At 47.1% G+C, this 72,089-nt stretch overlaps 2 protein-coding genes across 2 annotated transcripts; both read right to left on the bottom strand.

Moving 5' to 3' along the window:
- Positions 1–21,364: 21,364 nt before the first annotated feature.
- Positions 21,365–29,355, bottom strand: LOC119375305 (neprilysin). The gene is made up of 3 exons (XM_037645484.1): positions 28,743–29,355; positions 24,527–24,729; positions 21,365–23,476 (listed from the first exon to the last, which is right to left on the bottom strand). The coding sequence occupies exons 1-3, from the start codon at positions 29,353–29,355 to the stop codon at positions 21,365–21,367; spliced, it is 2,928 nt and encodes a 975-aa protein (XP_037501412.1).
- Positions 29,356–30,785: 1,430 nt separating this feature from the next.
- Positions 30,786–37,182, bottom strand: LOC125756433 (uncharacterized). The gene is made up of 4 exons (XM_049411226.1): positions 37,081–37,182; positions 36,095–36,241; positions 34,554–35,967; positions 30,786–30,976 (listed from the first exon to the last, which is right to left on the bottom strand). Exons 1-4 carry the CDS (start codon positions 37,180–37,182, stop codon positions 30,786–30,788), a joined length of 1,854 nt encoding a protein of 617 aa, XP_049267183.1.
- Positions 37,183–72,089: the final 34,907 nt, after the last annotated feature.

Here is a 72,089-nt window from a genome sequence, read left to right as displayed (position 1 = left end):
CATCCGAGGGGCCACATCGAAGGGTCATTCAGGCGTTGTAGTGTTTCCTTGTCGACTTCGATGTAGAACGAAGAATAGGACTGAAAATTGGTTTGAAGTCGCCGGCAGGAGATGGGAGACAGATCCAATGAAGCAATATGTTTTTTGATGTCAGCACCAGTGGTGTCCGGGCTCAGCTTCGTAACAAAAATGGCCTTTGGCCGTTGTGGCCGTTGTGGCCGTTGAGCTACAGATATATTCGATGTTGTCATAGCTCCAAATGAGGCGGGTTTTGTCTTTCTATCATCCTCAGTTACCGCTGCAGAAGAGGCTGTCGCAGGCATCACACTGCCACGCTCGGACGTGGCTATGTCAGCTGGCGGCGAATTCGAAGATGAAAGAGTTTTGGAGAGAGGTTGTTCAGAGCAGGCAGGTTGCTCGGAAGTCACTGATCCGTCAACGATTACATGCGCGGGGGGGATCACAGGTGCCTTCACTGCCACTCCGGCCGTGCGGCCCGTCAGCTCCTCACGCAGGAAGCGGACCTCTGCACGAAGGGAGGCGACCACACGGGCTCGTTGTTCAACACCGCGGGAGTGATCCTTACGGAGGCGCTCGTTTTCTTCGCGTAGTTGGGATACCTCGTCGCTGAGGAACGAGATTCCCTCCAACGCGTCGAGGAGAAAGCGGCGCAGCCCGGCGAGATCGCCATCCGGAGGGGTGCACGTGGAGGCGCTTTTACAATCCCGACCAACTCCGGATGGATGGATGGATGCTATGAGCGTCCACTTTATAACGGGGCGGTGACATGTCTGCCACCATGCTCGAAGAAAAAAGAAAAAAAAACTTCCTTGTTTCATGCTGGCCTAATACCTTGTCTACATTGATTAAATCTATCTTATTATACCAAAAAATTTATAAATTCACGTACGGTCTATCTCTCTGCCTTTTAAGGCAGAATGACCTTATTTCCCCCCCCCCCCATTATTTATTTTTGTACTTTATCTCTACTCTTCTGCCACCAATACTCTAACCGTCTCTTACTTATTTCTATCGCGGACGTGTTCAGCTTTCCATTGTTGTCCCTAAAGCCCAAGGCTTCCTGTAGACTCGTGCCCACAAGTATACCTGGGTGAATATCGCCACATTCAATCAGTACATGTTCCATCGTTCCTTAGTTCCCCCGCAGCATGTACAGTGTTCGTCTTCGTTACTGAATCTCGCTTTATAATTTCGCGTTCTAAGGCAGCCCGACCTTGCTTCAAACAGTAAAGCGCTTCCCCTTGAATTATCATAAAACCTTTCCCTCCTTATTTCGTTTTTTCCCTTTCGGTAGTTACTCAGAGCCGGCTTCTTTTCCATCGCTGTCCTCCAATAAGTCCTCTCCGCCTCCCTGACCTTCCGCTTAATGCTCCCTGTTGCCATATCGCCGCCCGCACTGCTAGCCGTATATTTACTGGTGAGCCTCCTAGTTCTCTTTCTTCCACTGCGTGTCAACGCTTTTTCTATACAAATACCTGAAAACCTTCTCTGCCCATCTACTCTTCTTCATTTTCCTCAGCCTCTCTTCGAATCTCATTTTGCTCTGAGCTTCCCTCACTTCAAAGCCTGTCCATCCCATATCACCCTTTACAGCCTCAATTGTCGTCTTCCCGTGAGCGCCCAACGCGAGGCGGCCCACCATCCTTTGATTTACATCCATTCCTGATTGTACCTCTGACTTCATGCAAACCACTGAGTTCCCAAATGTAAGCCCCGGGACCATCACACCCCTTCCACAGCCCTCGAAGCACCTCGTACCTATTGTATCCCCATAAAGCTCTGTGCTTCATAATTGCAGCATTCCTCTTTCCCTTTGCTACCGCTGCTTTCTCTTGTACCTCCATATATCTATCCCCTTCATTTACCCATACTCCGAGGTACTTGTACTCGCTTACCCTCGGTATTTTTTGGCCCTGTATGAAGACCGCATGGTCTTCGTGATCATTGAATACCATCAATCCACATTTTGTTGCACTAAATCCTAGTCCTAGAGCCTCACATTCCCTTCCGCATATATCTGCCAGTCGCTGTATATCATCTTGACTGTCCGCAAATAAGACAATATCATCAGCATAAAATAGACCTGGAAGCTTCTGCTCAACCATCGTGCCGAACTGTTTGTGTGACAAATTAAATCCAATGTTGCTACCTTCTAGCGCTTTTTCCATCCTCACCATGTACAGCATGAATAACAGCGGGGACAAAGGACATCCCTGTCTCAGCCCCTTGCTAATTTCAACGCTGTCCTTGCTACTTATTCCTTCCCATTCTATACAAACTGTATTTTCTCGGTACATTTCCCTCAAAAGCTGTATACACTCGTCCCCTATGCCCACTTCTTTCAATATATACTCCAGCCGGCGACTGCAGCGCCGCGGCGCGGTCACGGCGTGAACTATTACGAGCGCGCGAAGCTAGGTGCTTTTTCTGACGACTGCGCGCGGCCTAGGCACCAAAATGCGCGAACGTCCCTAGCCGTTTTAGTCCCTAAAGTGCCTCACCTGGTCACGTGACTTTTGCGTTGACGTCATTATACACGTCACGGCAGCTTTTTTTTCTGTTTTTGTTTTTCCATCTGAAGCCCGTTTGAAGGCGAGACAAGTCAGGGCGAAAACCGCGCGGTGGGTGTTGTCTACTGTAGTGTTGTCCATGGTGTTGTCCCATGTTGTGTGGAAGAGAAAGCCTCGGATATCATCATATCAACATTCCTTTCTCCGTGGAACATACGAACGTCGGAAAAGAGCTTGGTCGCTGTCGGGCCCGTCATCATTCGATGTTGTTGCGTGTGAGGAGGTGTTTGCCATTTGTTAAGCGTCCATCTGCCATGCACACGAGCATGCGGTCATTTCGATGGCAAAGCCGGTATGAACGCGATGTGTGCTTCTTGTTTTGTGAACTCTCATTGCTATGAGATAACCAGCCGGTGTCGTTATGCCCTGTATTGAGGCTTCTTTTCACAACGTGTAAACGACTGCAAACGGCAAGCGACTGCATCGGCAGCTTCCAGTTGTTTACGGACGAGTACTTACTGAACATACATGCCAATTATGTAAGCAAATTATGTTGGAGTGTTCTGCGGGAAACACGATCCGCAATCGTTTCCTTGCCGTTCAGCAGGCTGTAGTGTGGCAACAGGCTGTAGCCGCAGACGGGTTTTTGCGTCGCTGCTTCCAATCATTTGTGCTTGGTCGGTTAATTTCGCCTGGAAAGCCAGTGCGAATGCATTGTGCGCTGTTTTGTTGAACTCCCGTCATTAAAAGCAAACTGGTCTGTGTCTTGATCACCGTGTAGATTCATGTTTTCATCGTTTTCTCTTTCCCATTGAACAGCAAGAACGCGCGCAATGTTCAAATCGCCAAGACAGAACGAGACATCGTCAATAGTTCCTTTTGGGCAGGTTGGTTCATTGTTGACAAATAACCGCGCGAACACACCCACTAGGGCAGTGGTTCTGAACTGGATGTCCACGGACCCCAACGGGTCCGCGACACTCATCAAAAAAAAAACTTTTTGGAGGCTGACTATTCCCTTTTCATTTGTGGTATGCTTCGCCGTGTAAAACTTCTGCACTGCGGCAAAGCTAACCTATAATTCCACTTCTCTATCAGATGGCTTCAAAGCTTCTGTTGCAGTTATCTTCGGCATATGTGCGCGAGCACACTTTCTCTAGCTTTCAATATTTGAAGAACCAACATTGTTAAAAAAGAGGTTGAAGGTGGCTGCAGACAGCACAGCTTGTTAACAAACTGTTCACATCAAATCGCCGTGGCACATTACTCTAACCATGCTCTGCCAGGGAGAAATAAAAGCCACCTGTTTCAGCTGCATGTTGTGTTAATTTATTACTCTGACCCTTTGTCTCTCACTGCAAGGGGTTTCCAGATCATCCATGGCTGGCTGAGAACCACTGCACTAGAGACGACACAGACACACTAGCGCTGACCTACAACTGGATTAAAGGGGCCCTGGAACGCCTTTTCATCTGCAAACTGCAGTGCTGTAGTACGTGTAATGCTGAATACTGAGGTGAATGCAAAAAGAATGATCGAAATCAGTGCATTCCATAGTTCGAGAAGAAGCAATGAAAACTACACGCTTAATTTGTGTCGCATGGCCCCTTTGATGGCAGAATGAGTGAAGCATGGGAAAAAAAGAGGGATGTAAGACAAGGTTTAACACACAAAAACATTATTTTTATTTTCCTTTGAGATCCAAGCTGTAACAGCCGCATCCAGAAGATGAAACTCGCCATTAAAGAGGGCAAGAGATGGTGCTAGTGCACTTATCAAATGTCTTAATATGATAGGCTTCTAAACTGATACGTGCAGTGCTGCCTTCACTCATATCGCAAACCGTGGTCCCTTTAAACCGGGCCACACATTTTGCTGACATGAGCAACTAAATGTGCATACTTGTAATCTACCTTGTGCAATTTTTATGCGTGTTCCCCCAAATGGTGATTAACAAAGCGCCCAGTTCCGCCAACGTAGAACATCCCACATGACATGGGAATGCAATACGCCACTCCTGTGGAACACTTGACCAACAGCGCTTTGTGGTTCTTCCATTTCTTCCATCATCCACATTTACTGGTGTTGCAAATGTATGGCCACAGCTTTCCCACCTTATTGAGAGTAGACAAACAAATTGTGACACAGTGCCTACTTCCCATCTTCTTAAGAAGTGGGACACTATATGAACGTATTGTACAACCTCTGACCTAAGGGTCTTCCGGTGATCCTTCGCAGTTCCGCATCCTGTTCCACGTTTCAATTTTTAGCAGAGGGTTTCAGGAAGAGCAGTCAAGACTGAGTTGGGGAACCCTGCAGCCGAAAGACTGCATATGTGGTTCTCAAAATTGGGCACCGTTTGATGTGGGCATGATTTTTCTAGAGCAGATTCCAGGCACATCAAAGCTGTAGCTCTCTTATTTGTCTTAAAATGTGCTGAATCAAAGGGAAGCAATCTCTTCTTAGCCCTCGGGTAGTAGCCCCAGCAAGCATGTCCTTCGCAGAATATCTTAAGGTCTAAAAACCGCAAAACCGAACGTTCTCGAAGTTCATGGGTAAAATGCAACCCAAGTACTTGTGAGCTAAAAATAGATGAAACTTCTAAGAGGACAGACTTTTGGGCTAGTTGGTTCGTTACGTTCATTGAAGCCATAGCGCTGATAAGACAGGGACCACAGAAAGAGGACAGGCCGTGCGCTACTCACAACTGAATCTATTTCGGAAACATGTTGTACTTATACAGCATTGGAAAGACAGCAATCGTCACCACAAAATCGTATCAAAAGCGCAAGCCTGCATCATCCAGATACGCGATTTCCTTAGCACTGAGAGCAATACCAATTGAGAGCAGAGAAGATACCAATTGTGTCAGTGCGTCCTCGATTGCTCTCAGTGCTAAGGAAATCGCGTATCTGGATGATGCAGGCTTGCGCTTGTGATACGGTTTTGTGGTGACGATTGCTGTCTTTCCAATGCTGTATAAGTACAACATGTTTCCGAAATAAAGATTCAGTTGTGAGTAGCGCACGTTCTGTCCTCTTTCTGTGGTCCCTGTCCCATCAGCGCTATGGCTTCAATGAAGATGAAACTTCACCTACTGTACAGGGGTAGGTGAAGTTTGTAGTTGCTGCACTAGTACAGAGCACCAACTCATCAGAGAGTTGCTATGCAGTTGGCACCAAATACGTAATTGCATGTACAGTTTCCATGTAGCACCATTTTGTATGACAGGTGTTGTAAAGAAACAATTGTGTTGAATGAGCGATAGATAAATAAGATTTGTTTGTTTTTTTTATCTAAATGCAGTGTGCCTGAAATTTTAAACCATATGTTAGTATAGTGATTCTAACAGAATGTTGTCCATTGTCACAGGGATCTCTTGGAGGCAGATAAAGTTATACAAACATAATAGCAGTCCTATATGCACTTTTGCTTCATGAATTACTTTGGTAAATAAATATGCTTTCTGTGTATACCTGTATGTACTTCCAGGAGCTGCTGCACTGTGTGCCATTTATTCAAGCCTGTGTTCAGTACTAGCATTGAGAAGTGAATGTTTGCGCACACTTGGACACCATTGTGTGTTTCAATGGTTACATGTCTATGCATAGAGTCAGTGTTCCTACAACTAGTATATCAATAAATGGACAAGTTCAGTTGCCCGCAAAGTAAGTGCATTGCAGACCATTTTGCCACATGCCTTGTGGAAAGTTATCAAGTCTCACAGAGCGAATTATTACCGCACCAGAACGTAGCATTCATTGAAATTTGGCACCTCACCCACTACATACAAATTTACCCTGTCACTTGAGCATAAGTCATGCAGTTGCGATATAAAAGTGCATCAACAATACAACCGCATACAGCACCAGGCAGTGCCACAATACAAAACTTTCGTGGCTTAGCTTATTTAATGGTTAGGAAAAAAGGGGGAGTCCAGTGAAATATGACAATTAAGCCACCTAGGAAATGATTTTCTCACAGTCTGAAAGCAAATTCAATGCAGTATAGCTGGCATACTGAAGTACACATCTCAGAATATGGCTACTTGATAAAGAAAATGCAGTCAGTCTGAATAATGGCTGTTGCAAACAAACATATTTGATATAGGAAGTGACATTAGATGAAATATGGTGCACTATGGCATTCCCAAAAGCTTTTCCTGTGTATTATATTACATGGCCACCTGACATGCACTTTCCTGTGCGTCTGCGAGAGGAGTGCTTAAAAAGCAGTTAATCTCTCATCCAGTAGCCCTGAAAGACCCTGGAAAAAAATGTGCAAATGTGACCATTGGCATTGTATCCCATTATCAAGTAAGAAATGCAAAAATGTTGGACTGGTCAATCCTAATGCGGGTCATTCTGTCTTCAGCAACAGTTCGCAAACATTGCATTTGGGAGCATGACCTATTAATGCTTCAGAATCTAGCACAGGACACAACACAAAGGCAGACTAAAATAACACGATTGCCACAGTCTTGCTCAGTGTTTGTATTGCATCCTGCACTAGATGCTGCAATGGCACCTCCTCATTCAGACCTCCACAGTGGTTAAACCAACATGCTCCACAGTGGTTAAACCAACAGAATGCCCAGACACACAAAAATGGATAGATATGTTTAGTCTGGGTGTATGTGTAACGAAGTAGAACATCGATGCTAAATATTGTAAATATTGCACTTAGATGAGTTATAACCACTACGGAAGGCTCCAGCACACGGTAAAAGAGAACACCAGCACATTTCAGTAAAATTATCTATTTGTAAATAATTTGCTTTGAAGCACCGTAAACGAAGTACTAGTACTGTGCCGCAATAATTTAGAGCTTTTAGGCAAGCATTAATGTTGCTGGTCAAAGTTGCAATATTCCAGAGCAAGAAGATAGAAGTGTCAAGGCCGCGCAACTGCCTCGGTCCTTTTACTAATGCAACCTTTGAGAAAAAGAAACTGCAGTGGTCAACTACGACAACGCAAGAAGCCTTAGCTGAGATTTCACACCCGACAAGATGTACTGTCAGAGTATGCAAACAAGATGTGCTGAAGAAGTACGGTGCGCACATGCAACCATGAGCGCAGCATATCCTCACGTTTTGCTATTTCATGAACGGCGCAAGCTTCCACTCCTACTGCAAAGCACACCGGCGTACACACACAACACTGCTGTAACCGAGCGCTCCTCACGCCGCCAGCGATTCAAAAGTTCTCGTGTGACACCTGTCTCTGCTGCACGGTCCAAAGTAATCCGTAACAAATACCGCCACTCAAATTGCAACCATACTGCAATCAGTCCTGATCGCACTTAAAAGCGACCACACAGCAGCAAGTACCCGTCGTCAGTGCGCATTCAACACTACCACTTGCACGAAACAGCCAACACTCACGTATCATAACATTCACAGGAGGCGCTAATATTACAAAAATACAAACTGGCGCACAGCACACACAGCGCAACCATGGCGTTTACAATCGCGCCCCGCTCCAGCCACTACTAGGGACTAAAATGGCTAGGGACATTCGCGCATTTTAGTGCCTAGGCCACGCGCGGTCGTCAAAAAAAGCCCCTAGCTCTGCGCTGCTCATAATACTTCGTGCCGTGACGCGCCGCGGCGTTGCAGTCGCCGGCTGGAGTTGGTCGGGATAAGGTCCCTAGATAAAACAAGTTTTCAAGGTAGCGACACCCTTCCTTTTCCTCCTCGCTTATTTGCCTGGAGCGCCCCCAAGAAGGGTCAAAGCGTGCATAAAAAAGGGAATGTTTGTGTTCAGTTATTACGGCGGATAGAAATATTTATAGCAAATGAAAAGTAAATGAGACGTAGGATAAAAGATTACTTAGTTGAATATAAGCCGTACAACATAAGAAGAAGCGTGATGTGTGTTACCCAACTGGCAACGTTGTTATAGTTTTATATTTCACACCATTATCCATGGCGTCTCGCATCGTACGTCGTAGTTCGTCCCGGTTCGTCCAGTTCTCCGAATGTGTTTTGCTCTTGAATATGATGTGGCACAGTTAACGTGCTTCTTGCTGGATCCTGTGATCCTGACTGACCACAGGTAAGTCAGGATCACATGATCCTGACTGACGTTGTGACGAGTGATCATAGCCGCTTGTGCGCACACAGACAAAAGCCGTGGCCAGACTAGAACGAACGCTTGACTAGCAGCATTGCGATGACAGTTTTTTATGGAAAAAATACATCCATTTTCGCAATCATGAAGCCAGGTAATCGTGGTGCATGTTTTATTATCTGGGTTACTACAGAAGAGACCGCGGCACCGCAATGCGGGTGCACGCAACTTAACGACAAGTGGGGTTCTACCAGTTTGGTGTCCCGAAGTGATGAACATTGCAACGATGTCGTCGCCCTACCACCAGCGGCAAGAGCGTCGCGTTTGAGCCTGTTTACGCCGCGTTCAAGAGCAAGTGACTCGAACCGGTCTGGCATGAAATGTCCCTGAAAGTGCAGCCACTTCAGCTGTATTCAACTGTACGTGCATACGCACAAATATTTGTAACGAATTTCACGTACTAGACGCGCGTTAGACGCGCGTTCTGTAGCGTTTCAACAAAAGGCGACAAATCAACTCGCCTCGCAAAGCCGCGTCTACGGCGTTGCACGGAAGTCCTCGCGTCAAATGTTTTGTAGCCACACTTCACGGCGTGACCTATTCCGGATACCACGAGGTATGTTGTAGAGGGAAAAACCGCCTTCTGTTTTGTTGCTGCAGCCGACAGCACAGTACTTGACATATTAAAAATTCACGGCGAAGCATGTTCGGCCGACTTGGCGTCAACTGGAACGCTCCTCTTCTACAGCTTGTCTTGGATACGATTTCGTCTTTCGTCGCGGCAAGAATCCGACTGGAACCATATGCACATGCGCACTCGTTTTGAACCTTTTGCTTTATAATAAATATCACCACCATCCACTAACAGCATCACGTGCAACGAATTCGCCAATCACAGACGCAAATGATGGAGAAAAGGAGGGGTAGGCGCGAGAGTGAGGAGGAAGGCGCAAAGAGCAATGAGTGTCGCTACCTTGAAAACTTTTTTATCTAGGGACCTTAGGTCGGGATTGTAAAAGCGCCACGTGGAGAGGGAACCGGTTTGAGAGCTGCAATGCTCATCGCTGCGCGCCGCCGAGTTGTCTTCGCTATGCTTACCAGCAGCACGGCTCAGATCACATAAATTGCAGCAAAATTAGCGCGATCCAGACTTCAGAAGTTGCAGCTCTTCATCAGGCCAGGTTACACACTTCGCATGAACAAGGTTAGAGCAATTTTCACAGCGGAAAAAATGCAGCTTACCGAAAAACGGGCAGGAGCATAGCAATCATGCATCCCGACTGGGAGCCATAATAATAATAATAATAATAATAATAATAATAATAATAATAATAATAATAATAATAATAATAATAATAATAATAATAATAATAATAAAAACGTATGACAGCTTAATCAATGTGAAACCTAAGGATGTGAGTAGCACTGGCACCCAGCGATTCCCGTTCGTTGTGTTCCCACTGCTCCGTTTACCAACACGTCGATGCGCCAATCTTTGAGATAAGCATGTGGGGTTTCCCCGGCACGAGTAGGATATTGTTAAGGAGATTCGCAAACTCGGCGTGCGACGTGCGCGATACTTTTTGCTGCGCTTTATTGATTTCGTGCTTGTTGCGGCAGTTGAGATGCGCGTCCTCTGCAGTGAGTTCCGTCAGGTTGTTTGCCCCTTCAGATTTTTAACAAAATGTTGCTATTACTTCTTCGTTATTTCTGTTAATTATATTATTTTATACCTTGTTCTTTCATTTTAACCGGGTTTTGAGCATTGCCAGCATGGTTATGACCTGTATGGAGCGCTTTACTGTCAGCGTGAACACGCCACACGATATACACGGATGGAGGACAAGCCCCTAAAGTGCTCCGCATTTAAACTTTGCATCAGTCGAAACAGCCAAGCTGGGTGTCTGCCTTCGTTCAAACCTCGGCCTCTCTCGAGCGCACATCTGCGTTCAGGGAGCGCACATCCTCCGTTCGTTTTAAGAACGCGTACAAGATCGCGCCCCTGGATTAGCTCGGCGAAGAGCCGTCGTCATTCCTAAAAAGCGAACACACAAAGATACCGACAGCCCATCTTTTACACCGTCGAACCTTATCCGCGCCACTCTTGGCGCACCTCTCAATGCTTCACTCTTTCCGCCGAGCCCCAGCCTCTCAACTCTTTGTGCGCATCTGACTGCCTCCTCCTGCGCGTCAGCTGCGAGCGAGGAGGAAAATCATCGTAATAAAATTGACAGCGCAACGGGTTAAACACGGACAGAAAGAAGAAACGGACACAGCGCCGAACTCACAACTAAATTTATTTTCGAGAAAGAAAGAACGTATATACAGATCAATCATGTCAGGGTCATCTGTAGCTACTGTAATTAGCGATATCTTTCTCAGGTTTGGGGATAGGCAGCTGCAAAAGCATTTAAATGAGTTAGCGTCCCATGTTTTCCGGTGCGTCGATGACCTCTTGGTTCTGCTCGACACTAACCGTTGCTCTGTACTGGTTGTTAATATTATGAAGGTTTTCAAGGAATACGGAATGGGTCTGCATTTCACTTTGGAGCTGCCAACAATCGCTGAGCTACAGTTCCTTGATTTAAGATTTTCCTTTGTCAGGGATCACGTTTGTTGGCAATACCAACCGATATCCATTAAGCCAATTTTAAATTTCAATTCAGGCCACTAAAAAAAAAAAAAAAAAAACGCCAGGCCTGCGCTGAAACCGCAGCACAGTCACAGCGAAAGCTGGAAGAGCGGCGCTTCTAGAGCCCGCTGTAAGCTCTCTTGGGGCTACTAATACAAGTACACTAGCAAGGTACCCAGTACGCCATAAATCACAATTTTTGTGAAGTTCGGAAGCACCCACTAAGCCATTATCCGTCATTCTGCGGAGAAGCGAGGCACCAGCTACACGTCTGTAAGCATTATGTGCACTTTGTTGACGCGACGACTGATGACGATGAAGAATTATGGCTCAACCCTTTGTAATGGGTTGGAAGCTTTAAACGGCCCACCAGTTATGTAATTTGCATTAGGTGACGCCCGCGTCTGATGTCCCCCTCCCGCCACGCTGTATAACATACGTTGACGTGGGAGAGAGAGGTGGGGGGGGGGGGGCGAAGAGCTTTACTGAGACCCCGAGGAAATGGATCATGCGCTTATGGGCTTCCTTGGCAACTAATACAAGTGCACTTGCGAGGCACCCACTATGCTATAAATCATTGTAATTTTTGAGAAGTAGGAAAGCAGGCATTATGCCATTTTTCGTCATTCTACGGAGAGCCGTGGTACCTGCTAAACGCATGTAAGGCATTATGCGCACTTTGTTGATGCTGTGCCTGATGACGATAAAGAATTATGGCGGAGCCCTTTGTAATGGGTTGGAAGCATTCAACAACCTTCTCGTTGCGCAATTCGCATTGTGTGACGCCTGATTACAGAATTCGCGTTTTGCGACGCTTGGTGTTTATTTTACTCTTCTACCACGCTATATTGCATATGTTAATGTGGTTCCTTCCTGATATGAAGCCTGTACAGGACCTTTTAGCAAAGCAGTTTCATGCACCGGCATGGCTCAGATTGTGTACCAGTCCGGTCACAATCTGAGCCATCTTGGCTCAGATTCTTGGCTCAGAATCTTGGCGAGGTGCTTAGCCTCGCCACCTTTTCTGTGCAACACCTGACGAAGAACTCTCCCTGGAATGAAGGACTATAAGTTAGTCTTCTAGTTTTTGTGGAAGTGCTTGTACGTTCATTGTCGCTAAGTGACTGTAGTAGTGTAACTCTACTGTTGTGATACTGTGTACTATTTTCATACGCATTCTATTAAATACCATGATCAAAAAAATAAAACTGGCATGGCTTAGAGGTCGAATACTGGGCTCCCACGCAGAGGGCCCAGGTTCGAAACTCGTTCCATCCTGGAATGTTTTTTTTCCTTATTTCGTTTTTTTTTCTTATTTCGAGCGATAGTGGTTACGGACACCGGCGGCGGCGGCGGCGGACAACTACGGCGCCAAAACGGCCGGTGAAATGATCTCATAACAGCTTTCGCTGTAAAAAACCTCACCGTGCGATGACGTCACATGCGCTGCCTAGCAACGCGTTGGTGGAAAGAAAGGAGGGGGAGAGGAGACGAGAAGTGGACAGCAGGAAACGAAGGAACAAGTCAAGCGAAAAAAAAAATTAGCGAGGCAAAGTTCGAACGCGGGTACCCACGGTTCGAATGCGAGCGTTGTAACCACTCGGCTATCCAGGTACTGTAGGAGAATAAACGTTTATGGGAACCGTAGAATTCTGTTGCTATGGGCAACACAATTCGGAAACAGAGATAGAGAAAGACACACAGCAGGAAAAGAAAGAAAAGAAATGAAATAGAAAGAAGGAGTTAGAAAGAAGGAGAATGGGAGAAACAGATAAAGAGAGACAGCCTGAATTTGGGCTATCTATCTATCTATCTATCTATCTATCTATCTATCTATCTATCTATCTATCTATCTATCTATCTATCTATCTATCTATCTATCTATCTATCTATCTATCTATCTATCTATCTATCTATCTATCTATCTATCTATCTATCTATCTATCTATCTATCTATCTATCTATCTATCTATCTATCTATCTATCTATCTATCTATCTATCTATCTATCTATCTATCTATCTATCTATCTATCCGCCTACGTCTGGGCGCTCTCCTGGTCGTCTCCATAGGTTGTAATATACCAAAATTGGTATAGCAGGGGATCAATGTATGAACAACACGATTCACTGGTCATGACATGAATAACGCAAAGTACCTGTCGCGTACGTCATGCAACCCTTTCTCTCAGTCACGTGTGCCACATACCCCAATACCAGAGTTCATGTTATGCGAGTATGTGCCGCAGGTGATACATTGTTTCAATCAACGCAGTAACCGCGAACATACACATTGACACGCGAAGGAAGTGATAACGAAGTTTAAACGGTGTTTAACCAGTGTTCTTTAACGTGCACTGACATCGCACAGCACACGACCTTTATATATAATTTTATGGGAGAGCTCAGTGTAAACACAGCGTTTTTTGAGCCTACGACACCTGACGGGTTTACTCTGCTTTCATATCTTTAAAGAACAGTAAGGCACGGGACATTGATGGTCTCCAGATTAAGCCCATTAAATTCGCAATAGACTTTCTAGTGCATGCTTTCACCCACGTATTCAATATTTGCTTGTCTACTGGTGTTTTCCCGGCAAAAATGGAACAGGCAAAGGTAACTGCTCTGTTTAAATCAGGCGACCGAAATGAGATTTCAAATTATCGGCCAGTGTCAGTGCTTTCCGTCATTTCAAAAGGCTTGGAGAAGATTATTTGTAAAAGGGTTGTGTCGTTTTGTGAAAAGTTTCAGCTATTATCTCCGTATCAATTCGGGTTTCGTAAGGGCCAATCGACTGAATTAGCTCTATTAACACAGAATGACTTAATACTGAATGGCTTTGAAGAAAAAAAATTAACATTAGGCGTATTTATTGATTTTTCCAAAGCCTTTGACAGGATCAACTATATTTCTTTACTAAAATAAACTTGACCATTATGGATTCCGTGTATTACCCCTGGACCTTCTAAGGTCCTACCTAATGCACAGGAAACAATGCGTTTGCATCTCAGGAGAATAATCAGACCCCCTGAATTTGGAAGCCGGTGTTCCCCAAGGAAGCATATTGGGACCTATACTGTTCAACATCTATATAAATGACTGAGCAAACATTAGTAACTTACCACGCTATATAATATACGCAGATGACACCACTCCTTTCTTCCAGTCAAGTAGTGCTGATCATTTATCACAAGAGGCTAACACCGTCCTTGCTACGCTGCATTTGTGGAGTAAAGCAAATTCCTTACAGATTAATTCCAAAAAAACAAAAGCTGTTCTTTTTGCACCTATCCAAAAACATGTAAATCGTAATCTAAACATATTCTATCGATCAGAACGAATCGAGGTCTCGGCTGACGTGAAAACACTTGGAGTGATCTTTGATCAACACTTATTATGGGACAAATACATCGAACGCGTTGCAACAAGTATGGCGAAGGCATGCGGCGCGCTCTGTAGGCTTCGAGATGTTCTGCCATCAAAGATACGGCTATTGCTGTATAATACAATATTTATTTCTCATGCTAATTATTGTAATTTAGTATGGGGAACAACGTCACAGAAAAACATTCAGACGTTATTTCTCCTACAAAAAAAGCATTGCGCCATGTCGCGTGTGTTCCTTATGACAGCCATACAAGTACATTATTTTCTCAGTTTCATGTTCTCCCGTTTGATTACCATTATGAGTTTAACCTTGCAATGAAATACAAAGAAAGTGTAAAACGAGGCCACAATGAATTTTTCAGCTTTGTAATCTCCGCAAACCACACCACTTCAAATATTCCATTCGAGAGCGAGAAACTTGGGCCGTCCCTTTTTAACGAACCAGTCATGCAAAGGACAGACTACCGTGCCGGATATCAGTATTGCTTAACAATCTTGAGGCGGAACATATAAATCTAGATATTGTTTCGCGTCGAATGCTGAAGCAGTATTTTCTTAGCCGTGCTACTATATGTGAGTAATGTATGCGGTATTTGGGTTTATTTTTTCCTGACTTGTTCCTTAGATATGGCACATCTTTCAGTTTTGTTGTGTGTGAAAGTCGTTTTACATACTCTTATGTGCCCACAAATCTGTATAGTTTCACCACGTTACATATGTTTGCGATTTTGTTCTGAAAAGTGGTGCACTGTTCGCAAGAAATGAGAAGTGTATCTTGGTGTGTATATTATAAACAACAAATGCTGTATATTTGTAAAATGCATGTCAGTGTTATATCTCTAATGTTTTTCAATAGATAATTTGTATATCCATGCACTGCAGTTTTTTTTTCTCCTGAATTGATGTCTGAAAAAAGTTGACTCTCTGCTGTCAAATTCTGTAGGGGCAGGGGCCTTTGTCAAGCCGCTATAATAGCGGCTTTTTGCTCCTGTCCTAGCATTTGTTCTCATGATGAATGCTGAAATAAAGGAATCTGAATCTTTTACGAAATCCAACCGCCGCGGCCGGGATCGAATCCGCGACTTTCGGCTCATCAATCGAGCATCGTAACCACTACACCACCGCGGTGGACGCAATGAAATTGAGGGAGCTGAAGATAATACAGCCCTGGAAGATGCTCGACTACCATCCACTCGTTCACGTGATCCGCCATGTGGACCACGTGGATTGCGCAAAAATCGGGGTCAGTGCTTCCTACAATAACTCTGCCGAGGGTACAATGCCCCCCATCATTGCCGGTGACTTGAATATTGATTTATCAAAACCCAACAATGCCTGTGTCTGACACTGCATGAAAGACGGCTTGGATGTGAACAGGGCATCCCACTACCTCGTTGCCAGGTCCAGGACAGGAGGCATCATAGATAATGTTTTCGTAAGAGGCATCCACGATTTCCACCAGCTGTACTATACCTTGCACTTCTACACTTAGACCCCTCGTAGCCGCGATCACGAACGGATTCGATAACAAGTCCTCTCCAACTGCTGGTGCTCACTGATCACCGTGATGATGACCTTCTTCGAGAACTGTCAAAAACCCCTTCCACAAGAGTTCGTGAAACGTGCGTGCGTTGTCTGTCATAAGGGACAAATATTAGCATAACAACTAAAACGCAGCTGTAACAATTGCAACTGAGTGTAACACACGTGCAGGGTGCCTGCGCGTGCCACTCGGCTGTGCTTATATCTAAAGAAATTTTTCTGAAGAAAGCTTAGTTGCGAGTAGCGCCTGTCCTGTGCACCTGTGCTCCTTCTTTGTCCTGTTCGAATCCGTGCTATCCAATATTGAAGAACATAAGCACTGCATATCAGCTTCTCGTGTCTTGTGTTGGTAACGCCTATGTTGCTGTTTGCATCGTTGCGCAACAGTAAACGACTGGTTATATAACACATGTGCGACTCTCCAACATATATGTGTGTGTATACCATTTACACATTTCTCTACCATCATTCTGTCACGTTTTGCTCAATGTAAAAATTACGCCACAGTCACTTCCCCGCGCATGCTTCGCATAACACGGCAGATCCCACGGTACGTGGGATCTGCCGAATTTTCAACCCTTTCGGCCCTCACACAACATTTGCCCTAGCACTTCAAAAGTGAAACCAAAACTACTCAATCTTGGGGGAGCAATTCTTAAATGATCCCCATTGCGATTGACACTAAGGTTGTGGCATGTTTGCGGAGCTGGGAACCATAAAGAAGAGGAAGCTCGACCTAAGTCATGGGTGACGCCGAGGCGGGAGGCGCATAAGCGCCATTTTCCGGACGACGTACCGAAGCTATTCCAAGGAGTATCACACCTCACAAATAAGACGTTGGTTCCCATTTTGTGCACTCTAGTGAGTAGCAGGAATAACGAAGCAATTTTAACACGAAAGTGTTTTAAGCCAGGGTCCACGAAGACTTCAGTGACGTATTTCCGTCACGGAAATGACGTCGAAAAAATTTACACGATCAGACGGCAAAGAAAAATGTCCCGTCAACGGGCATCGAACCCATGACCGCTCGGTCTTCAGCAACAGATGCCGAGCACGCTATCCACTGCGCCACGGTTTTTTTATCATGGTATTGAATAGAATGCGTATGAAATCAGTTCACATTTTTTTATCGTGGTATTTAATAGAATGCGTATGAAATTAGTACACGGTATCACAACAGCCTGTAACACAGAGTTACACTACTACAGTCACTTAGCGACAATGAAAGTACAAGCACTGCCACAAAAACAGGAAGACTAGCTTATAGTCCTTCATTCCAGGGAGAGTTCTTCATCAGGTGCTGCACAGAAAAGGTGGCGAGGCTAAGCACCTCGCCAAGATTGTGTACCATTCCGGTCTGAAACTAAGTTCGTCGTAAACTTCTTTTAAATTATTAACCATTCGAGTGAAATGTATACGTGATGAGATGATCGGCTCTGCGTTACGGGCCTGCATTCGCGTCTTCCACAAACTGTGCATACCAATAACAAAGAACATATCGTACGGCACTTCATCAAGAGGTGTTGGCATCAAGTAACGAATAGTGTACGAATTGATTTCAAATTCTTTCTGCAGAGTTGGCTGAAGGACATCCCAGAAAAGAATCGCATCTTTGCAGCTCACGAAGCAATGCTCTATTGTTTCAGGTACATCGCAGAGACGGCAGTTGACCGACGATACAAAAATGCCTTTTGTTTATAACAATGTTTTTACGGGGAGTGTTTCAGAATGGAGTTTATAGAAGAATGCTTTTGAATTGGGAGATATATACATTTTTTGCACTCGTTTCAACACATCATGGCCTGGAAGATCAAATTATGATGATCGGTACAGCGGAGGAGGGAATAGCATAGATATTAAGTCCTTATATAGTGTTTTGCGTGATACAGTTTGCAAATATTCTGTTGAAAATCGGGCTTTAAGAAACCGAACAGCAAAGTAAACTTCCTCCATAAATCCCGACAGGCATGGGCGTGCGGAGAAGTTTGAGGAAACAACCAAGTCAGGGAAACAATTAACAAAATTAACTTGCAAGAACGAACGAATGATGGGATGGGAACTGTCACGGAAAAAGAAGAAGCGTGAAACTGTTTGCAATAGATACAAATGTATTAAACCCAAACCACCGTCACTAACTTGTCTGAAAATGTTGTCACGACGCATGGGCTCAAAAGTCGAAGACCATATGAAAGTTGCAAATATACAATGGAAGCGTTGCACGTAAGACCTAGCACAATGAATAAGCTGCAGCACATAGTAAAGCTTTGTTGCTAAAAAGTAGTACAAGCTTCGGCTCTCCCAAAACTGCGCCACGGTCACAGACTCTAGAGCCTTTACAAACGCGCCTTTGATATCTACTACTATCCCGGTCGGCTAGGGAGCCTACATGACAGCCTGTTCATGTAGGCTCCCTACGGTCGGCGGGGTGGTGTTGCCCTCTGGGAGCGGCAAAGTAGAGTAATTCATCATTACTGTGGCTTCCGCGATTAGTACCCGCAACGCGTTACACGTTCGTCCCGTTCGGCGCGTTTACAATAGAAGTGCAATTTTGTCAATGCCTTAACACACCGAGAGGTGGCGACCTTAACGCAAGCGTCGTAAGAGCGTCGGCCTCGCTCATAGCGTCACGCTAATCAAACCAAAAATAGCTCTGCGACGCGCGCCTGCCTCACCTGGCTGTAACACCGCGTTCCCCGCCTACGCGCTCGCACCGAGAAAAACTACGGCTGGGCTACCGGGGCGGCACGATGCGCTTTGCGTTTCCCTCTAGTGCGGCCGTGGTGTTCAATCACATTTTAACATGCCGCAGGATGGCGACCAAGTTCTGCGTTCAATATGCGACGCTCTTCTGGCTATCACACCTCGTTCTCTGATTACATTTTCACCGTTAACTACTACAGCTACCACAAGGGTTTGTTTAATCATTTATCATGGAAGTTAGTCGTCGGGATGGGAATGTACCACCAATCATCAAAGTGGCTACATCCACGTTAAACGGTGCTATAATAATAATAATATCTTGGGTTAACGTCCCAAAACCACGATATGATTACGAGGGACGCCGTAGTGCAGGGCTCCGGAAATTTCGACCACCCGGGGTTCTTTAACGTGCACCTAAAGCTAAGTACACGGTAAACGGTGCTATAGCTGCCACACATCAATATACATTGTGGAAACTTTCTGATATCAATGTACAGTAAACATTCAGTTACTTCTGTAAGGGCACGCTTTACTTTCGTGTTATTCCGATTCCAATGACGGAGGTATCAACCATCTTTTTCTCATTTCACAAGCACTGAGGCCTGATGACATAATTTGACGCGATGTTTATTAATCGGTAAATATTTGCACCACTGGATCAATTTATCGTTTGTGGTCTTCCGAGGTCCTTATTAATAGGAAACCACGCACAAGAAAGGTCTCCGGCCAAAATAAAGAAATCCAGGGCTGAGAATGGTAAGATGGTTAACTTTCGCTGTTTGATCTTATGTAATCTTGCGGGCCACCTCGCTATTCATTACAGAAACTGTGGGTGCCTCCCCATGTATTCGTAGTGCAGTGTCATAGGGCGAAGCACAGCGCAGACAACACGGGAAATCATCGAGGCGGCGAAGATAGCGAGTTTGGGGGGCTTGTGTGTGAGCGCGCCGTCAATAGAGCCGACAAGAAAGGAATTTGATTTCTTAAAGCTGATAGGAAGGGTGACCTGAGGGGGATGGTTGCGTCCACATGGCCTGTTAATCTTGTAAATATATATTTTTTGTACTATCATGCTTTCGTTGTCTACACGTATTCAACATGTGTCATAATTGTGTTCAACATGTGTCGATAATTGATGATCTTGTACGGATGTGCCTGCGTGCGTTGCTTGGTTTTCCCTATATTTTCACGTCTCTGCTTCGTAAATAAAACATTTGTTGGAAGTTAGCGGTGCGACCACGTCGTCTCTCTTGTGTCCCTGTCCCTTCGGTGCGCTATAGGTGTTAAGATGGATTAACAACATGCCCAAGCTCACGTTCTTTCACGTTACGACAGGTAGCACTCAATGTCAATTAAATCCTCCTCGAAAACGTCAGGTCAGCATACTAACACTGAACGACATGGATAGGCAACTTCAAAGTCATCTCGAGGGCTCCTACGCCGTACTGGTCGGCAAATTCGGTTATAAGCTATTAATCTGCGGATATTGGTATAAGAAAGCGTTCCGACATCACGTCGTTATAGGAAAGGTTCGCTTATAGGAAAGGCCCGCCACACGCGACAGACATTGTGCAGTTAGATCGGCGCTTATTCGTTCCGTGCTATCACCTTTTAGCGCGTTATTATTCAGCGTAACATAGCCACCTTACCCTGGTGGACACGGGCCCACAGCTGTCGATAGATAACTTTGTCGTCCAATCGCACGCAGTGGCTAGCCATTGCATGCACATGCTTATTTCAGCAATGACCGATGAACGGATTGCTGCAACGGCAATCCCTTGCTAATGCTCACTTATCCAATATCCTGCGGCAGTGTCAATGCGAAGGAACTGTCGATTAGTAAGTATTCAACACTCCAGATCAGCTGCGCGTATCAAGCACGAGAACAGACCTGCCGCAGAAGTGCACCAGCAGTGGCGCCACTAGTGGAGTTTTCGCTGTTCCTGAGGAATTTTACTACAAATATAACACATCTTCTACTATACCAGCTTTATCGAAACAAATAATGGTACGCCAAGATCAATATATCCTCCAGCCTCGCTTCACCAAAGGGCATTTCGCTTCGCCGAAGGCCACCTCGAAAGAAGACACCGAATTGGAGTCTCTCCTGTTAAGGCTGAAGCAGATGTCCTTGAACATCGCCCAAATGGCAATCGAGCATTGAGCGCAAATTGAGGCAGCCTACTTCAAAACGATAGCACCCGGGCTTCAGAAATAACGAAACACAATACGCCGTTTCCTGGACAAAAGAGAAACACCAGATAAAACCCTCAGCTTGGGTATTTTAGCAAACCTGTGGAGTTCCAAGCTCAGTACAAACATATCAAGAAGAGCATCAGTGAACAGCATACGACTAAACAAAGCCTCACTAATTCACGCTAGACAAGAGTGAAAAGTCATCCATCAGCTATCATTTCGTCGTGAGCAAAGTTCTCGCCTCTTACGAACAGAGACTACGAATCTCTCCTTCACACGTACGCGCACACGTACGCGTACGAACGCTTCACACGTACGCGCAGTTGTCCGTTGCATCGGTGGCGCAGGAAAATGCCTCTTTGAAGGGACCAAAATTTCTCGTCGCGTCAGTGCACGTCCTCGAAAACTTTGCCTTTGATGTGTCCGTCCAACAATTACCGTGGCAGAAGGTGGCGAAAAAGACTTGCGCTGGGCTGTATTCGCTCAAACCTTTGAGGCGCAGGTCGGAGGCCTCGTCTTTGAACCGCAAATAGGTCGTGTAGGCGGCATCCAACGCGGGAAGCCACGGAAACGTTCTCTCGGCATCCCGGACATCGGAACACCACGAGGCATTCCAGAAGGACGACGTGGCAGCAGACTCCGATGGTGCCATCATGTTGTCTCCGTTCAATAGGTGCGCCAGCATGTCGACAGCCCTGAAGATTCCTTCCGCATAGATAAAGCCGAGCCCGCCGTAGAACATCGCGCTCGTCGCCTCGCCATAGTAAAACGGAGGTCTAAGGGCAGCAACGGAGATGGAAATCACGTTCAGCACGGGATTGTAGTGGGTCACAGCACTCCCAGCAAACGCGAATACTTCCGAAGCAGCGACGTAGTCCCCGATGGCCACTGCTGCTTGCTTATCCCTGTTGTATATCTGCAAGCGGCTCCATTCCCATTCGGCGTAAAAGCCGTCGTCGCTCCCATTGTACGGCTTGCCAAAGTACTCCTCGAATCCGCCCGGTCTTCCAAAGTCGTCCTCGGGCCAGATGACAGTGGACATACTTTCCACAATAGCGGAGAGTGCTCGTCTCGTCTCGGCGTTGAGCTTGGAATACGCGCGCAGTTTCTCGACCACGACAGATCGGATGTGTTCTAGTCGAGTGGTGATGGCGAGTCGTGATTCCGTCGATAACATCGCCTTGTTGATGGATGCCAGAAGGGCGTTGAAGACAGTGTCCACGTGGTAGAAGCATATGAGACGCTGAAAGTACGCACCTTCCGGAATGTTGTTCACGGAGGACCGCAGTACAGTGCTGACGGTGGTGCCCAAGGCTTGCACAAACCACCATACAGTGTGGAAGAAGATCTCTTGCGCGGTGTGCGAGGCGAATGCGGAGTCTACGGCTTTGATGAGCTCGTTGTTCGTAGCCAAGACAAGGTCGTTCTCGGTGATGTCCTGCGCGCGAGTGCCGTATACGGATCGAAGCGCTCTGACCCAGTCCTTCGCGCTCAGATTTCTGACGAGCTTCGGCAAGCTTCCGATCTGCACAAGCATTGGCTGAGGGAGCCGATCATTGATCGCAGAGGCCAGCTCGTGAAATATCTGTCCCTGCACGACGCCACTCCTCGTCGTCAAGAAGGTCTTGAAGGACTCAGACGGAGGTCTGAGCGTGAACAGCGTGTCCATTAAAAAGTACGTGTACAAGGAATAGCCGTCCTGGTACTTAGATAACGTCTCGTGCGCGAAACGTCCAAGAAGTGACGGTGTGGACGGTCTTAGCAAGACGGCTCTATCTCGCTGAAGACGCGCCGAAGGTGCTGCCGGGAGCAAGTGGACGTGGAACCACAGCGGTAGCGCCCAGACGACGGAGAGCTCCAGGACGACTGCCAGGGCTTTGCCGTTGTCAACGATTTTCTCTGGCTCCCCAGGCGTGGGCCACGCGAAGCTTCGTTCACTTACAAAAGCCGTCAGCATTCTCACGGCGTTCTCTTCGTCGGTGGTGCTCGACATGCACCGGCGCATCATGCTGAGAGGCCTGTTGATCACCGCGTGCCGGTCGAAGTCACCGAAGCTCAACTTAACGACGGACGCGAACCACTGCAGAATGGCTTGGTCCGTGACCGAGCCATTGACGTGCCGAAAGTCGTTCGACCAGCCGGAGCACACGAAACAACCGAAGCTTTGGCAAGGAGATGAATTGCGGCCGGTGTCGATGCCCAGCGCATGGACATGTTCTATACAGTCTGGCGTGCCGCACAAGTAAGCCACTCGGCCGTTTGCGTTGAGACCCTGGTACAAAGCGAACAGCACCAGTGCCAGAAGGACCGCCAGGAGTGCAGCTGCTCCAATGAATGCTCTTCGGTGAAACCGCGGGTGTGTGACGGTCACTTTCTCCTTCTTGGGAGACACTTGCAGCAGGTCTTCGAGTCGGGGCTGCTGCTCGCGGCGTAGGGAGAAAATGAATGGTCGAAGTATTAGCAACGTTCGAGTCAATGCCTAATCGCCGAAATGTTGGTACGTTCGCCCTCCCGAGCCCATCTGTCGAGCCTATGCATGAGTGCGGCATTCGGCACGCAGCCTTTTTTGAAGAATGCCTTATGTTTCAACAACTTCCAAGGAAGATTCAATGCCGATTTCAGCAATTAAATCCAATTAATCAAACGGCCACGATATCATCAATACCATGTCATGTATGTCATCATACGCGTCGCATGGATGGCACAATATTCATGTCATGAGCTTTTGTTCATCCTACACTAATGTTACATCATGCTAATTTTGGTGCAATTGAAGTAAATAAAATGTTGATATTACGAAGTAATTAAAGCCACGTCGCTGTCATCCATTCCCTCTTCCCCGAAAGCTTTTTGCATATAACTTGATTTTGCACTGCCTCAATGATCGGAGGCATCGCAACTTTTCGCACGTCACGTGGTTTTGCAGCACTGCCTCCGAGATCTGCCCACGCTTGATATGTGATGACGTCATCATGTAACGTTTTGGTGACGTCACGATGACGTCATATATTGGCGCACCCGTGACGTCATTGTGACGTCGTATTATGACGCCATTGCAATATTTTTTGCTGACTCCACTGAATATCAGTCTTCGCGTTGGCTGATACATCTAAGGCTGCTGCTTTAAGAATGGCCTAGCGCACAGGAAACTATGGCAGTTCCAGACACTTGTAGCCCTTTTTGGCCTGAACAATATCCCCACCACCACTTTTCAAAGCCTTGCCTCGCCACAAAGGCGGACATGCGGGCAGGCGGTGCCGTGGACGGGACTGATACCGACGACCGGCGTTAAATATAGAAACATTTACTGCCGCTGAAAGCACTTCCTGGCACGGTTTCTGACGGATGAATTGCGCAATTATCCCACAAGATTTCAATGCAATAAACGACCTCTGCACACACGGCGTGGCCACCAGCACCCCAAACAGCAGAATGCGCAGGTGTGGTTTAACACGGTCCCCAATCTCACCTCTCCCGTAGGCATGCCTCTGCCGGTGCCCTGTCTGCGACGTCCCGAAGTGAACCGCAGTGTGGAACGGGTAAATGCGGAGCGCCGAGACTCAGCGGCGGCGGCGGCCTGCCTCACTGGCGTCCTCGCGGTACTCCCTGGTTCCTTCGAGGTGGACGGAGCAGTGTCCCTCGTCACGGCGACGGCACTGGGGTTGTCGGGAGCTGCACGGAGCGGCTCACGATTATAATGTGACATGTAATCAGGTATAAAGCTGAACATTTTGACAGATTTGCCTGTCTGGTTGGGTTAATTAATTAAGACTTTCAAAGGGCTCCAACCAAAAAATGGGTTTATTTCCCGACGTTTCGGAATCAACTTCTCGCGCTCACCAATGCGATCACTCTCCACGTACCTGCACCGGATAATTTCACCCCTAACCGGAAAGACCGCGTCTCATGTGCGCAACGCGGAGGACTTCGTCGGACTGACATCAAAGCTACGGCTAGAGAACGACGATTGCCTCGTATCGTTTGATGTGGTGTCTCTGTTCACCAGCATACCGATACAACTGGCAGTCACCGTAACCCGGGATGCCTTAGAACGCGACAGTGCTCTGAACGAGAGAACCCGTTTGAGTGTGGACGAAATCTGTCGACTCCTGGAACTCTGCCTATCAAATACGTATTTTTCCTTTAAAGGCGAATACTACAGGCAGACAAGAGGAGCACCAATGGGAGCCTCAATCTCCGTGACCGTGGCCAACATCACCATGGAAAACATCGAAGAGAGAGCCCTGAGCACCTTTGCACAGAAACCCAAAGTGTTCTTCAGGTACCTGGACGATTGTTTCTGCATTATAAAGACATCGCAGCTCACCAACCTACTCAGCCATCTAAATTCCATAGAACCGGACATTCAATTCACTTGTGAGCGCGAAAAAGACGGATCCCTTCCATTCCTTGATTTACTAATCAAGCGAGTGGGAGATTCCCTAAGTTTCTCAGTCTACCGCAAACCTACGCATACAGGCCGCTACCTGCACTTTAATTCAAATCACCCTGCAAGCCACAAAACATCAGTAGTCAACACTTTGGTGAGAAGAACGGAAACGCATTGCACGTTAGAATCAGACAGAAGGAAAGAAAGAAACACCGTGTTCAACGAACTCCAAAAAAACGGCTACCCGCCCCATTTCATTCGGAAAGCAATCCGGCGACAAAAAAGAAAAGTACTTCCAACGGATCCCCCAGCGTCGCCGCCTTCTCAGAAGCGAATCTCTCTCGCCTACGTGAAAGGCACCAGTGAAGCCATAAGCAGACTCCTAAAGAAGGAAGGCATAACGGTCGCACACAAGCCAACCAACACAATAAATCTTCTGCTACCGAAACCTAGGGACCTTCCACCAAGAGAAAGAGCGCAAGGCGTCGTCTACAAAATCAAGTGTTCCGACTGCCAGGCCGCATACATTGGCGAAACAAAAAACTTGACTGAAAGAATTAAAGAGCACAAAAACGACGTCAGGACGTTCTCAAGACAACGGAACCCCCTTGCAGAACACTCGGAAGATGCCGACCATAAGATCGACTTTGAAAAAACCGAAATCCTAACAACAGAAACTAACCAACAAAAACGGCTGTTATTGGAGTCATGGTTCATTCAAAACACCGAAGGCAACTTAAACCGATGCAAAGGAAACCTGCCGTCAGTATACATTCACGGACTAGCTAGAGCAAGAAAAACAAATTCAAACGAAGTCGCAAGTGAGCAAAACCGTCCCCGGCCGCCCCCAGCCCATCAATCCCACGCAACCACGCCAACCGCGGCAACCGCAACCCCCTCGACACTCTCACCACCAAAGAAGACGCGCCTTCCCTCCTTCTCCACAGCTGGTTCGAAAGAGAAGTTAAGAGCTGCACCTCGACCCGTCCGCTGTCACTCCCCCTGAAGAAGGAATCGAGTTGATTCCGAAACGTCGGGAAATAAACCCATTTTTGGTTGGAGCCCTTTGAAAGTCTTAAGTAATCAGGTATGCATGAATGGCTATTGGGGCGCCATATTCTCCAATTTGTGTGTGCGTGTAGGGGAGGATACGTGTGTGCGTGGTTGCGTGCTTGTGCGAGTGACGAGTGAGTGAGAGAGTGAGTATTTGTTTGTACGTGTGCGTAGTATTTCATTGTGTGTTTTGAAGCGTATGTGTACATGCTATTTTTTTGTCTAAACTCGGCGCTACATCCTCTCTCGCTGTAACGGATCGTCAATGAAGTGCCCTTAACTACGCGGATCGTGTATACTGTGCATCACGTCCTACACACACGTAATGGTTGGATTATTTTGGCTTTTATGCCGATAGAGAACCTCATGCTTCACGGCTTGCCCTTCCAGTCAGTGCTCTAAATGAGTACACAAAAAAACCTTCGATGCAGATATCCAAAACTTGCGCCAAGAGGTAGATACTCCGTGTTCCCAAATGTACTAGTATCACGCGACAGCAATGTCATGTGGTGTACTAAAGTGGTGACGTAAGCAAACCGATGTTCCGCGTGTTACAGTTTACACTTGCGTCTCCACTTAGGACACCAGTCCTACCGAAACGCGCATCTGCGTCCTCCCACCAGCTTGAGAGAAGGGCAGCATGGGATAGTTGGTGATTTGTAATCGACATATTTGCACAGTGCTACGTGGACGAGGACGTATGAAAGGACACAACACAGGCGCTGACTTCAACTGAATTTTGTTAGCGAAAACGCTAGAAATATATACAGCTGATAACACCAGCACACATCAGCACAAACGCGCAAACCTATTTCATCAAAGCTAGGTTCGCGAATTCCTTTTTGGTTTGGGCAACTGATGGCATGCTTACACCACAATAGAAGCTAATCAATACAAGAGAAGCTAACCAAATCAAACAGCTGGGTGACTTCTGTGTAAGCATGCGATCAGTTGCCCTAACCAAAAAGGAAATCGTGTATCTGGCTTTGATGCAATAGGTTTGTGCGTTTGTGCTGATGTGTGCTGGTGTTATCAGCTGTATATATTTCTAGCGTTTTCGCTAATAAAATTCAGTCAGCGCCTGTGTTGTGTCCTTTCATACGTCCTCGTTCACGTAACGCTGTGCAAATATGTCGATTACTCCGACCAGCATTTCAATAAAGTGGAGAGCGCTGTCAGGATCATCTTGGTGATGCTGGTTTCTTCCAGTGAAGCGGTGAGATCTTCAGTGCACTCGAAAAACTGAAGACATGGCTGACGTTTACGATGGGGGATGAATAGCTAAGCTCCATGGCTCAGGCGTATGTTCATTAAGAGATTCTAAGCGTCATATTGTCGCCATATCTTAAAGGAGTTGAATGTCGGGCGAGTTGGTGTTTGGACAATAATATCATCGTAAGCAGCATGACGAAACCGACAACAAAAATGTATGCTGTTGCACTCAATGTGAAAGGCGTAGGAAGTGCGGAGCAGTGATTCGCCTGCTCTTCAGCGACGCTCGCGTTCACGTGCAAGCGAACGCTGGTGTTGCAAACGCGCAGCCTTCTGGGCGTAAATCGCGGGAAAGAAAACCTATATTTGTGATGTAGTGGCGCCCTCTCCCCTTCTCCTCTCGGTATTCCTGACCATCACATCACTCCTCATCACTTTCCCTTTCCACACCCTTTGCTATACTATGCTATATTAAACTATGCTACGATTTAGCCTTCCCCTCCTTTCCTCTTCCTTCCTCCTCCTCTCACTCCCCTTTCTCACGTCCTTGTTATGATATTCACAAAACATGCCCAAGCATACACGCTTTCAACGCATACTATCATACACACGGCTATGCTTCTGTCCGTCGTCCTCACCCTCACATCCTTCTTCCTGACACTCACTTCCCTTTTCCTCCCCCTTGTTATACTACACTATACACGACTACGCTATGCTATGCCTTCCCATTAAAATACTTAAAAAATGCCCATTAAAATACTTCAAAGCATGATTTTATATTTTTATATTATGGAAACTTTATAAAAAGTTTATACATAAAGAACTTTGGAGATGAAAATATTAAAAAAAGAAACTGAATGGTCGCAACAGCAAATTTTGTGTCCCCCCTCGTTATTTTTTTCTGGAAAAAACCAGGAGCATTTCAGCGCCTTTCCTCGTATTCTAGTTTCTTTCTTTTGTTTTTTAGGTTCCACATCCGTAAGCTTTCCTTTCATTAGAATGAGACCTTTACTGCGTGCAGCCCACCCACCTCGCACCGGGCCCTCGTCGAGCGGTTTTCCGTCGGTGCCTCCGGTTCGCCTTCCCTCACCGGGCATCTCTGGGGCGTCCATGGCTTTGTCCAGGTCCGATGTAAGCAGGGCCGGTTCTTCCTTGAGCGTCTTCGGCATGTGTGACGCTTCGCTCGGTGTTCCACTACAGATCGCGTGGCCTGCACCTGTCCGTCTCGGTTCACCAGGCTGCTCGGGAACGCCAGCAGTGGCATCGGTAGCGGTGACGGCGACGAACGGTGCCGTCACGAGTTCCCGATCGCTGGACGAGTACGGAGGGATAACTCCCGACGTGCGCTGCTGCCTCCGAACGGCGCCGCGACTTCGATACGCCGAGGACAGGTCGTTCGCTTCGTTTGGCTTATCCGGGGCGGCAACCGTGCTCGACTGCCTTCGGCGATGTCGCGGTGGTTTTGTGGCCTCCTCCGCTGCCCGGAGGGAGTCGCCCGACCGCGAAGTCTTTTCCAAGTCCCGGTCGAACGAGTGACTAGCGCCGGTCGGCTCGACGTCACTGGCGGCGGCAGGTGGACGTTCGTTCCTGGAAGCCTCCTTCGCGATGCTTGAACGGCCTTGTCGAGAGAGCTTCTTGGACATGGTTGCAAGTCGGATACAGTTGGGCAAATCGACCGCGACCGATTGCTTCTTCTTCTTAATGAACGAGCATAGCGCGTGACGGAACGCGCTGCGCGTAATAATGATGATGATGGTGACCTCTTACTAGTGGCGCTTACCCACAAAGGGGGATAGGCCAAGAACCGGGCGGCAGGATCTTTGAGGTAAATACTTATTAGGCTAAAGATCAACGTTGTAACTTTCGACTAAAAGAGAGAGAAAAGAATATTTGAAAATTCTTCAGAGCACACGGTCAGATTATCAGGTGTGATGTTTGACGGATTTAACAACGGTTGGAATTAGTAATGAAACTAAGCCAATATAAACTAGCATGGTAATCTTTTTGTTTCCTGTATGTAATTAAACACTGCAGAGCGGACCTCCCTGTGGCTATAACCTAATGTAATGCCACCAAATGATAAAATTTGCGGAACATTGATTTGTAATCCCAACTTTTGAAGGGGAGTGACGAGGCATCTTTTTCTCTGATTAGAATACCGGTGACAGAATAAAAAGTAAGGCTCTATTGTCTTTATTTCACCGCAAAACTGACATAACGGAGACGCGCTGAGTCCAGTTTTGTGTAAGTAATAATTCAACTTCGGAATTCTGCAGCGTAGTCTGGTGAAAGTAACTTCTACTTGCCGTGATACACACCACTGCTTATTCCAGCAAAATCTTAGATGTGCGAAGTCGCTGAATTGATCCCATGAAAATTTGCCTATTTCATTAAGTAGACACGCATTTCAAAATATTACTGCTGTCGCATAAGCAGTATCGGGTATAATCGGTGTAATGGGTCCCCTTAAAGATATAGTAAAGTTTCGATGGTCCTTCGTCGTCGTCGATCACGGAGATCTTCGTTGATGATCGGCAGCGATGATGCATTCACACGTAGGCAGCAGTGGTGGTTAGATGAATTTAGTAGTTTATGTGAACGTAAAATAATGGATACAACTGAGCTAGAAATATACAAAAGATTAAACAGGAATAACACACAGTCTCACTCTTCTACTTATTGAAGAAGTTAGAGCCCAGACTGTCTTACGTTGCACGGCCGCTAGCCTCACTGATCTATCAACACATGATTTCAGCCCAGGCTAGCCTTACGTACATAGTACGGAGCCTCACCGATCTATCAGCAATGCTGATTACAGCCCAGACTGTCTTGCCGCACTCGTGCAGCTCAATATCTCCTGCCAAGAACAAAGAAAATGGGCGGTGGCCGCTCTTGGTCCATCCCTGGACCACGGCGGCCAACCAGAGCGTAAGTATTTCTTGGCCTCCGCCCACCGGGCAGGGCCTAAACGGAAAGCCCAGATATTCCGAAAAACACTGCTTTCCTCCTTTCTCTTCCACGCATGTTCATTCACGGTGTCAGGAGCCAACACCACGTGCGCAGAATTTATCGCTTACACGTTCCACTCCTCGGCCAGCAAGCAGGCCGTCGCCTGCGACTCGGCGCGAACATGACACCACAGGGGGTATTCTGCAGTGTGTCCCCGTGGCCGGTAGATGCCTTCAAACAGCGCGGCCAGCGCCTCGGACCCAGTCCGTGTTTTGACCGGAATTCCTGGAGCCCGAAAACCAGGCCTCCGCGGCTCTGGGCCAGATGTCACGTCCAAACGGGAGGCAGCACGCACTTGCCCGCATGGCGCCACCGCAGACGGCTCGACCGTCCTGAACGCTCCCAAACACAGCGGGAGACGGCGCAGACCCCTCTCGGCCTTCCGCGAACTCGCGGTTCATTCCTTGGCGCGAAAACCGCAGCCACCATCGGCGTGCTAGCTAAAGGGCCTCTGCCCTCTCTCCTGAACGGCTCGCAGCCATAGAGCGGCCTTACACGCCCCTCCTAAAGAGTATACTGGGCTCTAAACGTGCTCAGCTATACTACAAATTAAACAAAGGCCGCGGAAGCATTACGTCCGAGCTCCATGAAAAATTATTTACAGATCCATGAAAAGCAGCCTTTTCGTGCGGAATAACGCTGAGAATGATACACTCAATAAAGCATACATGTAAAATGGGCTATACAGGCAAGGTAACACGACATATTTCATTTCACTATAAAGCACAACACTCGCAAAGAAACAAAAAAGAAATCTAGTATGCACGTGGCACAAGCGCTCTAGATACAGCTACATATATCTACAAAGAGTCCAATGCACCACGAAGAGTTCCGTGCAGTTCTATAGTTCAGCACACACCACACTTGAGGTGAACGGGAACATTCACGCCCGTCCAAGCTAGCATGGCTCGTTATTGAGCTGGCTCCCATGAGCCATTCTGAAGCCTTGACAGTGCATCCGCATTGGCATTATGCGCGCCTTTCCGATGGCGCACCGTGCCATTGTATCGCTGCAATGAAAGTGCCCACCTAGCTAGCTTTGCTCCCTGCGGAGTGCTGGTGGTCAGGTAGGACAGAGGGTTATGATCAGAGACCACATTCACCACTGCTCCAAAGAGCCAATAGTCAAATTTCTTGAGCGCCCATATTATTGCAAACGCCTCCCTTTCTATCGTTGACCAGCGCCCCTGTGTCGGGTTAAATCGATGGCTAGCGAACGCTATCGGCTTTTCTTTCCCGTCTGCCGACATTTGAGTCAAACAGGCTCCGGCTGCCGTGGCCGACGCATCCGTGAAGAGCCAATATGGCTGATGAGGGTCAGGAGTGTTCATGGCGACAGCCTGGCACAACGACGTCTTTAAACTATCGAGCGCCTCCTGGGCATCTTCTCCCCATGGGATTTCATTTGGCACCCCCCGCCTAGTTAACGCTGTGAGCGGGCCCGCGACGTCCGCGTAGTTCGACACACACTCGCGGTAATACCCACAAAGCCCCAAGAGGCTTCTCACTTCCTTCTTTGTGCGCGGCGGTACAAGGCCTTTGATAGCAGCTATCTTTTCTGGGTCTGGGCCGTGAGTTCCCGAGCCAACCACATGTCCTAGATAACGGATATGTGTCTGCGCTACCTGGCATTTTTCAGAGCTTGCCCTCAGACCGGCATCACCAAGAATCCTAAGCACGGTGTCCACATGGCGAAGGTGTTCCTCCCATGTGTCTGAAAAAATTGCTATATCATCAAGGTACGCTGATGCATAAGCCTGGTGTGCTGACAGCAATGCATTAACCATCCGCTGAAAGGTAGCTGCTGAGTTCTTCAAACCGAAGGGCATTACCCTCCACGCGTACTGCCCATCGTGTGTCACGAACGCCGTGAGATATTCACTTTGGGGATCCATTGGCACCTGCCAGTACCCTCTCCTGAGGTCAACTACAGTTATGAAATTTGCGCGCCCCACTCTGAAAATTAGCTCTCGCGGATTAGTCATTGGAAAGGCATCCACGCGCGTGACAGCATTCAACGTCCTATAATCAATGCACATGCGCATTGACCCGTCTTTCTTACCCACACACACAACCGGGTGTGCGAATTCACTTTCCACTGGGTATATAAGCCCCAGATCAAGAAGTTCTCCAACCTGCCGACTAACCTCTTTCTTTAACAGCTCTGGAACTCGGTAAGGGAATGTCCTTTTGGGCTTACAACTATCCTCCAACTCAATACGATGCCGACCTACCTGAGCCATCCCAGGCTTTCCATCAAAAACACAGCGATGTTTCTGAAATACCCTCTCAATCTCCTTCCGCGCGTCAGGACGCAAATGATCCAGCTTTTCGGGGGGTATCACACTATCTCCATCTGCAGTAGGCACCGCCTGTGGCGCGTACTCCACATCACCAAACTCTTCGTCCTCTTCGAAGACCACCCCAACGTGGCTTACTCTAGCATAGTAGGGCCTGAGCCGATTTGCATGCACCACCGAGGACTTTCCGTCATTCATTTGTAGGCGATAAGAGTGTTCCCGCTCTTTACCTGTTACCGTGAACGGCCCCAACCACCTGGCCGCCATCTTTGTTGCCCTAGCTGTATCAAACAGCAGCACTTGGTCTCCAACATTAAATTCTTTACTTCGCGCCCTCCTATTGTACACTTCAGCATATCTGCCCTGGTGTGCAGTGCTTGTCAACTCCGCTACGCTCGCGGCAAGATCTAGTTGCTCACGCAGTTGTTGCAAATACTTCGATGGTTTCTCTCTTAGAGTTGCCGGCACAATTACTTCACCCGTCCAGGTCTGTTGCAAAATTGATAGAGGCCCGGTCGGGTTTCTGCCATACAACAGCCTGAATGGCGACACCCCTGTGGTGTCATGTGGCACTTCGCGGTACGCCCACAGCACAAATGGGACAAGCTTGTCCCAATTCTTTTGGTCACGTTCTATTACATGATACAGCATATTTTTGAGAACCCTGTTCCATCTTTCCACCACGCCATTGCTCTCGGGTTGTTCAGGGGTGGAAAACCTTGGTGAACAGCCCAATTTTTCCAACATCAGCTGTGTCATTTGTGACTTAAAGTTTGTGCCCTGATCAGAACAGACCATTTCCGGAACACCGGTGCGACTAAAAATTTCCAGTAATGCCTCGCATGTGGCCTTTGCAGTCAACGATCGGAGTGGCACCACCTCAGGCCATCTAGTGCAAAGATCAACGAGGCACAGGGCATATCTGTGGCCTCTCGCCGACGGCACATCGATAGGGCCGATGACATCTACATTAACCACCTGGAATGGGTGTTCCGGCCGCGTGAGTGGCGTAATGGGTATCTTGTCACTTTGCCTTCTATCAGACCGCGTCTGGCACTGATGGCATGTCTTACAATGCTCAACAATATCCCTTTCCATTCCTGGCCAAAAGAAACTATACTTTATGCGTTGCCTGGTCTTTTTCGACCCCAAGTGTCCACCCCATAAGGACTCATGCGCCAGCTCCAACACCTCGCTGCGCCTTTCAACCGGCAGGACTAACTGTCTGACCTTGACTCCCGCTAAAGAGTCCCGATGGTATAAGAGCCCGTCTGCCACAAACATGCCAGCTTTCTTTTTTCTTGCATCCTCCCATGACCTTCGAAGGCTATCATCTGAAAGCTGCTCAGCTCTAAATTGCTCTCGCTGATTAGTGACCTGATCGGCAAAAGCGGGACCACTTTCTCCCGATTCTTGAACCTCATCAACCGTTTCGCCACGGCCACAGTTTAAAACTGCTGTATCGCTGTCTTTCATTTCACTTGATCGAAGTCCCACTGCACTGACGACATGCGTAACACTTTCCCGTTCACTCCCATTGTCTTCTTGTGCATGCAGTAACTCCCAATCCTCTTTTGACAGCAGACAGTTAACTCCATCCGCGAGCTGGTCAGTAATAGCACACACCAGATCAACCTTCTGTGGTTGTCCCACCCTTCCCGGGTAGTTTAAAGCTATTGGCAATGTAGCCAAAGTTGCTTGGATGGTTTTTCCAAACGCCGACTGGAGCCTTACTGCGCCCGATGAATCCTTTACCCTTTGCGGAAGTATCCCTTCACGTATCACCGTTATTTCGCTGCCTGTGTCCAGCACAGCTTCAGTAGTTATGCCACCGCTCGTGATCGGGATAAGTTCCAGTTTCGACCGGCCCGAGCCAGCACTTCGCTCGAATACTTCCACCCTCGCACTCAGCACCCTTTCCTGCTCGGGTGGCGGTAACTTATCAACAATGGCGACATTATGGACTCTCTGTTTAGGCACAGTGGTCAACTTCGCATGCTGCTCCTTACTTGAGGCCTGAGGACAATCCCTAGCCACGTGACCCTGACCGCGACAAATGTAGCACCTTACATTGGCCTTTTCTATGCCGGCCTGCCTGGCTAACGGCGGAGCAGTTGGCACTCCAAGCGTCTTAGTTGCTCGACCCTTTCCTTTCGCCTGTTCAAAAGTCTCGAGAACTTTAGCGACCTCTACAGGTTTGAACCACTCTTCGCCCTCCCGCAAAAGAACATACTCTAGACCTTCCGGGCCCAAACTCGCCTTCATTCGGTCAGCGACCATTAGCTCAGCAACCGCTTCCTTAGTATCCGCATTACGAGATTGCAGGTAATACGCGAAGTACGTTCTGGCCCGAGAAGCGAACTGAGCCCATGTTTCTTCTCTTTTCTTCGTCACCTTTTGAAACCTGTCTAAGTACTCAGCTGGGGTGAGCTTAAGTTCATTTAGTACCGCACGTTTCACGATCTCATAATATCCACACTCCTCTTCACTCAAGCTACACAGCATATAGCGGACTCGCTCAGACAGCGCAGGCATTATCAAGTGTACTCGGTTGTCTTCCGGTACCTGGAAGGATGAAAACAGTTTTTCCACCTCATCGAACCACATCGGGACATCCGCGTCGCACGGCAACCTGTATGCCTTCAGCATTTTAGCGCATTGTGCTACTCCGTCAATGCCGGTATGGCGGCGGTCGTTCGTTCCCGACATCGAAGGCGACCTACTCGATTGCTCAATCTCTGCTCTGCGTAGGGCTACGCGTTCACATTCAAGCTGTAGGCGTACTTTTTCGAGCTCGAGCTGCAGGCATCGTACTGCCATTCCCTCTGGATCTGACCTATCCGGATCTTGTAGAGCGCCTAGCGCCCCACTACCACCTCCGGTGACCGACTGCTCAGACTCAGTCTCTCTGAAGCTCGGTAGCTCCTGCTGTCTCTGATCTTCTCTCTGCTCAGATGCACCATCCTCGCCCACACTAGACCCCACAGCGCTTGCCATTCTGCGCGTGATCATCTCTAGCCTCACAGAGCAACAGCCATGCCAACTTAGACAAAGCGTAAGGAATCCCGCTCACCCGTTTCTGCTGGGGGCCTCCGCTGTGGTTCGGCTCCCGACGACTTTCGATGGCGATGGGACTCGCTGGCACCTCCTTGCAGTCGGCGTCTCTGGCTCGATGGACACCTTGCAGTTGCTCTTCGTGTGGCTTGCCGATCCTGTCGGGCTGCGCCAGTAAAGTTTCGATGGTCCTTCGTCGTCGTCGATCACGGAGATCTTCGTTGATGATCGGCAGCGATGATGCATTCACACGTAGGCAGCAGTGGTGGTTAGATGAATTTAGTAGTTTATGTGAACGTAAAATAATGGATACAACTGAGCTAGAAATATACAAAAGATTAAACAGGAATAACACACAGTCTCACTCTTCTACTTATTGAAGAAGTTAGAGCCCAGACTGTCTTACGTTGCACGGCCGCTAGCCTCACTGATCTATCAACACATGATTTCAGCCCAGGCTAGCCTTACGTACATAGTACGGAGCCTCACCGATCTATCAGCAATGCTGATTACAGCCCAGACTGTCTTGCCGCACTCGTGCAGCTCAATATCTCCTGCCAAGAACAAAGAAAATGGGCGGTGGCCGCTCTTGGTCCATCCCTTGACCACGGCGGCCAACCAGAGCGTAAGTATTTCTTGGCCTCCGCCCACCGGGCAGGGCCTAAACGGAAAGCCCAGATATTCCGAAAAACACTGCTTTCCTCCTTTCTCTTCCACGCATGTTCATTCACGGTGTCAGGAGCCAACACCACGTGCGCAGAATTTATCGCTTACACGTTCCACTCCTCGGCCAGCAAGCAGGCCGTCGCCTGCGACTCGGCGCGAACATGACACCACAGGGGGTATTCTGCAGTGTGTCCCCGTGGCCGGTAGATGCCTTCAAACAGCGCGGCCAGCGCCTCGGACCCAGTCCGTGTTTTGACCGGAATTCCTGGAGCTCGAAAACCAGGCCTCCGCGGCTCTGGGCCAGATGTCACGTCCAAACGGGAGGCAGCACGCACTTGCCCGCATGGCGCCACCGCAGACGGCTCGACCGTCCTGAACGCTCCCGAACACAGCGGGAGACGGCGCAGACCCCTCTCGGCCTTCCGCGAACTCGCGGTTCATTCCTTGGCGCGAAAACCGCAGCCACCATCGGCGTGCTAGCTAAAGGGCCTCTGCCCTCTCTCCTGAACGGCTCGCAGCCATAGAGCGGCCTTACAGATATTGTGGCTAATGTGTCCGCCATCTTATTTTATTTTGCTTTACCTTTGTCTAAAATCTCTCACCCACTATGCAAGGGTGCCCGCAATTTCAAAATTGCTAGCTCGAACGTAACATTGAGGGAATCGATAGATAAATAAGATGAATAGAAAAGCAATGTAAGGGATGTCGAAATTCGCAATTTTCCTCGTTCGCATATGCAAGGTTGCCGTCATTTTGATCTCTTTCGTCAATTCTTATTGCCGCATCGCCAGCACCTCCGTGAGAAGCGCGGTTCTCTAGTGTGGCCAGCCGAATAGAGTCTTTACAGACTCTCTTCTCCTCTTTCATCCTTTCGCACCCTCTTTCTCCTTCCCAGGTACAGGGTGGCCAACCGAAGCTCCTCCTGGTTAACCTCGCTGTCTTTCTTCTGCCATTCTTTCTATCTCAGTCGAAGAAGACTAAGACGTTGACGTTGGAGACGCGTGCGAACTCGCCAGTGTCGCCTGAGAGCTTCTGTGTTTACAGAAAGAAAATCCAGCAGATCCCACGCCAATCAAGCCATTCATGTGATGACATAAATATCACTGTCGCATGATTGTCATGCATGGGTGCATGTGCATTCTGGTATATACCATGGTAATGAAGCGTACATTCTGGTATCTAAACTACAATCTATGACGTGTCCTCTATGTTCTTCACGCATTCATGTCATGCCATACCTATTTTGGTAAATATACAGTGAATGAAACGGCTGCGAACGCCATAGGAATGTGTCACGTAAATCATGCCGTACATGCTGTCCAAGTCATCGTTTTCGTTTTACGAACTGTAGTTTATGTTTGTCATATGGTCATGTCACGCCATGCCAATTTTAGTATGACAAGACATTTATTTATGCATTTATACATAAATAAAAATGAATACCTAGTGTTCCGCACGCGCAATGGTCCGTCGGTCGGAGCTCGTGCTCATGAACAGCTGACACTCTCGATATTCCAATTCATTGATGCCATGCACACGGTGGGCCAGAACGACGCAGTGTTCTCCTTATTTCTTACGATGCTGGTCGATGGCCTCATGCTGACCGATAATGACGTGAGATTGACTGGGAGCCGTTTTGTAGATGTAGACTAGCTGGGCCGCATACATACATATTCGTTAACTGCCTGGGCCACATACGCCCAGGTAGTCTACGAATACGATAAGCGCTATCCACTGAAGTTGGTCGACGTAGCACAATCCAGGGCTACCAGCCTCGACGGCATATACCTCGCTAACGCAAAGGGTGACTCCAGGTTCCGAAATGTCGACGGCTTTATCGACAGACAGTTTGTGGACGAAATCAGCCGGGTAGCAAACAGGCCCCTAGACGCTGTGTTAGGCCAGGCTGCCACGTTCATTCGATGCCACAACCAGAACAATCACCTCACGCTCGCCGCTCTCAGCGTACAGTCTCTACACGCGAACGTGTACACCTGTAAAAAAATCACAGCATATCCACGGAGTGAATGATGATGAGTGGGCGAAGCTGCGAAGGTTCATCGGTAAACCGTGAATCTTCCGTGAATTCTGCCCAGTACATCATCACCGACGTGAGATCGGGCGCGTTTATACGAAAGGTTCGATGAGTTATGACGACTTGCAGCTCACTTTAATTTTACTTGTACGCTGTGAATTTTCATTGTTTAGAAAACCATTGCTTTAGAAAACATCTGGCGTCTTTCGTTAAGCAGCTGGCGCCTTTTCGTTTTGCTTTTAGAAAACATCTGGCGTTCTTTCGTTTTGCTTTTAGAAAACATCTGGCGTCTTTCGTTGGTTTATTTCATCAATCAACGGCGTTTTGAACAAAATTTTTATTGTTTAATTACGCACAGGAGAAATCTCACCAGGCACTACCTTGGAGGTAAACAATGGCTGCTAATGGGAATGAGAGACAGAAGAAGTCGGCTTTTAGCTAACACTTACACTTCTACTTCTACTAACGTTTCCTACTGGAACATGCCAATGGCTGCTAATGGGGAATGAGAGACAGAAGAATTCGGCCTTTAGTTAACGCGCACGCTGCGAATTTTTTTATGTTCAACAACGCACAGGAAAAATCTCCCACCCGCACCACCTTGGAGGTCAAGATCTGGTACTAGCGTTACGACTGGTTACGCACTACTACGAGGGACGAACGGGTGCCGCCTTAAGGAGCGTCGCCCCTAAAAGACGCTGTGGTCACAGACACTGACGCGTTCACACTTTCTGAAACCTGGAGCGATGAGCCCACTGCAATCACGGGATTACAATGTGTCGTCCACAGCAAGCGGCTTCATTGCCGACGTGGCGGCGTGACCATATACAGTATAACAACACAACGATGCGCAACTTCAACGTAGGCGGCGTCAAATTTCACCGGCCGCCAGACACCGAACACACACAGAAAAGCAGCCGAATCTGCTTTGTGCATGTAGATCACAATAACGAAGACATTGCGCTCGGCGCCATCTTCTTGAGCCCCGGAGCGCAGGAGTTCTTCCAGCGGTTTTCATTAACGTACCTCATCGACTATGCAAAAACAAACAAACAAACAAACAAACAAACAAACAAACAAACAAACAAACAAACAAACAAACAAACAAACAAACAAACAAACAAACAAACAAACAAACAAACAAACAAACAAACAAAAAAAAGCAAGCAAGCAAGCAAGCAAGCAAATGGGGCCGATGCATTCTACAATATTTCTGCCGAGAAGACCATGTCCCTCATTGTTGCCGGTGACATTTACATTGATTTATCAAAACCCAATAACGCCTGGTTCTTACAATACATGAAGGACGCTTTCAATGTGGACCCGGCATCACAATACCTCGTTCCCACGTTTAGGACAGGAGGCATCATAGAGCAATTCTTCGTAAGAGGCCATCCACGATTTCCAAGAGCTGTACTATACCTCATATTTCACTACAAGAACACCCATCGTCGGTGCGATCACCAACGCATCCGATAACAAGTTCTGTCCAGCTGCTGGCGCTCACTCTTCATGGTGATGACGAGCTTCTTCTACACATGTACACGGTTCCGTAAAACGTGCGCGCGTTCTACGCCATAAAGGACAAGTATAAGCACTACATATCAGCTTACACCTTCTGGTGTTGGTATCATCCACCTTGGCATCGTTAGGCAGCTGTGAAAAACTAGTTATATAGCGCATATGCGACTCTTAAACATATGTGTGCGCTTATAACATTTGTACAAATCCTTGGCGTCATTTCGTAACGTTTCATAGAATAAAAATTCGACAGATCCCACGTACCGTGGGAATCGATGTTATGCGAAGCATGCGCAGAATAGTGAATGTGGTTGCTGCCAGCACAATAGGCAAATCGCAAGCGCAAGTTCGGATCTAAGCGGGTGGTCACGTCAGCACGGGTGGTGCCATTTTTTTGTAACCACAATTATCGGCGGTCTTTGATACAGCAATTAAAGGCACACGACATCAATGCGAAGAAGAAAAAATTGGCAGATCCCACGTACCGTGGAAGTCGATGTTATGCGAAGCATGCGCAGGATAGTGACTGTGGCGCAATTTTTCACATTGAGCGTATCGTTACGAAATGACGCCAGAGAAATGTGGAATTGGTATACGTACACTCATATGTTGAAGAGTAGCATATCTATTATATAAGCAGTTGTTTACAGTTGCGTAACGATGCTGCACTGCTAGTCAGCGATAGTTACATTGTGACGCACCACAGATGCATTCCGAGAACTCTGCGCGTGCGCGGAAGTGGGGGCGGCAGTGTTTTGGCCGTGGATGCCCCCAGTTGCGAACGGGGCTGCGGCGCCGCTCGACGTTACTTTGGAAGCCCATGCTTCTCTGTTATGACGGAGAACGCACGCACGTTTCACGAACCCTTGTGCATGTGTAGAAGGGGTTCTTGACAGTTCTTCAACAAGGTCATCATCACCGTGATCAGTGATCACTAGCAGCTTGACCGGACTTGTTAATCGAATCCATTCGTGATCGCGGTTATGAGGAGTCTAAGTGTAGTGAAGTGCGAGGTATAGTGCAGCTGGTGGAAATCCTGGATGCCTCTTACGATGAAATGATCTATGATGCCTCCTGTCGTGGACGCGGCAGAGAGATCTTTTGAGGCCCTTTCCACGTTCAAGCCGTCTTTCACGCAGTATAAGGACCAAGCGTTGCTGGGTCTCGATACCTCAATGTTGAATTCGCCGGTAATGATGAGAGGCCTGGATCTCTCAGCAGATATATTGTAAAAAACATTGACCCTGGTTTTTGAGTTGTCCACGTAGTCCGCGTTGTGGACCACGTGGATGAGTGGATAGTAGCTGAGCGTCCTCCAGAGGTGTTGTCTTCAGCTTCCTCACTTTCCTTGCGTCCGCCGCGGTGTTGTAGCGGTTACGGTGCTGGGCTGCTGACCCGAAGGTCGCGGGCTCGATCCCGGCCGCGGTGGTCTCATTTCGATGGAGGCAAAATGCTAGATGCCCGTGTACTGTGCGATCTCGGTACACGTTAAAGAATACCCGATGGTCAAAATTTCCGGAGCCCTCTGGTACGGCGTCTCTCAATCATATTGTCACGTGGTCGTGACATTGACGAAGGCAGCAGTCAGCACGTCAGAGATGAAACTCTTTATTTGGCCGAACTTGTGGCCGGGAAACTGAAAAGTAATACACTGATAGCGGCGAGCAGAGCGTCGACCGTCGATCAACTGACAAGCGGTGAAGCGTGTCGGCATTTAAACATGTGCCGTCGAATATTCCAGCGTTATCGCTGGCTGTCGTGCAAATTCTAGAATGAGCTCGAGTGTGCGCGTCTTGCGCGCAATCTTAACAAAAACGATCTACAATGATCGGGAAGCTTCTCGAACAATGAGGCGCGGTTCGCGCTGAGCGTTGCTGACAGTCTTTGTGGGCGAAAACCGAATAAAGCAAAAAGTGATATTAGGAAACGCCCGTGGCAATATCATGGTTTTGGGACATAAAACCTTATTATTATTATCACTTTCCCTGCGCGTCAATGTGTGTGTTCACGTTTACTGTGTTGGTTGAGACTCTGTGTCACCTGTGGCACACACCCGCATAACATGAACTCTGGTACACGGGTAGATCGTCCAATCGTCGCATCGCGTCAGAAAGAGTTCGTCGTTCAGAGGCAAATCGAGGCTCTCCGTGCAGATGCTGCTGGAGCGCCGTCCCAACGCTCGGCGGCCCACAAGGCCGTTAAAGCACTTTTGTGCTTCTTAAGAACTACGGGCCTTTGTGAACGCCTATGACTGTTGTACAGTGCCACCGCCTCATACCTGTCAGCTCATTTATTGATCATTTCCTTTTTTTTTCTCGCGCCTCCTCTCTCTCTTTGTCTCTCCCATCTTTCCACTCCCCTTCCCTTTCCCCCGGCGTAGGGTAGCCAACCGGACTGCTGTCTGGTTAACCTCCCTGCCTTCTCCCTTTTTGTGTTCCTTCCTTCCTGTTATACGGGTATGTGCCACACGGGACTGAGAGAAAGGGTTTCACGATGTACACGACAGGTATTTTGAGCTATTCATGTTATGACCAGTGCGTCGTGTTCGTCATACACTGATCCCCTGCTCTGCCAATTTTGGTATATCACAAGTTATGGAGACGACCAGGAGAGCGCCCAGACTATTTTATTCAATACCTCATGCACAGTTGTTCACCTCTGTTCGCGACTGTATTGAGAGCAGTGGCGTTATTGATTTTCAGAATTCTGCTGGGTTGTCACTCAATAATTTTATGACCTTACTGGAATTTTATCTTTGCTCCACTTTTGTTTTGTTTAGGAACGAGTTTTATCTGCAGAAGCAAGGAATTTGCATTGAGTCTTGTGTGGCGCCTGTCTTGTGCAATATTTTCTTTCTGGTCGAACTGCGCAAAGGACGGGACACGAAGGAAAGCAAGACAAACGAGCGCAGTTTGTCTTGCTTTCCTTCGTGTCCCGTCCTTTGCGCAGTTCGACCAGAATGAACTCGTACCAACTAGCCCTAATCTCCACGCTGCTTAATAATATTTTCTTAGCGGACGTTGATCGTTGTTTAAACAGTAACCTTGACGATACTTGTGTTCTTAAAGTTTTTAGGTATGTAGATGATTTTTTAATTCATCTGAAGAAGCCGCAGGTCTTATCCTTAGACAAGTCTGTTGATGCTGTTCTTAACACTTTTAGACAGTGCGCGAAAGGCTTGACCTTCACTTATGAAGTACCCACTGACAACGCGCTGCAGTTTTTAGATCTTCGTCTCGTTTTAGCTGACCATTTATGTTGGAGCTATAGTCCCCGGGGCGCAGAAGGCACTGTTGCCTTGCGATTCTGCGCAGTCTAAGCTTGTAAAGAGGGGTATTGCCAAACTGTGCCTGCGTTCTGCTCTCACGAAATCTTGCCCACATGCAATGCAAGCTAGCTTTAACGATCAGGTTCGGCGCTTATTAGCTGCTGGTTACCCTTGCACGGTAGTGACGGCGATCGCAGAGGTACTTCTGCGTGTTGTTAAGGCAGCCCGTTCCAATGAAGTGAACCCTGTCCCGCAACGTAGGAGGCGCCCCGAGGTGATGCCATATATGCATCGCGTACCCCACAACCTGAAGAAGATAGCGAGCAGGCATGATGTGCCATTGGTTTTTTCCCCCCCGCGTAAGCTGGCTGGGCTTTGCCCCAGAATCTCCTCTGGCGAGATAAAACCCGGCGGTTGCGGAAAGAAGCACGCTTCGGCGTATACTAGATGTGCGACTGGCGTCGTGTACGAAATACCGCTGTCTTGTGGGAAATCTTATGTGGGCCAAACCGGGCGCTGCGTGAACGCCCGTGCAAGGGAACATGAGCTCTCAATTAGGAATAATGGGAACGCGCATTTACCTGCGCATTGCCAGGCTTGCATGTGTGCACCGGTTTTCGCGAACATTAAGATATTAGGCAGGAGTAAAGATACTACCGCCCGTGAACTGATGGAGGCGTTCCATATATCTGCAAGAGGGAAGGCATGTGTTAGCGACACGTCCGTATCATTGTTTGATAGTGAACGCGTTTTTGAGTGCTTTTTTGTAACTGGTTAGATTTGTGACCATGTGACCATGTGCTCAGGATCATCCCTGTATCATGAGTATATATTGAAGGTTGAAGATAAATAAAAGTTAGTTGAAAGTAGCGCCTGTCCATGTTCAGTCTTCCTGTGTCCCTGTCTTGTTTATTTGCGCTTACCAGTTTTTACCTTCAAGTATGAACCAACTCGCCCAGTTACAAGTTTTATTAGACAGGGACGAACTGCTACCACCGCGCGAGGGCAGGGGCCGACCGCCGCCGCGGCTGTGGTCACTGCTGAGGATCGGCTGCGTCGGCGTCGCTGCCACTGGGAGGCGGCACTCACCAGCGATAAGCTGACCGACCAACTTTGGACCGTCCGGCAAGCCGAGGATGCCGCCCGGGTCCAAGGGCTTCAAGCCGTCAACTGATGCCATCATCATCGACGGAGAGTGGGACGGGACAGGGGTTAATCCCCTCTTCCCCCCGTCTCGCCCGGACTTTTAATAAAGTTTATTCACTCAGTAACTGAACTGTTAAATTGTGGCGCATTGTCGGAGACGACTGTCTGAGGCAGGCCAAAACGCGCGAACATACCACGCAGTGCTTCAACTGTGGTTTCTGCACTAGCTGTTTTGAGGGGTACTGCTTCCAACCATTTAGTTTCCGCATCCACTACGACTAAGATCATATGCCCTTCCACCGGACCAGCGTAGTCGATGTGCAGGCGAGACCAACGTTTGTTGGTTTTCGGCCAGCTAATAGGGGCCTGCCTTGCTGGCATGGGCCTATTCTGGACACATGGCTGGCAGCTGTGCACCAACTCTTCAATGTCGTGGTCCAATCCGGGATACCAAAACAATGAGCGCGCCAGACGCTTCATAGCAGTCATGCTGGGATGGGTATCGTGGAGTAGTTGAAGAATATTTAACCGCACTGCTTCGGCCAGAACCATCCGATGACCCTAGTAGATAGTCCCTTACTCACAGTAAGTTCGTGTCTGCGGGTGAAGTACGGCAGGAAGCCCTGTTGCATCTGCCCAAGTTGTTTAGGCCAGCCGCGCAGAATCCATGTCTTCACTTGCCTCAGAAGAGCGTCATCGTTCGTGCTGTCGACCAACTGCTGCGTGCAAAGAGATAAATCTGTCAATGCTTGCGCATGCAGCACGTATTCTACGGTATCATCTTCACCGTGGTGCGCTGGCTCCGGCAGAGGCAAACGGCTCAAGGCGTCGGCATTCGCATTCAATGACCTGTCATGCTGTCATACTGATATGCGGATAATAGTAGTGCCCATCTCTGGATCCTGGCCGCCGCCATTTGCGGAATCGGTTTGTCGCGGAGAGCTCCTGCTTTGCCACAGTTTGGGGTGCCGTGGCCGCAGTTGGTCCACGTGACGACACTGCATTCCTCCGGTGGTGTCCACCATAACCAAGCGCCTACCGATGACGTCACCGTGCCGGGTAACCATCGCTGACCGGCTAGATTGTACTGGCGTGACCACACAGGCGCCCCCTGAGGAAAACGCTGCATCGGCGCTGTGAATGTGTTCACCACGGGCTCCCGGGGCGTGATGCCATCGTCCGATGCGTGCCCGCTGCCCATCACACTAGCATGGTGTGATCCAGCTAGGTGAAAACACCCTCGTCGCCACTGTAGTATCGCGCCGCGGAAGTAACACACTCCGTAAACGCCAGAACAAGAATCGTTTATTGCAGATAGCGTTGCTGTATCTATGCTGTGTGCCTTTGAGCGCGCATGCGCACACGTTGGTGCCGAGTGTGCACTTTAGATGCCGCGACATGACAGATAGATAGATAGATACCGATATATATATATATATATATATATATATATATATATATATATATATATATATATATATATATATATATATAGATAGATAGATAGATAGATAGATAGATAGATAGATAGATAGATACCGAGATAGAAAGGCCAAAGTGCCTGAGGTTCGCTAAGAAATGGTTCGCATTAAAAAAATTACGCCATAGTCACCCTCCCGCCGTATGCGTTGCATAACGTTGATTCCCAGGGCAAGTGGGATCTGCCGAATTTTTACGTGGTTGCTCTTCAACAGCTTGTCGAGACGGAAATTCTTTGGCAATTACCTCAGGGATTAAGAACGCAGGTGCGTCTTCGGTTTCTGGACGAACAAACGTGCACCAAAGAGGCTTATGATCGTCGTTACTACACTGCAGGACTTTATGACGTTGGAGAAGCAGTACTTACGAGAAACGCCTCTGGACATATCAGGAATCCGACTTAAAAAAGCCGGCAGATCCCACGCAATGTGGGAATCGATGTAATGTGAAGCAGCCAGCAAAGAGCTGCATATATCGTCTTATTTGTCATTGCGGCAAACGAAGTCAATCATGTCGTGACATCTAGTTCACTATATATCGCGAGTTTGTCATGAATGCATGCATGTACAATCTGGTGTATGCCATGCTAATGAAACGTACATTCTGATAAAATAAATAAATAAATAAATTATATATATATATATATATGAGGAGTTTTGTTTCAAAATGAGCCAAATCCCGAAACCGAAACTTGGATAAATTTGGCTGCAACGAAAACAACTTGCAGCTGGCTTCCATTTACGACACTGTTCAAAAGAAAATGGGCCAAATGTACATAGAAACAGGTACTCAAAGGAGCTATTCCGAATCAAAAATGAGCCAAATACGAGGCATGTTTCTATCAAAGTGAGCCAAATCCACTCAACCAATGAGGGAGCTTCCTGCGCACCCCGTGATCAAACAGCCAAAATGGCCGGCACGACTACGCTTCCCGCCTGAACGTGTGGCCTTGTTTTGGTGTTTCTTATTGAAGTTTGCTCGTTTGAAATGGAAGAAGACGGTAACGAAGAGATTGGTGACCCAGACGAAGAAGTGGTCCTAGACTACGTAACGTGCGCGGAGAGCACAAGAAAAAAACGATGAAGTGCTCTCTCGTTTCGACAACTTCCGCAAGAAGTTTCAAGGACAAATTCCTGGGACTTCCGAAACAACAGCGTGGTGCTTTTATTTTAATGTTTTGCTCCTCGGAACCCGTGAAGCGCCGGAGAACAACGGATACACGCCCCCCCCCCCCCCCCCCGTGGGCTCTCAGCAACATACAAGGTACGCCTCGACGACGAAAAAGTGATTCCAGTGTGTCGCGATATGTTTTGTGCTGTGCTACGAGTCAGCCACAGTACCGTCACAAGTCTGCTAAAGCACATTCGTGGTGGGAATCGTTGCGCATTCAATCGGACGAACACAGGAAGGAAGGACAGAGAAACGGAAAGAGCAACGATTCCCACCACGAACATGCACCAACTCGCCCAGCAAGAAGTTCTTCTAAAATACTGCTAAAGCACAAGCATGGAAAAGGTGAAATGAAGCCTGAAAATCGAGGCGGCGACCACAAAGTAAGAAAGTATGGTCACAAGCGCGCAGCCGTAGTTTCATTTATAAAGCGCCTTCGCGCTAGAGAGTCGCATTACTGCCGACAGAAGACGAAGAAGCTTTACCTGCCATGCGAGCTAAAAAGCTTCAGAAACGTTTGGCGCATGTACAATGCCCAAGCTCCGCATAATGCGCAAGTGAAGTACGGCTTTTTTCATGGGATTTTTCGGACCATGTTCAACCTTTCTTTTGGAACGCCACGGACAGACGTGTGTTCGGTATGCCTGAGAAATGGACATTACCTGAAAACTGTCTCCGACCCTGTACAGAAGCAAAAAGTAATCACGGAGCAACTTGTGCACAAATTGAAATACAAGGCGTGCTACGCTCTCTTGAGGGAAAGACGAGGAAACCTGTTGACCCTTTCCTTCGACTGCCAGCAAAACCAAGCGATGCCTAAAATTCCTGGCCAGCAGGCATACTACAGCCGGCAACTTTACCAATACCACTTCTGCATAGTACGAAATCAAGAAGATGGGTCAATGCCCAAAGATGGTGTTCACTGTTATACCTGGAGTCAGGACCAGAGTGTCAAAGGAAGCAATGAGGTGGCCAGCGCTCTGCACAACACACTTCGAATCCTCAGCTACAAGGGAATCCAAGAAGTCCGTTTGGTAGCCGACGGCTGTGCTGGCCAGAACAAAAATTCCACCATGATAGGCATGCTTCTCTGGTGGCTCCAAAATGAAGCTCCTGCTCCCTTAGTGTAGGGTAGCAAACCGGATGCTACAATTCTGGTTAACCTCCCTGCCTTTCTCTCGTTTTATTATCTCTCTCTCTCTCCTGCTCAGGTATCGAAAATTACTCTAGTATTCCCTGTCACTGGTCACAGCTTCTTGCCGCCTGATCGAGTCTTCGGCAGGATTGAGAAAGACATAAGGAAGCATGAATACTGAACCCAGATGCCTACAAAAAAATTTTGCGGAACATGGCACACTCTTGTAGCTCGGAAAGCACTGGGATGTCTACGGCTGGAAGGCCTATGCAACGCTGGTATTGAAGCCCACATCGAGCCTGCCCTTTAAGATTAGCACAATTAAAGTTTTTCATATGCAGCTTAACACCAGCAGACGAAGCCCAGAAGTTCGAGCAGAGCCACATTATAGGTTCTCTGTGTCAAATTTTGTTCCAGTGCTGCGAAAAGGGAAGAATTTGTCAGGTGCCCCGGAGAGGTGTGGTTTGTACAAGGCCAAATGGAGCCCCCTCAAGGTGGAAGACGTTATGGGTCTCCTCGTTAAACACTTTGGAGAGTCGTGGCAGCAGCATGAAGATCTCAAATATTTTTCCAAAGTTTTCAGCAGATTCTAAGATCAAGAAAGTGGAGCCGACGAACAGGAAGAGTGCGCGTGTTGTCAAGAAGACACTCCTTCTGACCACATCTAGACCTGGTCTCGGCACCCAGTGGCCTATCTTCTAGTGCAACAAAGGATTGTAGCTAGAAAATGACAATCGATACCACTTTCACGCAGCATATTTCTAAAAAATTAATCACATATTGATATTTTGTCTTTTCTGTGTTGCAAAGACCTGCATCAATAAAAGTTTGTTTTTTCAAAATGGGTCAACTCCTGTGTGACGAATCTATTTGTGCCGGATCCAAACTTCAACGGTTCATATCAGGTAAAATAATGACGTCACATTTTATTTCAGTGCCCCCATATGGTCCTTTGCTAATATGCGTACCATGACAAAAAAATTTATTCAGCAGGCGCCACCGTTCTATCAGTAGGAAATAACGACGTTTTTCTCAATTTTACTTAAAGTGGATTTGGCTCATTTTGAAAAAAAAACTCCTCATATATATATATATATATATATATATATATATATATATATATATATATATATATATATATATATATATATATATATATATATATATATATTGTTACGAGGTTTGTAGGAGAGCTTTATTCGTAAGGCACTGGACGGCGAGTTTCAGCCAGTACTGCACGTCGTTCTTCTCTTCCTTGCTACTCCGTTGTTGTTGTCGCTGCTACTCCGTTGTAGATTAGACCCACTAACATTGCTCCTCTTGCAGACGAAGCCCTCCGGGCGAGAAGTTAGTTGGAGGGTCGCTGAGTAAAGGGCTTCAGGCGTGCTATATGCGTGCCTTCGGTCTAGGATGACCGTCTTCCACTGGCAGTTAGGCGTGCAATCCTATAATTCAACTCACTAAGGCGCTCTGTCGCAACAAACGGTCCAACAGTCAGCGACGAGTTTTTGACTCGGTCCACGTTTCCGCACCGGAGTCCATAACCACACTAGGTCACCAGGATTGTAGGTGACCTGACGGTGTCGACTATCATACCGGGATTTATAGTGCTCTTGTGAAGCTAGAGTACGCAATCGGGCGAGGCGCCGAGCCTCCACCGCCCGGCAGAGGGTTTGGAGTGACCACTCACCGGACTGCGTGGTCACTCCACGTCATCAGGCGCAGAGGACTACGCACATGGGCTGTGTGGAGCGACACCTTCCAGGGATCCTATAAAGACACACCCTTTCGACTGGTCGCTCACAGGGCACGGTGGCACCGAAACGATGTGTATCGTTCACAATCCTTTTCTTCTTGCCGTGCAGGTGAGAAAACGCTATGGTAAATGTTTTCGTTCAAGTGATCCCTTTCTGTTGGTGCTGCCGTGCCCGCGGCCGAGTTGTTTATTGCATGCCGTTGGTTTTTCACTCAGAAAGTTGTCAATTCTGGGAGGTGACATCAAATCCAACCCAGGTCCTGATCTTTCCCAGATTTCAAAGCAGCTGAAGGAAATATCAAGTGACATTAAGGAAATTAAAGAGAAGCGGCTAATTGAAATCGAAAAGAAAGTAGATGTTCTTTCGAACCTGGATGACAAGATTAGCTCTTGCCAGGAACAGCTTGGCCGAATTAGCAGTGTAGTTCAGTTACTCGAAAAGAAGGTAAATGAACTAGAAAACTACAGCCGGCGATCTAACCTAATAATTTATGGAATAACTGAAACAAACGGGGAAAATTCAGAAACCTTAGAAATGACCGTAAACAAGGACATTTTCCAGAGTGTTCTTGAACTAGAGAATATACCTATGGAGCGAATTCATAGATTAGGAAAACCGGCATCGAATAAAAACCGCCCGGTTATCGTAAGGCTTTTGAACTCGAGGGACAAATCCGTTATTCTAAAAAGGGGATATAAATTGAAGAACACTAATATTTCGATCGGTGATGACTTTTCTCGGAACGTTCGTGACATCAGACGTAAACTGTGGGCAAGTGCGAAGACAAACCGGGAAAAACACGAGCAAGTTACCTTATCCTTCGACAAGATGTACATTAACGGCGTTGCTTATGTCTGGGATGAAGGAAAAATGATAAAGTACCTATTAAAAAAAACGAGGCCGGAAGAGGGAATCGCCCCATGACAAGAAGTCACACGCATGTGTAAACATAGGTAGGCAAGCCAACAAAGTTCAAGGCCGCGAACGTAGTTTTCCTTGCACAGATAATGCCAATAGTTCTGCGCACGCAGGTTCACCACAAAGAAAACAATTGCGTATAGCCAACATAAACGCCCGCAGCGTTATCAACAAGGTAGATTCACTGGAAATTCAGTTGCTCCTACACGACCCTCATGTTACTATCATTACAGAGACATGGTTACATAATCAAGTTACAGATGACCTAGTGTTCCCACCATGTTATAAGATTTGTCGTCGAGATAGAGCACACAGGGGCGGAGGTATTGCTGTACTAGCTAAGGAACCAATAGAAGCAACAGTTATTGATGAACACCCTGACATCGAGTGCCTATGCATTCAGTTGTCATGCTGGGGGCATTCGTTTGTATTATTCGCATGTTACAGACCGCCAGACGCGGCACTTGATTACATGATCAAACTCAAAGAATACATGTCTCCTTTTCAGCATAAGAAACTTTTCCTTGTAGGCGATTTCAGTCTGCCTAGCATTAACTGGGAACGACTTCAGGAGGGCTCTAAGAATGACCAAAATACTAATATTATCTTCGACATTATGCTCGAACACGATTTAATTCAAACGGCTACTGAACCCACCCGTGTACAAGGTTCTTCGAGTACAGTCCTTGAACTGCTATTTGTGAATCGTGACTTTTCGGAATACGTCGTTACAGTTGATGAAGGCCTCTCCGATCACAAGCTTGTTACTGTCGCCTTGCTTATAATTAAACCCCTCATCACTAAACGCACTAAGACAGAGTGCTTTAAAAATTATGCTAGAGCTGATGATGCAAGGATATTGGAATTTATGGAAACGTGTCTTGCTGACTTCACTGATACTGAGAACGACGTATTCACGCTCTGGGCAATGTTTCTCAAAATGTGTCGTCACTGTATAAATACTTTTGTGCCTAACAAAACAAAAAAGGTCAGCAAACGCCGTGGATGACTCGTAATATACTGCAACTAAAGCGCCAACTTGAAAGGAACAAAAAGAAGCGCGCTCCGCCACAACTTATCAGTGAAATAAAAAGCAAATTGTCATCAGCTGTCTGCAGTTCAAAAGACTACTACTTTAAGACGGTGCTACCTGGCTTTATGAAAAACGCACCGGAAAAATTTTGGGGGTACTTAAGTGAAAATTAGAGACCTGTCAATGAAATAATGGTCGACGGAGCTACTGTAAAAGACTTGAATGAAATCACTCAACATTTCAACAACTACTTCCACAGCGTTTTTTCCCAGTCAGACGTAGGTAACTTGTTTCATTCGACTGTTTTTGAGGCACACGAAGTGGACTTCATTTCATACAATGGTATTGTTTCAATGCTTTTGAATTTAAAAACAACGAAATCATGTGGCCCAGATGATATCCCAAATATGTGTCTGAGACGATATGCGGAAGTTATTGGTAGATTTCTTTTTATACTGTTCCGAGCTTCCTTGCTATCGACTAAAGTGCCCAATGACTGGAGGACGGCTCGAGTTGTGCCAGTTTTTAAAAAGGGTAATCGTTTATTGTTAGAAAATTATCGACCAATATCATTAATTTCCTCTTGCTGCAAACTAATTGAACATATTATCGCCAACCACATCACAAAATTTTTAGAAAGAAACTCAATATTAACAGATTGCCAGCATGGCTTCAGAAAAGGCTATTCCACTACGACACAACTGTTAACTGTAATTCATTCATTTGCGAAAACTTTAGATAATAATGGCCAAGTTGACGCTCTTTTTTTAGATTTCAGTAAGGCATTCGACAGAGTAGTTCATTATAAACTCATTCAGAAGCTTAGATATTACAATCTTCCGAACATTATAATTTCTTGGATAGCGGCCTATCTTTCGGATCGTGTACAGTTTGTCGCTATTGAAGGTAACAACTCGAGCTGTCTTCCAGTGACATCCGGTGTACCCCAGGGAGCGTCCTGGGTCCATTGTTGTTTTTACTTTATATAAATGACATTGTCACCGTTGTTACACCAGGTACACAGATAAGATTGTTTGCGGACGATTGTGTTTTATTCCGGGAAATATATACAATGCATGACCAGACAGATCTTGAAATAAGTTTACAGAACATACAATCATGGTGTGACAGGTCAGGCATGGCTTTAAACAAGGATAAAACAGTGAGTCTTCGCATAACACGCAAGAAAAGCCCATTAAAATATACCAACACATTGGCCGCTTCACCTCTAAGGGAAGTTGAAAATTACAAATATCTAGGTGTAACATTCACCAACAATTTATCATGGCACACACATATTAGCAATATTTGTTCCTCCGCTTTCCGTAAACTATGCTTCCTAAAACACAAACTTAGAAATTCGCCTGCCAGCATTAAATTACTTAGTTACATGACATTCATTAGACCCAAATTTGAGTATGCTTGTATTACATGGGATCCATACACTAAACACAACATTAAAATTATGGAGAGAATCCAGAGAAAAGCTGTTCGCTTTATTTACTCTAAGTTTAAGCACACCGACTCCCCCACACAGCTCATGATAGAAAATGACATTCCGCTCCTCGAAACACGCCGGCAGATGCTTCGCCTCAACTTTTTACAATCATTAAATAATCATGAATTATCCATAGAACCCGAGTTATATGTGTCCCCCCTGTCCACGAGGCGTACACGTCATGATCACACACATGCATTAACCCCTCATTTCGCTAGGACAGATACTTACAAATATTCCTTCTTCCCTAGAACAGTGTCGGAGTGGAACTCCACGAATAAACCTTCCTAAATCAGCTTGTTACCCATGTCTTATGTTGTGTTTCAAAATGTGTATATTCTTTGTATCACCGTATTCATGTTTTGGCATTATGTTGCCTTTCTTGTACGCATATTAGGGTCATTTCTGTGTTATGTTTGAGGTTTTATATATTGTTTGAACTAACTGTATTGATATTTTTGTAATGTACTTCCTGTTTGGATGCAAAATGAGTGCCCTTCCTGCAAGGACCGATTTGTGGTCTGCAGTATTTTATAAATAAATAAAAAATTAAAAAAAGGTAGAAGTATGGGCTGGGCCGTGTAATTCATCGTCCATAATCCGGAACGTCCTTCAACTACTGATACTATGCAATGCGGCACCAAAACATTCTTCTTTATACAGGCTGAGTGAAGGGGTTCCGTTGCGGCATCAAATGTTGCAGAAGCGGTGCCAGAGCAAATGACCGGGACGCGGACACTACATTGTGCGGGCACGACGACATCCTCAGCTACACAAAAAGCACTCTCTTGGCGGCCTTGCGGGCTCTCCATGAGTCCGGTCATGACTTCGTCGTGTACCGACAACTCCCCACTTCGACAGTCAACAGTTGCACCACACTCCCGCAAGAAATCTATGCCTAAAATAATATCCTGCGTAGATCGAGGAATAACGGCGAATTCAGTACTGAATATTTTGCCACACAAACACACATCATCAGTGCAAACACAAACCGGGCACAACGTGTCACCACTAACGCTAGAAAACGTCGATGTATTGTTCCAGTGAAACACAACTTTTTGTCCAAGGAAAGCTTTAAAACTAAGGCTCATCACCGAAATCGTGGCTCCCGTATCCACAAGAGCCATAGTAGGCACACCATCCACACACACATGAACTTTATTTTTCAGCATGAAGGCTGTCGGAGGTATCTCGTTTGGCAGCGCACAGTATCCGGCGACCTTACCCCGATCGGCCGCACTGCCTAGTTTTCCGGATGTGGTGATGGGAGGCGACGCCGTGGAGACGGAGATCGCGGAGCACGTGGGGCAGGCGGAGGCGTTAAGCTGCGGTCAGAGGCTGGTGACGGGTTCCGGAAGTTACCTTGACGTAATCGACGACTGGCAGGTGTACGTGTTGGCCATGACGTGGTGAAGTGTCGATAATTTGCCTGGTAGGACGCTGGTGAGGGCTCTTCTCGGTATAGTCGGCAACGGTCGCAAAACCTGGAGATGTGACCTGTTTAGTCCCGACTAAACACGGTAGTCTATGGGCCATGGCGCTCGACTGCTGATCCGAAGGCCGAGGGATTGAATTCCGGCCGCGGCGGCCACATTTTGATGGAGGCGAAAATGCTTGAGGCCCGTATACTTAGATTTAGGTGACGTAAGGGAACCCCATTTGGTCCAAATTTCCGAGGCCTTCCACTGCGGCGTCCCTCATAATGATATTGTGGTTTTGGGATGTAAAACCCCGACAATTAGTTATTAAAATTCTTCATTCGACAAACGTGCGTCTTTTAGTCGCTAAATACGTCGTCTTGTGTTTTTGTGTGTAACATACGTTGCCGTTAGACGCCTTGGTGCTCCCTTCTTCATCTTTAGTGGACCTCTCATGACTAGTGGGGTTGCCCGCTTTCTGTGGCAAATACGTTTCTGATCACAAACGAACAGAATGCCCTAGCCATAATGCACCTTAGCTGTTGGCTACTGCTGCCTGCCTGACGTGACCCAGAAGCGCAAGCTGCGCTGGCTTGGGGCCCCACCCATAGAGCTCATTTCCCCTTATGACCCCCACCCATAGAACTCATGACCCCTTATCCTAACCCTTATGAATAAAGTTGTACTACTACTACTACCTTAGCTGTTGAAGCAGGCAACTTGTGCTTTGCGCAACTCTCGATGGCAACTGACGTATCTATCGGAAGTGTCGCGAACAGACTGTTCACTACCCGCTCGCGTGGTCCATAAGCTTCTGCGGTCGACTTTCCATAACTACTTTAGTTTCATAACTACTTCACCTTTCAGTGTTCGCTCTACACGCGGACGTCGCTCTAGGCCTTCCAGTCACTTTTGCACATGAAAAATCTGATCCATTGGGAGCTCCCGAGGCGATGCATAGACGCAGAGTTTTGCTATAGTATGATTTACGTTCCGCCATTTTCAAGAACGTTGTTGTTGTTGACGATGATGACGATGTCTTCTTGATTGTCCTCGCCCACAAAGGAAGAAGTTCCGAGAATCGGGCGGCACGATGTTTAGGGTCAAGACCTATTAACTTAAACAACACTGGAAATTTAGACCAAGAATAAAACATAGAATAAATTGAAATGCTTAACGAATGATATAAGAATGATAGTCAGACTATCAGATGTGATATATGACGAAGATAATGCGCAGTTTGGAACCAAGAATACCAAGAGATAAAAATAGACTAATGCGGTAATCTCTTTTTGTCTAATTTACGCAATCGAACACAGCGAAGTAGCCATCCCTGTCACTATAACCGAATGTAGCGCCGGCCAATGATAAAGTTAATGTAACATTTTTTTGGTAATTCTATCTCACGAAGCGGATCTCCAAGACATCTTTTAACACGAAAGTGTTTTATGCCGGGGTCCACCAAGCAAATCCGTCACGGATATGACGTTGATATAATGGACGCCAACGGGTGAGAAATAAAACAACCAACGAAATGATATCCCGCTGGGAATCGAACCCACGACGTTGCGGCCGCGACGGCAAGCGCCCGACGCCCTCCCGACTAAGCTAACTCGGGCGATGCTTGACACGGCGCGAACGCGCCTTATATCTTTCACACATTCTCTTTCGCGGCGGGCGGAGCGGGGCGGTGCCGCCTTCTGTGAGATGTGAAAAGAAGTAATGCTTCACGATCGACACGTACTAGCGCCTACTCCGAGAGTGCACGCGATATCGGAGGTCACGGTTAAAGCGTCTCGATACCAGAGAGGTAGACTGGCCGCGCTGGCGTCGCCGAGGCACCCTTGACGCAGTTACGTTCTTTGCCTTTGGCTTCGTATTAGCGTGCGTCGGCTCATCGGAGTAGTGCAGCTTCCACGTGCAACAACGGGATTTCTCCGCCGCCGACTGCTTCAATTGCGAGAGCACCGACTAACTAAACTGCTGCAATATGCGTTGCAGAAAGGACGCGATTTCGACGGGCGAATGTCGTGCCTTGGTGGAGCGAGAGCAGCGCCTGCGAGACAGAGGCCAGCGGGACGCACGCGTTTGCGGCTCAGGCTACGAACCTCTACCTCCCGTGTTGCTGAAGCGCAGTGTGCATTATGTATGCATGAGCACAGGCGTCGGCTACCCATTACTATAAAGTGCACACCGTGCCGTTTCTCTCCTTAATTGACGACGCTTTGAAGAAGTGCATACCGGGTACCAGGGTTGATTATCAGCTTGTTGATATCATCCTTACGGGGGATTCACGATTCGCTGTGTCCAAATATATGTTCACACCGTCAGCTACCACAGCGGTTTAATCATGATCATGGGCGTTAGTCGTCGCGATAGAGACATGCTGTCAACATGGGTGCATCCCCGTCAAACGGTGCTATAGCTGCCAAACACGAATAGACATTGCACAAGCTCTCATATATCACTACACAATAAGCACTACTTCTGTGAAGACACGTTTCACTTTCGTGTTATACCGATTCCTATGACGGGGGATCAGCCATGCTTTTTTTTGTCTGACTGGAATATCGCTGACACAATAAAAGGAAATGATCAATCGTTTCGATTCAATTGCAGAATTAAGCAGCGTAATCTAGTGTAAGACTCTCCTAACTGCCGAGGTACACACCACTGTTTATTCCAGTAATACCTTAGGTGTACGAAGTCTTTCAGTTTATCCAATAAATATTCGCCTATTTCACTTTACAAACAAACTTTTCGTAATGTTAATGCCGTCACCTAAGCCGTATCTCGTAAAATTGGGATGAGGAGTGCACTCAGAGATATTGCGGCTAATGGGTACGACATTTCATTCAAATATAATCCATTATGGCCTGGTACCCATATCAACTGAAGTTTTACAGCAGAGCTATTATGCTGGAGGTTTGCCGTGTGTCGTAGCCAGACAATTATCACCATGAAGTGGCACGCACTCTATTCGTCCTCTTATTCTTCTTCGTCCGCTTCTGCTTCGCACCCAGGACATGTGCGCTGAGTTTGGCGTGCGATGCAATAACTCTAATGAGTGGAAGAAGGTGTACAGAGAAAGAGAAAGAGCTAGAGAGAGAGAGAGAGAGTAAAAGATAGACTGAAAGAAAGAGATAAATTCTTGCCAAAAAATGGCGAAGCTTCCACTAAGCCGCGCAAGGCTTGAAAGAGCGAAACTGAACGAATCTGTAGCCTGATCTGGTTGCTTCAAGGTTGTTGCTAGGCTTCAGCTAGGTTAGTCACGGCACGGATGTCCAAACTCAAGAACCGAGCGCTCGCGCCTCTCATAGCTCTACGGGCACGTCGTCGTTGGCATAGGGCTTCCATCGCTTCGGGCTCTTCTCGGAGCCGCCGTTGCCTTTCTTGTCCTCTAGTATGGCAGCTTCGTACTAGTTGTGCCAAGCGTGAACCACTGTGGGAGATTAGCCAAGAATTGAGTGGTTTTATATACTGTTATAGTACTTCAGAATAAGCGAGGTTGCAGAATAGAAACAATACAAATTTTATAGAAAATTTCCTAATTATTCTTGCTTTTTTTTCTCTTTCCTTATCTTCCTCTTTGTTTCTCGTATCTCTATCTTGTATCTGTTTCTATTTCTTCATTTCTTTCTCTTTCTCACTCTTTTTATCTTTATTTCTCTTTCATCCTTTTCTTTCTCTCTGATTTTTTCTCTGTCTTTCTTTCTCTTTATTCTTCTCTTGATCTTTCTATTTTTTCTATCTCTTTCTTTCTCTTTCTCTCTATTTGTATATATTTCTTTGTCTTTCTATCTTTTCATATCTTTATTCCCATTATTTCTCTCAATATTTTTCTCTGCCTTTCTTTCGTTCTATAGCTTTCTCTCTTGTGACCCAGTGCTGAGTAGTGGGACTTGCCTAATTCCTGTGGTTACAAACCCGTTGATGATGATAGTTTTCTGACAGGCCGCACAAATAACGGCCAGCTTAAAATCCATCCCTGTTAAAAGATTTCGTGGCGAGGCGTGATTCGAACCCGCGTATCCACGATCCGAAGGCGAGCGTCGTAACCACTCGGCTATCCAGGCACGACAGGAGAGCATAGCATATATATAGTTTTATATAGTTTGGTATAGCAAGAGAGTGGGAAAGGGACTGGAGGGTGGGGAGGAGAGATATGAGGCTAGGAGGAGTGGAGAACAAGTACCGAGATACGAACAATGAGATAGAAGGGAAGAGAGAGAAATAGATACAAAGAAAGGGAAGAAAAAGGAAAAGATAGAAGGCGAGAGAACGACTACAGAGAGAGAGAGAGAGAGAGAGAGAGAGGGAGAAAGAAAACCATAAAAAGAAAAAAATTACAGCACATCGACGGGGTGAATGATGATGAGTAGAACGAAGCTCCGGAGGACATAATCGGTAAACCGTGAATACGAGTAATCCGCCCCACTAAAGTAAACACGTGAGAAATGTTAAACATCAAACTTTTATTGTTGGTTTCCGTGGTCCCTTCATTATCACCGCTTTGTGATCGGTGAAATGCGGGGAAACTCTCGTTCTCGAACGGCAGGATCTTGGCGGCGTCGCCGAGCAGCAGCCGCCTTGCGCGCTCGCCGCTCCGCAGCAGCCTTATCCATCCGACGACTCCGAGTGCGCACCAAAAGCGAGTGCCTTTTATGCTCGCAGGCGTCCAATGGCAGGTGCCATATATGACATCATTCATATTTTCATAACATCACATGTTTTCATCTTATTTCATCATACTACAAGTATAGTTTTATAACATCTCGCATCTCGCATCGGCTGCTCAACAGTCACCTGTGAAGCGCCGGCGGTGGCCATTTCTCCTGATGTAGGGCTTGGCTGGAGAAGTTCCAGAGGGATGGCCTCGGGACTAAGGCCTCGCAGTCGGCGACTGTAGCGGTGGACAGGAGTATCCACTGCAGGAACGGGTTGCGGGATCGGACTGGCAGAACCGCTTCGTGAAGGGGTGGGGAGCATCAGGCGTTGAAGTCCGAAGAACCGAAGACCCGAGCGTCGTATTCTTCCGAGAAATCGTGGTTGCTGCTCGAGCTTCCCACTTCGTCGTCCTCAGTTGTCTAGCCGGCCTTGAACACGTCCGAAGAACCGATGACCCGAGCGTCGTCTTCCTCAGAGAAATCGTGGTTGCTGCTCGAGCTTCCCACTTCGTCGTCCTCAGTTATCTAGCCGGCCTTGAACACGTCCGAAGAACCGAAGACCCGAGCGTCGTCTTCCTCAGAGAAATCGTGGTTGCTGCTCGAGCTTCCCACTTCACCGCCCTCAGTTATCTAGCCGGCATTGAGCCGTGTTTTCGTCAGATACAAGTACCACCATCTAGCGGACACTCCACGAACTAAACGAGAGGAGGCTACTACATACATCGGGGAGGCACGACCTACGGCTTAAGGAGCTTCGCCCCTAAAAAGAAAGAGGCAACAAGATAGAAACACACGCTAAAAGATAACAGTAAAGTGAGGAAGTATAGCCATGCATAGTACAGTATAGTATAGTACAGTATAACATAGCATAGTATAGTATAGCAAGAGGTGGGACAGATGGAGGTGTGGGGATAAAGGCCCAGTCAAGCCATAACCAGCTTGGTGTCCACCAGCTATGATGCGACCGAGCTTTGCGCAACTTGTGCTAGGTGCGCTAATTTTTTGTAAATTTGCGTGTATTAGATGACGAAGCATAAGAATGAGTGTTAAATTTGATGCCAGAGAAAGCGCAGTGCTTGCTCAGAGAGAATTTGTAGTTATCATTGCTAGTTGTCGAACGCTGATGTTGAATAGCGTCGGCGCAGCTTCTTCCGTCTACTTTTCCATCGTTCTTCAGCTTCTGGAACGGCCCCATGGAAGGCGCCTCCCGCGGTCACCGAAATATATGTTTGTCAGCATTTCCTGATTTGTGCAATGCTCCACATCGGCGTTCATGTTGTCCAAGACAGGGCTCTTAATCTACTACCGCAAACGCTTGACGCCCGTGTACTTAGATTTATGTGCACGTTAAAGAACCCCAGGTGGTCGAAATTTCCGGAGCCCTCCACTACGGCGTCTCTCATATTCATATTGTGGTTTTGGGACGTTAAACACCAACAATTATTATTATAATCTACTATGACAAATTATTACGCGATAGCATTAAAGAGCCTGTGTCGCAGAACATGGGATGTCGACGTCGCTGGTGTTGTCCGCGGCCGACAAGTGCCGATGGATAAAAAATATCCTGCTGATTCAACTCGTTGTGGCAATCGGTTTCATGCGAATCAGTCAGCGAGTACTTCTATGCTGTATTTAATGGTCTTGAGCCAAACTTTATAAGGTGCATCGACGTGTTTTTGTAAGTGCAGTAGCTGTGTGCACATCATGGGCTTACCAGGCACGTCGACAACACTGGCTCTTAGTGGGTAACTTATGGTGCGACGTAACGTCAGCTTTCACGTTAGAGCACATCCGTCACTATTACCAAAACTAAGTGAACATTATGGCGCAATACTGTTGATATCATACGTAACTTTCGTTAATGTATTCCTCCAGGGTCGAGCAATGCTTAAATACACCTTGCTGAATCATAGGAATACAAATGTAATGTTTATTAGACTGCTATAAAAGTGGAGCCAACACTGGAACCACAGACGTTATTCTGATATGACACCTGTATCGTAGGGGTACATATGTAGTGTTTATTGCTTTCTTGTAAAATTAGATAGCCAGCACAACAACCACAATTGACGTTGCACCGTCATTACGCCTGCATAGGCTGTTTTCCCAAACCAGATTATAGACCTGGCGTGGCTCTGCGGTAGAATACCTGATTGCCACGCAGAATGCTTGGGTTAGATTTTTGCGGGGATCCTAATTTTTATTCTTTCCATTCGTCGGGTGAACGGTGCCGACGCCGGTTTTTCTTAAAGCTCTCGCATTTGAATTACGAGTGCCTGTTACTCGCCGTTCCTGGTTAGATATAAGTTGTCAATCACCTGTGCGCATAGCCGTACACCGTGGCCCGTGGTAAACGGGTATGTGCCACATGTGTCTGGAGGAATGGGTTTGACGACGTATGCGACAGGATTTTCACGTTAATAATTCCACGACCCGAAAGTCATAATCGTCAAATACTCTTAACCTCATATGCCGATTTTGGTCTACGCCAAGTTAAAGGGACACTGAAGAGCAAAACGATTTTTCTCGTACTAGTAAACTACTCTTTCACGATACCAAAAAACGCCAGGCCTGCGCTGAAACCGCAGCACACTCACAGCGAAAGCTGGAAGAGCGGCGTCTCTAGAGCCCGTTGTAAGGTTTCTTGGGGCTACTAATACAAGTACACTAGCAAGGTACCCACTACGCCATAAATCACAATTTTTGTGAAGTTGGGAAGCACCTACTAAGCCATTATTCGTCATTCTGCGGAGAAGCGCGGCACCAGCTACACGTCTGTAAGGCATTATGAGCACTTTGTTGAGGCGACGACTGATGACGATGAAGAATTATGGCTCAACCCTTTGTAATGGGTTGGAAGCTTTAAACGGCCCACCAGTTATGTAATTTGCATTAGGTGACGCTCGCTTCTGATGTCCCTCTCCCGCCACGCTGTATAACATACGTTGACGTGGGAGAGAGACGGGGGGAGGGCGAAGAACTTTACTGAGACCCCGAGGTAATGGATCATGCGCTTATGGGCTTCCTTGGCAACCAATACAAGTGCACTTGCGAGGAACGCACTACGCTATAAATCATTGTAATTTTACCGAGACCCCGAGGAAGTGGATCATGCGCTTATGGGCTTCCTTGGCAACGAATACAAGTGCACTTGCGAGGAACCCACTACGCTATAAATCATTGTAATTTTTGAGAAGTAGGGCAGGAGGCACTGTACCATTTTTCGTCATTGTACGGAGAGCGTTGGTACCTGCTAAACGCATGTAAGGCATTATGCGCACTTTGTTGATGCTGTGCCTGATGACGATGAAGAATTATGGCAGATCCCTTTGTAATGGGTTGGAAGCATTCAACAACCTACTCGTTGCGCGATTCGCATTGTGTGACGCCTGGTTACAGAATTCGCGTTGTGCGACGCTTGGTGCTTATTTTACTCTTCTACCACTCTATATTGCATATGCGAATGTGATTCTTTCCCGACATGAAGCCTGTATAGGACCTTTTTGCAAAGCAGTTCCAAGCACCGGCATGGCTCAGCGGTTGAATACTGGGCTCCCACGCAGAGGGCCCAGGTTCGAACCTCGTTCCATCCTGGAATTTTTTTCTTATTTCGTTTCTTTTTCTTATTTGGAGCGATACTGGTTACGGACACCGGCGGCGGCGGCGGCGGATAACTACGGCGCCAAAAACGGCCGGTGAAATGATCCCTAACAGCTTTCGCTGTAAAACGCCACGCTTGCTGCGAGAAGACACTTAGTAAGCGAGAAATCGCGCAAAAAGAAAATGTGGGTGGCGGCACCACCTTGAAGTTTCCGCAGCATTCGCCGTGACGTCAGATATTTTGACGGCGCCTACTAGAGGCTACGTAGCTCCTAAACAATGTCCTCTGAGGGGGCCAAGTGGTTAACGTACGAGGTTTGAGGGAATTTTGTTGAGCCAATGGCTCCAAAACACCATGAATACACTTTGAAATCCGTGACGTCATGCGTGGAGATTTTGGCGCGAAATTTAAAAATGAAACCTTGAGCTTCATTTTCTCCTTTATTAATAGACATATGATGGTGAAAGCAACGACATCATAGTTCTCAAAGTACCATTTATCAATCTAAACCGATTCATTATTTCTCTTTAGTGTCCCTTTAGGAAGGCGATCATGAGAGCGACCAGACGTAGGCGCCTAGATAGATAGATAGATAGATAGATAGATAGATAGATAGATAGATAGATAGATAGATAGAAACGCTCAAAGTGGCAAAGGTTGGCTAAGAAATGCTTCGAATTTAATAACAGTCATACTTGGAGCCGGAATCGAACCCAGGCATTCTGTGTATTAGTGAAGTATTCTGTTGCACAGCTACGCCAGCCCTTGAAATTGCTGCGCAAAAAGACCGTATACAGTCGTCAACTCGGGCGCAGGCTGACGCTAACGCGGGTAACGTTACCTGGCTGAATAGTCGACTCGTGCCAGGCATCACACCCATAAATGGCCTAACGAGTGGTTGGTTAAAAGCTACCTGTCGTGTTGTGTGGATTTAATTTAATTTCGGTTTCGGTTTTGATTGAACGGATACCAGATGGCGCCTCATTGGCATCTCTGTATCATGCCACCAGGGCGCATCGAAGTGCAGTGTGTAAATAAAACATGTGTGCAGTGTGTGATGAACCGCTGAAGTGTGCAGACCTCATGAACCGCTGAAGTGTGCAACCTCTCGGGCTCTGCGCCGAGACCTCGTGGAACTGGCTTCCCCGCCGGCTGCGTCGGCGTGACCGCGGCTTCTCTCTCTTCTGCCAGGCCAGTGTGAAGAGCGACACAAACTACACACCCATTACAAATCGTTCAGCCGTAACTGATCGTCGTCGTCATCACCCGCAGCATGTGTGTAGCTACGTAACCGCCCTTATTGTCCTACGGACGCCAAGTGGGTGTATCCCTGCCTTGCAAAATCGTGAAATATGGCGTAGCGGGCACTTCGCAGCCTCACTTACAGTATGCGCCTTAGGAGAGCTTCCGACGGTACACTGTCACGCGCACAGACGCTCCTTCCCTATCGGCGCCGTTCAGGTGTCCACCGAGAGGCGAAGCGTTGCAAGCAAATGACGTCACCCGAGCGATAACAATACCGCGTTCCACTCTTGAAACCAAAGCTTAAACTGCCTCCAAAAATATTTTAGATGGCTAGCCTTCATCGTTGGATCTTATGAAATTACGAAACCGAGTTCGACAAGCAGAGAGCTATTGTCATTTTGTCAGCTCTATATAGAGTGCCTCGATGCGCGCGCCCCCGCTTAGAGTGCGGTCATTCTTTGAAAGGGTCGACGCCGCCTCGACTCGCGCGTCCGCCATGTTTTAGCCCACGCCGCGCTTTGGTTAAACGTGCATGCTGCGCCTACCGCCTTGTCGCCCGTCTGCTCCGCCGCGAGTCTCGCAGGATGACTGGATGTTGCGTGCCACAGTGCACGAACCATTCTAGGAATGGTTGGAAGATGTTTTCTTTCCCAAGGGATCCTAAAAGAAGACTTTTATGGACAGTGAGGATAAAGCGTGACAAGTGGCAGCCGACGAATGCCTCTCGTGTGTGCAGCGTGTGTATTGCAAGCTTTGTTGCTGTTTCCCATCACCTTTCCTTTGCTACGTCGGGTGCTTTTGGGACGATTTCTGAAACGGCGTATATGTTACTAGTAACGCAGTCACAGAATAGACTATTGTAAGTTATGTGTGTGCCGTGGTTTTGAGTGCGAGTTGGTGCCTCTTCAGCGCGCATTGTCGCACTTGAACACGATCGAACGTTGAGCGAACTGGTAATGCCAAATGGTTTTATCGCGTTTGAACCATTCGCATAAATTTGGCGCTGTTTTCGGGGTGTGCTTGGAAAACGTGCTTTCATTGTCGCGAGCATCTCCTTTTGTTTTGTTTTTTTTTATGCACGAAGGTGTGATAATGAATATTGTCGCGTCTATAGTGAACTGCAAGTATTTGGTACGAGTTGTGATTTATTTCCTAGCAGGAACTAGAAATCGAGAATGTTATTTTTCGTTATCCGGTGGAATAATTTGCCAGAATTGCTTTCTCTGAACAAACGCTTTCTTGTGTACATTACCATACGCGGTCATTAGTTTCAACGCGGCATTCACAGCGCTGAAAAACATTGAAACATTACATAAGTATAGTCGTTTCCGCTGCGAATAATAAACGACATTCTGATGCTTACTGCAATTTCGCTGGTATTTTTTCGAAATGGGAAATACAGCCATATTTTAAAATAGGTATTCAATAAGAGGACACGAAGACGCATACATCCGGCAATCGGTCACATATAATAGCAGCCTCGGAACCTGCGCGCGGATTCCAATCGCTTTAAGATTTAGCTGAACAGCGAGTAGACCTTAGGACTCTCACGTCACCAAATTGATCACTGGTGATGGATGTTGGGAAATGCTGTGTGTATGGCACTCTGAAAATGTGCGTTTGCTATGTTGACAACATTCTCTCTCTGCACATCAAGTGCAGAGAGAGCCCGTAATGATGAATGGGATGGAAACGTTGCGCTCCGGTATATTCCATCTAAGTTTATTTTCACTCCATATCTCTAATGTAGCCGTCAAATCTGCGCGTGCTGTCTTCAAATTTTTATATTTCGCTAATTTGTTCGCTTCACTAGGTGCGTTTCTCGCTCTAATTAAGAAAGATTGCTTAAGAAAGACGCGCAATTTGCATTGCGCGTCTCAATACTGCGTGTCTCGTTTCGAGAATTCGAGCTGGAATAATTTCAGACGTACATGAAAGCATACATTCTGCGCCTTTATGTAAGGCGCATTATTGCACCGCTTTTCGTTTCGGCAGTCCCGGGAATGATACCTTTCAATTATTGCTTTCTAATAGACAGTATTCCGCATCTTTAACTTTCCTGAATAAAGCTAAACTCTCGTGCCTTCAAAAAGACACCGCACGAACATATATACCCGCAAAGTATAAAAGTAAATAGTGATGCCTGCAGCTCTCAGGGATCCAAAGCAGCTGTGCGCCGCTCAGCCACAGCCCAGCGGCCGCGCTGGCAGGGAGTATCACTGCGTTCTGCGACACCTTTAGGCGCAAAGTATTCGATTACTTGTTCTGATGCATGTCTGGAAACTTTTAACTAGCGACTTCCGTGAACGATTTTGCGTTTGCGAGGGCAAATCCAGCACAAAGTGTTTTTACTCGAGAGCAAAAGGCTGCGAATCCGCGCGCCGGCAGTGCGCGCCTTGACGATTGGGATCAGTAATGGCGACCGCTGTAGCAGACGACGCGCTTGTCTCCACCCTGAACGGAGCGGAGGCGAACGAGCGCATCGAGGCACTCTAGCTCTATACGACAAGCAGCGCACTCTGGTAATTTTAGATCGTCAAAAACGACGAGACACCATACTGTTATAGAACATTATGGATAAGGCGCTTCATAGTGTCATCTCCAGGGTTCCTTTGCAGGCCTGTCCGGTAATTTCAGTTTCAAGCTATTAATCTGTCAAACTACGTTCACCAAAGCGCTACATACGTACAACTCCTCGAAAGAAACTTTTGCTTATAGCGGAGATTTAAAACAAATGGGGCAAGAGCTGTGCAGACAGCGTAGCTGAGGGCTTTCCCCTCCTCTTCAACCTCCCATCATTCCTCCTCACCCTAACTTCCCTTACTAGGTTAACCTAACCATGTAGACTACATTATAGTAGTCTACATGGTTATGCTATGCCTTACCCTGCGCCTTTCTCTTTCCTTTGGTCTTGCTTTTTTAAATGCCAAGCAGCTTTTGCGCTGGGCTTTGTCCATAGTTCCATTGGCGACCGTCCGCTTTCTAAAACCTACCATAGCCATCTTTAACATGTTGAGCGCGCGCTCGCGCCAAGGAGAAGTATTCTTCATCTTGTTCTTCGACCACCTTGATGATGATATGTGCAGAGCGCGCGCTCGCGCTAAGGAGAGGTCTTCTTCGTCTTGTTCTTCGACGACCTCGATGATGATACGTGTAGAGCACTTTAGGGGCCCGGGCTGCCGTATGCTGTCCTAGCTTGGCGTAACGCAGACAAAACCACGTGTGCTGGCACGCGCTAGCGCGTTCAGGTCTGTGTAGGGGCTGGGTAAGACGCTGCGGCCTCTCCCCCTTACACTCTCTCAGCAATCACGTGATGGCGCCGGGGAACGAGATTCTGCAGACGCACGATGTACCGCGTGGCGTGCTCCAACAAGAGTTCGGGACGTGTGACACCAACAGCAACTACAGTGAATTTAAGGTGTGCTCCACATGCGAGGACGCGTTAACATAATATAATAATAATATCTGGGGTTTAACGTCCCAAAACCACGATATGATTATGAGAGACGCCATGGTGGACGGCTCCGGAAATTTCGACCACCTGGGGTTCTTTAACGTGCACCTAAATCTAAGTACACGGGCCTCAAACATTTTTGCCTCCATCGAAAATGCAGCCGTCGCGGCCGGGATTCGATCCCGCGACCTTCGGGTCAGCAGTAGAGCGCCATAACCACTAAACCACCATGGCGGGGCGTTAACATCGGGCAAGGTGCCCGTGATGAACGGAACTTTATGTCGACCCATGCGCTCCTCCGTATCCCCACATGGTTCTCTTTAGTGGGAAATGGTGAATTTTTTAAAGACGATAGTCTTTCTTGGGGAACTTAAACGCAGAAATTTTGGTCTGTCTTTCTGTCTGTCTGTCTTTCTGTTTGTCGGCACGTCCCTCGATTCAGCCGCTCGGCCAAAGTTGAACCACTTGCCCAAGGGCCAGCCGTCTTGAACTGGTACGGCTGTTCATACTTGTGAACGTTGTCGATCAAAAAGTAAATATCATGCATATCTGAGGTGCAACATCACTAGGTAAGTATTAGGTGGCGTGTTCCTTTAATAGAAAATGCATACATACGTAATTTTAAGGACCCTAGTTTCTTAAGCTGCGCTGAAAATGCATAAGAATGGAAGCTTGAGCGAGTTGGTATGCGTTCATCTTTGTTGAAACAGCGCTCACTAGACGACGACGAAGTAAAAGAAGGCACAGGACAGGCGTTGCCTGTCCTGTGCCTTCTTTTACTTCGTCGTCGTCTAGTGAGCGCTGTTTCAACAAAGCTGAAAATACGACTGCGCTGAAATTTGCCTTCCTCCGTGCCCTTCGCACGAGCTCATGGTTGTGTTTCGGTTTCGGTTCTGTATTGCACTGTACGAATGCCATGGGTTGGTGTTGAAAAACTTTAGTTTTGAGGAGGCCAAGAAGGTGAAAAAAGATATTTAAAAAAGAAAAAGCAGCGTTGTGGGCGGCCTTCAGGCTGCCGGTTGTGGGCGCCGCTCTGGCGTTCCTGTTTTACCCAGGCGACGTGTAAATAAAAGAGTGTGTGGAGAGTACTCGTTGAGTGCGGACAGTGCTGGGCAGTATCGAAGATACATGTATCTCAGATACTATCTTAGATACTCTATGGGTATCTTGTATCTGTATCGCGATACTTCTCGAAAGACGAGTATCTGTATCTGTATTTCCGATACATTCGAAAATGTATCGTGTATCATAAGATACAAGATACTTCTATCACAACACAACCATGCGAAACAATAATCGCTGGCCAAGCTCCGCTTCTCAGGCTGGTACTGGTGCCACTAAGCCATCTGAATAAGTCTAAGGGCAGTGACACAATTTTATTTTTCCGCCAGAGTACTCCAGTGAGGGCAGAAGATGAGGAAGACAAGCGCGCGGACGTCCACGCCCAGCCCACGTACCTTTTGTTTGCTCGATTTCTTTTCTTTTTAGCTGCGCCAATGCCGCGACACTTGCTCCTAGCAACTGTCCTGCGCCGCGTACTCCACTGCGTGCGGCGTCTATCGCGCAAATTTTGATATTGCTACAGTGTCGTTATTGAATATTCTCTTGCGTCTTGCTCCGAAACAAAATGTGATGCGTGCAAGAATAGGGTTTCTTTGCGTCGCGTGGATTTTACATATCAGCGATTTGAATGATATCGCGGATGTAAGTTTGACTTGCATGCCATGAATTAACTTATATGCAGATAAGAATCTAACAACGTTAGCACCACTGGTACTGATGCTAGATCTAAAAGATCGAGCGTTTACCTCACAGAAAATATCTTGACGTACCGTATCTTTCACTTCTTGCTACATTTATTCAAAGAATTTATGAAATCATAATTTGATTATTAGCACAAGTGCTTTCTTGGCTGTCATTTTGCATACTACATTACCTAAGTCTCTGCACTATTTTTCCGGTCTGGTCACTGCAGTATGTCTTTTGTAACGCGCTCCCAAAATAAGATCTCTGCTTTATTCTTCTAACTGTCTACTTTATTTCCACTACTGTTTACACAGTTACACGTTGTCAAGGCGATGTTGAAAACAAGTATATAATTATGTGGGCGTACCTTGAGTAAACAGTACAAAACATTCTGCTTACTGCTTAGGAAAATAGCGAAATTGAGTTTGCATTATAATATTGGACATCATTAGCAGCCATCTTAAAGATGTTAGGAAGGGGATTCGAGAAACGTTGTTTTACAGAACGCTCTGTTTTGCTCATGAGCGTCCCAACGAGCCGTTTCAGGCAATTTTTCATAGGTACTGAATGTTCTATTGTCTCAACAGGTAAGTTGACAATACTTCACGCTCATAGCTATTCAGGGCGCCGTCTGTATTGTGTTTCTGTACTCATTCAATGTGAATGTTTGATACACAACCACCTCTCTATTTTACTTATATTTGTTTTCCTGTTTTAGGCTTTCTTAAATATTTTTTGCGTTACTAATCGCCACGTAATGGAAGCTATAAGTGGCATTAGCGCGATTAGCGGCGGTGTCCTGCGACGTTTTGTGGAACTATACAATACGTCTGAGACGTTTCTGTGTTGCACATGTTCTCTCGTTGAAGAAAAATTGCTAAACAGATTGCACGTTAGTGAGTATATCAACAAAGAATCCTTTACGCCGGCAGATAAGTAGAATATGAAAATTCATTGCAGTTTCACGTCTTCTACGTATACACCAGGGGTCTCAAACTGAGCTTATAGCCAGCGGGCCGCAGTCGTGAAATTTAGTTGCAAGGGCCGGGACAGTGAAGATGGGAGAGAGTTTGAACAAAATGACATTTGAAAGGAAGCCTTTCCCATATCTGATATATCGGTCATTTCTGAAGGGGACTTGGAGTCAGAATTCGAGAAACATCGATACCGATGTAAAGAATTACTGATGTCTGGACGCGGATTCTGAAATATAGAGTTTGTGTTCCACGCTTATGTTTCAGCACATGGTGACCACATGTTCTTCACGAAAGGAATGCTTTACACCAGTCATGTGTGTGCCGCTCACGAACATACTTATTTAGAAAATAAAGACGAATGAGACGAAGACGGTCATGTGTGCGGGCGAGGCTGCTAGCGAAAGGTCTCAAACCCCTAGTATACACCATGCGTCCCCCCCTCCCCCCAAAATAAGAATGGAAAATGCCGCTACCAGCGTTGTTGCTGCTGTACACCTGTCCGGATATACGGTATTGTGCAAGCTGTCTTTTTTACGGACAAGGTAAAAGTCCACACCGGTATTTGCTCCGTCGTGCGAAGGCTTCTTATTGAAGTTATTGTGATTATATGGCAATCTGCTAGATGGTCGGCAAGCTGTGCAAAGCAAGAGCCGCTGTCAGCGAAGTCTACAAAGAGTTGTCCTGTGAAGAAGCTAAAACAAATCCCAATAGGTTGTTTTGGAAGGAAACTAATGTACTTTGAGCAAGAAGGGCAAAGCATATGAGATACTAACAGACATTTCATTCAAGTGAAACAAAATAGGTCACAGTTAAGAAATTTTCAAGCAGACATTTTCGTGCATAGGCGTTTGCTGCTATATTATAGGGATCTATAATAACAAATTTGAGAATGTATCGAAGTATCTTAAGATACAATTGCCAAGTATCGTATCGGATACAATTTTTGCGGCAGTATCTTGTATCTGTATCTCCAATACTTCTTGCCTGAGTATCTTGTATCGTATCGCGATACAATTTCAAAGTATCTTTGCCCAGCCCTGAGTGCGGACGTTTCTCTGCTTCAGCGCTTCGCGCCAAACCGCGTTTTCGGGCTGGCTGGCGTCCCCGCCGGTCGCGTTGGTCACCGCCGGTCTTCGCGTGCTGCTGCGCCGGGACTACCAGCACGCAACACAGCACTCATGTTTCCCGACGTATTGCCAGATGGCGTCCATATCTCACACAGCGCCTCTTTTATCGTCTTTACACGACATTTGCAGCGAAGCACGCAGATACGCGGC

This window comes from Rhipicephalus sanguineus, chromosome 11 (assembly GCF_013339695.2).
Source record: "Rhipicephalus sanguineus isolate Rsan-2018 chromosome 11, BIME_Rsan_1.4, whole genome shotgun sequence".
NCBI classification, from domain to species: Eukaryota; Metazoa; Arthropoda; class Arachnida; order Ixodida; family Ixodidae; genus Rhipicephalus; species Rhipicephalus sanguineus.
Note: the sequence above shows the minus strand (reverse complement) of the source record. Positions and strands in the feature narration are given on the sequence as shown.

Excerpts from the sequence above, each read along its gene's own strand:
- LOC119375305 (XM_037645484.1), bottom strand. The coding sequence starts at position 29,355 with ATGTCCAAGAAGCTCTCTCGACAAGGCCGTTCAAGCATCGCGAAGGAG. Across the intron at positions 24,730-28,742 it reads CGACGAGGGCCCGGTGCGAG|CTCCCGACAACCCCAGTGCC; the intron begins GTGGGTGGGCTG and ends CGCTCCGTGCAG. Across the intron at positions 23,477-24,526 it reads GAGGCATGCCTACGGGAGAG|CAGCCCCGACTCGAAGACCT; the intron begins GTGAGATTGGGG and ends CGCCGCGAGCAG.
- LOC125756433 (XM_049411226.1), bottom strand. The coding sequence starts at position 37,182 with ATGAACCGCGAGTTCGCGGAAGGCCGAGAGGGGTCTGCGCCGTCTCCC. Across the intron at positions 35,968-36,094 it reads GAGGCCCCCAGCAGAAACGG|AGAGAAGATCAGAGACAGCA; the intron begins GTGAGCGGGATT and ends GCATCTGAGCAG. Across the intron at positions 30,977-34,553 it reads TGCACAAGAAGACAATGGGA|AGCCGCGGAGGCCTGGTTTT; the intron begins GTGAACGGGAAA and ends CATCTGGCCCAG.